The sequence below is a fragment of the Parasteatoda tepidariorum genome, chromosome 2 (genome assembly GCF_043381705.1).
Source record: "Parasteatoda tepidariorum isolate YZ-2023 chromosome 2, CAS_Ptep_4.0, whole genome shotgun sequence".
Lineage (NCBI taxonomy): Eukaryota > Metazoa > Arthropoda > Arachnida > Araneae > Theridiidae > Parasteatoda > Parasteatoda tepidariorum.
In genome coordinates, this window is record NC_092205.1 from 47,324,380 (window position 1) to 47,396,468 (window position 72,089).

Genomic DNA, 72,089 nt, shown 5'->3' on the forward strand with positions numbered 1-72,089 from the left:
CTCTACAAAAGAAAATGGTGCAACCATTGGCACTAAAAAACAGCCACTCAGCGCCAACGAAATAAAAATAAATAATAATACCTAGGGGACTGGGCGTAACTGAAAGACTTCGGCTGTCTTTTATAATATTATTTCTACGAACAGTTCACCAAATTAAAAAAAAAATGAGATTCGTTTGCAATAGGTAACCTTTTCTTTTAGTTTGGAGTGTGCTAATACTTAAGGTTTTGAAATTCAAAAACCTTTTCTGTTGTTTCAGAATACTTTATAATACTTAGCTGATGCTTGAAGCTCTAAATAAAGTTAAAACTGATCACGGAAGAAAAATCCTAGTAAAATTACTATATTTTAAAGTAATGACTTTTCTGTTTAAAAAACAAACAAACATAATTCTGATTATTGAAGCCAAAATATACGGTATTTATACCATTCATTTGATAATTTTTTTATTCATATGGTAACAGTTTACCGGAAATTCTGGTTATCAAAATTATAGTTCGTAACACCACACATTTAGCAAACAATACAAAACTGAGAACTAAAATAACCGAATAATTGGTTTTTATTTCGTGCTAATATATAATTGCCTCATTTACTAAATTTTCTCACGTATTATATGATAGGAATTGATTGGAATTTTATAGGAAGATAGGAATTGATAGGAATAGGAATTGATAGGATAGGAATTGAATTCTATCAAATCAGAAAAAGAAGGAGCTGATTTATTCAAAAATGGAAAAGAAATTAACAATAACTATATTTTATTGTTAATTTTAACAAAATCATTACCAAAGCCCTTATCTTTTTCGTGTGCCCGTAAAGCCAGAAGCAGGTTAAATTCTAACATATTCTGGTAGCTTTAACCATACTTTTGTTTCTTTGTGTTGATATTTCATACCAGAAAGATCTCAACTTTTAAGAAACATTTTTTATGAACAATTTTATTAAAAATGCAACGCCTTTTTTCTATTTGAAGATGAGTTGTTTTGTTTTAAATGTTAATAAAATTTTGTTACATTTTTACATTTTTGTTACATTTTTGATTTTGGAAATTGGATTGCCACACTAAGTGCTAGAAGAAGAACATAATACCTATGAACTTAATCACTTAAAAATAACTTAGTTTCCGAAAAATATTTATTAAATAATGAAGGATATATATTTTAGATTTATGAAGCATTATAAAAAAAATTACTCTGATAGAAAACTCAAAGCACATTAGAACACTGTGAATAAAATTGTGGTTAAAACTTCAAGATTATAAAATGTACCGCCTTTCTGGTTTTTTAAGGAACATCAAGAAGCTCAGTTAATTTCTACCGAAGCGCTTTGCTAATGATTGCCAAACAACAAATTTGAAGGAACTTGGTTCGAGAAAGAAGAATGGCCAATCAGTTATCGCTAATTCGAAAGAGGGGGGGGAATGAAAATGATTTAGAATAGAAAGTTTAACGCTGTTTATCGAAGCTCTGTCGCCAAGGTAAATAAAAAAGCCATATTTTAAGTGCCTTACACTTGAAACAATGTCCTAATTTTAAACTAAATACTCAATCTTGCCATGAAGAATTATCTGGGCTTTAGAACAGACAAATAACTTAATATTTGAAATATTATTAAACTCTTTTTAAAATCGACTTTTTAGCGATATTTTTTCCCCTAGATGAAAATTATCAAAATAACTGTTGTATTCTCAGTTTTTGCAAATTTTTATAAGCCCAGGTAATGCAGCATTGGAATAAGTTTTTAAATATTAAAAAATTAGACCGCAAACTCTTTTCATTTTCACAAAACTATGGCTTTTCTCCATATTCACGTTTTGCGCCATTTTCACAATAAGCGTTGACAGCGATGGCTTTAGATGGGCTAAACTTGACCTAACAGTTATGAGTAACAGTTGCAAACTCGAAACAGTTATAAAAAACAGCATATTATTCGCAGAAAAGCATCATTACATAGTACGATGGAGCTTTCGAAAAACAGCCTTAAGTTTCTATGCTCTGAGAAAAAATGTGTTTTTTCATTTTTTTCTGTAGACTGTTTATTTCGTTATTTTTAAATTTATTTCGGACGTTTTGAAATAAATAGTGTAGTTTTTACCCTCATTATGCAAGTGTTTTTGATTGGATATTAGATGTATGTTTGTTTATATAAAATTAGATATTCATGGGATAGAGCTTAGATTTGTATTGAGTGTATGGACTATATTTGTGTTGTGGAGTGTAGAGAATACTTTCGGTGATAATGTTTTTCAGAAGGTTATGTCATGTTTTATTCAAGTTGTTTTATTTCTTGCGTAATAAAGGTTTTTTGTGAGTTTTCAATTTTGCTTGCTTAGCATTTTCCACTACGCAGTGAACTATTCCTGTAATGATTTTGGTGCAATAAAAATAAAATATGGTTTCATGATATGTGTAAAATTTGGTGAATATGGTCAAATTTGGATAATTTTATCATGATACTTTAACGCATGACATAAAAACCTTTTATTTGGTTAAATTTAATTTTTCAGTTTTGTATTTTTTAATAAATGTGTGATAATAAGAATTATAATTTTGAAGACAAGAATTTCCAGTAAACCATTACCGAAAGAACGGAAAAATTATGAAATCAAAACTTTGAATACCGTATTTATTATTTTTCATAACCAGAATTATGTTTTTTTTTCTATCAGAATTGTCAATACCGTGCAGTACGGTAATTTTACCAAAATCTGTTGCTCCCTGCAGAGTGCTTGATACTTTTTTCTCTTGCTTTCTACTGTATTCCTTGTTGTTTACAGTTTTGTAAGAGTTAGTCACTTTATCTAGTCACTCGACAAGACAGAAACTAATAAAACTAAAAAAAAGTTTCCTGATGTAGAAAACAAATCCACAAAATATAGATGTGAACACGATTGAACATGTCATAAAATGTTATAAAAAACAGTCTTCATGATTTGGCCTAGAATTCAATACATTTTTCAGAAAAACGGAATCGAAAATGAATGTAAATACAATATTGGTGTCTACGACACTGCTGTGTCAACAAACGGAAGTGTAGCATAAATCATAGGAAGACACACTTTTGTGCGTCACACCTGCATTACGTTGTCCTACTTTGAATTTAATGTTAAAAGTGAGTGACGTGAGTTTTATTTCAAGCAACCGCATGAAAACAGTTTCATGAAATAACATAAAAAAAGTAGTAGTTTTCAAAACGCAAGAAAATGAGTTTATTTACCAAATATCAATCGTACTAAACAAATTCGAAGGCTGAATGTTGACATAAAAAATTCAGCACAGAAAATTTTTTTATTTTAAGTACCGAAAAAGTTTGTGAAAATATGATTTTCAAATAATTTTCCTTTTCAAACAGTCCCTTCATTTTCATAGTCATTAAAATATAACTTTTTAAAATAAAAAATTTGAAATTTAAAGTGTGAAAAATAATGCATTGAATAGATTGTTGCCTAAAAAAATATTTTTTCGTAATAGTAAATTGATGTAAAAAGAACGTTTTTCTAAACTTAATAATCCATTAATTCACAATAATTATCATTCATAATAATTCACGAAGGTGATTAAGAATTTTTAATCTTTTAATTAACATTTATTACAGATAGAGATAAGAAACCAAAATAATTAAATCACTATATTTGTCCTATTTATATCTCCTGTGAAAAAATAGTTTCTGATTTGGTTAATATGGTGGTGCATAATAAGATGCACTATATCAAACTCAATGTCATTTTCTCCCAGGAATAGCATCGTTTTATTTTATTGTTTCCATTCAGTTTATAAAAATCAGAACAATGGTATGAAAAATAACACTAATTTATTTTATAAAAAATTATATTTTATAAAGAGCGACATTAAGTTTTACATTATTAAAGATAGGTGCAGTTGGGTTGTAAATAATGTATCAATACTAAAACAAAAGAATTTGTGAGTAGATAATAATTTGCAAAACCAGGCCGTGGAAATAATTTTTTTTTAAAAGAAAATCTTCATAAACTGTTGAGATTCAAGAATAGTATCGTTCGTAGGTTCGCATAAACATGCACTAACTGCTCTTTACTTTTAAAACAACCGAAAAATACGTTATTCTTTTCTCTCTTTTTTTGCTGTCATACTTTATGTTTTAATAAATACTTGTGTTCCGTCTTCTACACTTCAGTTTCATTGGTGGGTGAGAATGGTTGGAACTTTGAAAAGATGTTTGTACAAAACCATAGGACAATCACATTTGGAAGAAGAAAATTTGATCACAATTCTGGTAGAAATTGAAGCGGCCATTTACAGTCGACCATTAACGCACGAATACGGAATTGATGATCGAATTGAAGCCTTGGCACCATCACATTTCCTCGTAGGTCAAAAACTAATTTCGTTTCCAACCAACAATAAGGTAAACTAGTATCACCTTTTGGAATAGATGGTCAAAAGAATATTGGTTAGATCTGAAAAGCTATCATGAAGTTAGAAGCACAGAAAGCTATCCAAGGTAAAAGAGAGAGATGTAGTACTTCTCCAGGAAGAGCTTCGTCCTCGCCAAATATGGAAAAAGACTCATGTTCTCAAACTAATACCTGGGCGAGATGGAGTTGTGAGAACTGTCCATTTGAAGTGAGGGGGACAAGATCTTGTCGCATCATCTGCAACTGGTCATTACCTTGGAGATAGAACATGGTGGGGAGGGGGGATGCTGAAAACCAAGAATAGTAGGTTCGCATAGACATGCACAGACTGTTCCTTACTTTTAAAGGAACAGAAAAATACGATATACTTTTCACTTTTTTTTTGGTCATACTTTATGCTTTAATAAATAATTGTGTTCCGCCCTCTATATTTCAGTCTAATTATTTATTTCAACAATATTTTCAACAATACATCTTTTAGAAGTTGAAAATAATTTGAATTCAAAAACAATTTCAGATTAATATCTTATATTTAGGAATTTTATTTCTATTATAACATATCATAAGCAATTGAGCATGCACATTTTCAAAATGTATCCTTATTTGTATACTAATGTAAGAAAGTATATTGCAAAATAATTATTATAATAAATGTCAATATCAAATAGTGGTTGTAAGAATTAGGATGTTTTCATTATGTTTATAAAAATACCTCTGTCCATTTTTTACTCAGGAAGCTAAAAATACATCATTTAGACATTGAATTCAAAATCATTTTCAGATTAATATCTTATATTTAGGAATTTTATTTCTGTTATATACACATTAGCAAGTGTATTTTTAAAATGTATCCTTATTTACTTAGATACCTAAAAATATATTACAAAATATTAATAATAAATGTCGATACTAAACAGGAATTAGATAGAAATGGTGTTTCCATTATGTTTAGAAAACTGTCCATTTTTAACATTAAAAGCTAAATGTACATTTTTTAGACAGTGAAATAAATTTGAATTCAAAAACAATTTGAGATTAATATCTTATAGATAGGAATTTTATTTCTGTAATATCATATCACAAGCATGAGTATTTTTAAAATGTATCCATATTTACTAATATACCTGTAAAAGTATATATATTACAAAATATTAATAATAAATATCGACATCAAATGGGATTGAAAAGTTGGGTTATTACCATTATGTTTAGAAAAATACCGCTGTCAGTTTTTATGATAGAATGCTAAAAAGACATTTTTAGAAAGGGAAAATAATTTGAATTCAAAAACAATTTGCGATTAATATCTTTTGGATAGGAATTTTATTTCTGTTATATCATATCATAAGCATGAGTATTTTTAAAATATATCCATATTTACTTATATACATGTAAAAATATATATAACAACATATTAATAATAAATATCGATATCAATTATGGATTAGAAATTAGGAGTATTACCATTATGTTCAGAAAAATATCGCGGTCAGTTTTTATGCTAAAAAGACATTTTCAGAAAGGGAAAATAATTTGAACTCAAAAACAATTTCAGATCTCATAGGAACTTTATATAGCATAAGCACGCATACATCTGATAATGAATCCATATTTAATTACACGCATACTATAAATATATATGATTCTCATTCGGTAATATTATGAACCGAATTGAGTGTAATAATTCAACGGTCATTGCGAAAGTTTCCCCATCGAGACGTCCAGCGAAAGAGGGTTGCCGCAAAAACGGAAAAGAAAATCTTTTTGCCGCCAAAAGTTATAGTTTCAATCAGAATCAAGTGTTGCGTGCGAGTGCATGGTTGTTGTGCATCTTCAATTTACTTTCCTTTTTTTTTTATGTGTCGCGTGGAATATTACTTCATGCTTGTGGATTATGGAAAGATTCTGATATAAGTTAACAAAGGTAATTATTCTTTTTCTCTTCGTTGCAATGTTAATTGCATTCTGAAGTATAGCAATTTAGTGTAGCTGTATTTTTTTAAAGTTTCTTATTGTGTGTTTTGTTGAATAAATAAACAAATGGATTAATTAAGTTAATAAGAAATTATATTAATAAGCAAATAAAATGAGTTTTTCTAAAACACAATATTTGCTCTATTGAAGATATCTTAGAGATAAACTTTTGTGTTACATACTATGTGCTATACTTTTGTGTTGTTGTTCTATATAGAACTGTACTTTTGTGCATTTTTAATTGTTCTATTAAAGAGATATTCTTTTTGGCCTTGGATAAAACAAAGCAGCCTAAATAAATCACAAATAATGGCCTAAAAATGGACATAGTGTGTACAGTTTCGGTTCTATAAACAAGATTCTTTTTTAGTGTAGCGCATAATAATAAAACAAAAAGGGCACACAAATGGACATACTATAGTTTCGGTTCTATAAACAAGAACTTTTCTCAGTGTTGAGGCACAAAAAATATATCAAAACTCATACTAAAAATATCCCATAAAAGATAGCATTTAAACAATTATGTAAATAACCTTGACGTCTCTTGCTAGTAGCTTTTGATGCGCCTCAATGAATTAAGTTTTTAAGAGTTTTGGTCATCAAATGCCTTACAACAAATTATCGGCGTTTAATTTTTTAATTAATTTATACAGAATTTATTTTTTCTCCCCCCGATTCCGTTTTTTTTCCTTTTTTTACCCTGATTATACACGTGAAAACAATGATTTTGTGGAAAATTCCTTTGATACATTCTTTATTTTTGTTTTCTTAAAAAGAATTTTCTGAAGAAATCAAATGTAAATTTTAAAATTTTACACAATTTGCAGGCTAATAATAATTTTACATTTCTTTGAATAGTATTTGATAGTTAAAAATGTCATATAAACTATTAGAACTATATTTTTTAGAATGCCTCTATATTTTTAGGATCAATAATTAGCATAAGAATAACCCCCTCTATGTTTTGAGGATCAAGATTTAGCATAGCGGTACCCAATTTTTTGCAGCACCCGAAGTGTCCGAGCATCTTTTGACGGAACCCCAAATACATAAATAAAATACATAAATAAAATTTATAAGCAGCCATAAACATGTTAAACAAATAAAGGCTGATAATTATTTTTATAATATTTTATTTTACAACTGTCGTTGAACAACCGACCCATTTTTCGGGTTTTCGACTACTAAAGTTCAACTTCGTAGTCTTGTAATTTTGAGCCCAATCCAGAAGATAAGGGAACTCCTGGATCAAGCATAGGGAGGAATTTGCCTCCGTGGAGGTCTCGATAGAACTAGCGCGCATTTGTGTTACATAGAGGAAAATCATGAAAACCTTCCACAGTTAGCTTGACGGCAAGGGGACCTAATGATTCGTCCATCTCTTAGGATATTTTTACGTCAGCTCTGTGGTCCGTGCGAGCAGGGTGGTGAAATTCGTATCTACCAGCCATCGCTGGGATTCGAGCCCGTTTCACCTTATTGGAAGGCGGGCGTTCTACCCCTGAGCTACCACAGATCAATTATATTTAAAGTGAAGACTGAATTTTTTTTTCAATAATCGTTCTTAAAGTAATAGGTTTTATTTTAAACAGTTGCATTCGCAGGAATGGGGTGGTATTTAGTCTAGTTCTCTGAATATGTTTTAGTGCATACATTCGCTAAAAATGAATAAAATAAGCTGTATTATAGTTTTTGACAAAGAACTCTAATAGACATTGAGAATAGTGAACAGAGAAACATACATAATTCGTTATTCTTGAATTCGGTCTGTTTGTTTTGAGTTCGACGAAAAATACTAATGCGGTTTTTTACAAATTATGCCACTTATCTTTTTTTTAAAGAAGTATTTTAATTAAATAATATCAAAATGGAGAAACTATCAAAGAAGTTATGGTTTATTGTTTTAATATAAATCTAATTAAAATTTTCAAAAATCGTTAATGATTTTAAACTCTAGGAAACCTTGCGAACCTTCCACTGAACCCCAGGGTTACGCGGAACACTGTTTGGGAACAGCTGAATTAGCATATATTTTAGGGTTAAAATGTTGAAATCTTTTACAGATAGATTAACTAGGGTGATTCGTTTAAGTGATAAAATTTTTTTTCATTTCTCAAACTACTTATAGATAGATAATCTGCTAAGTGCATAGATAATTTGCGCATTAGGCATTCGTTAAAGTGAAACTAAGATGTTTGCTGAAACAACGTTTCTGTACGTTTATATTAATATGTTATTTATTTATTTTTTGCTAACTAAAAAATCAAGTTACTACCGTTAATACTATCAAACAATCAACACCTTTGCTGATAGATTCAATCATCAATCACTTTAAAACCATTATGCAACGAATCAAACTGTTTAAAATAATGTAACTAAGGAAATTAACATAATTATTTAATCAGTATTTTTTAATATCTAAGGGATAATTAATAAATAAATCACACAATCTACACATTAGTTGACAGAAAGAAAGAAACTTTTGAATTTTCACGACACGGAAACAGTTAACGGGCCAACAACTTGCGTTAAATATGAAAAACCCTTGATTCGGCACTTTAACGGATCTCGCCTACCTGCAGATTAGCTAGGTAAGCATATTATCGGTGTTTGAGCTTTACCGGCAACATATATAAGTTGAGCTGACGTATACTGTAAAACACTCTAGATCAAATTGCGAAACAAAGTACCGGCACTTTGGGTGTGTGATCTCTAAAATTCATTTTAGCGCAATATCCATTTTTACCATAAAAACAAATTGCCGCAATTTTTACAGTAATATTTAAATTAGAGTGATTCAGTGATTTTACAGCAAATAATTCTGTAAAAATTAAGATATATCTAATTTTTTTCCGTAACATGTTTTGATAAAAATGAATTAAACGGTAAAAAGCACTCGCACCTGAATGCCGGTACTTTTTACCGTAATTTGATTATGAATGTTTTACAATGTAGCCTTAAGGTTGTATATTAGAACGTGACAATCTGGTCACTAGATCAAATATTATTTAAGTGATTTTTTTTAAAAATTTTGCCCTGTATACCTTTAATGCAAAACGATGCAGCAAAATAATTCCCGCCGGTAAAAGTGCAGCAAAATTTAAGCAGTAAATTTTGCATAAAAATTTATAGCTATGGCATTATTTAAAAATGATGTCATAAAAGCTACCGCTACATTATCTTAAAAGCTATTATCAACGGTTAAAGCTGTCGTTAAGGGGTATAATTAAGTTCAAGATCGCCTTAAATCAAGGGGAGCAAGTTCTCTAGAATAACAATAGTGGAAATGAGATAGTGTATTAAAAGTTAATTTCTAAGTGTTTCCTAAGGGAATAGTTTTTGTTTTATTATGATTCTGATATAATATAAATAGATAAAATTTAATTAACATCATATACAGCAATATATCATCGTGTAATATGATAACAAGCTATGTTATCACATACAGCAACATTGTATTGTTCAATGATATTTTTCCTACAACGGTCCTTGACTTCAAGATTAACGGAACTTGCTGTTTCTGCAATTGTTTTCCTTATGGGTTTGCTCATCGTATTCTTTGATAATATAAATTTTTTACTTATTTTGTCTGTTTGGTCTGCAGAATAACTAATAATCGAAATACATTGAGTTATGATTGGTGATGTTTTTTGGATGCTAGATAATTAGGTTTAGTCAATGATTATATTATTTCATTGTCTATTTTTCAAAGCAATACAATTTTATGCGATTCCTTCTGTGGTTTTAGTTAATGTTATGACTATTTTATAGGGACATATCCGAGCATTTTTATACTTTTTCTTTCTCCTGGTTATGAATTAATCAATTTAGATTTTCTCATGCGAAATGCCATCAACAAAGGAGTTAAAAATATCTCTCTTTCTGTTTATTTCGTTGCTTTAGATATAGTTAAAATCGTTAGTTTCGTTATTTTAGATTAGTTTCGTTATTCTAGATATATTTTCGTGATAGTAGTGATTGTAATTTGTAAGCAACAGCTTGTTCGTTTTTATAAATTTTAAACTATTTTACGAAAATTAAATGCATATCTCAGTTTAAATTGACAGTTTTTAAAAACGTAAATCCAAAAATTAATAGAGTAAAATAAACTTCAATTTTCTACAATTATCAATTTCTATACTTTATACGAAACGTATACATTGCTGAATAGAAATCCAATAGAAATTGCTGGATTTTGCGAGTTTCTACAAAGTTCTTCCACTGTAAGAAATTCCGGATCAAATTGCGGTATTAAGTACCGTTATTTTGGTTGTATTATCAGTAAAATTCATTTTTACCGTAAAATATAACACCATGATTTTCACAGTAATATTCAGTTAGAGTAGTTCAGATGGTTTTACGGTTATCGTTACTGTAAAAATTACGGTATATCAAATTTTTTGTTTCTTAACAGTTAAAATGGATTTTACGGTCAAAAGTACCGGCACTCAGAGAGCTATAATTTTTTTTACCGTTATTTGATCCAGAATTTTTTACAGTTTAGCCTTAAATATCGTAATTAATTAGTATAGATAATATTCTAAGGTACAAAATGAAACATAAAAACATACTTTCTTTGTATAAACAGAAATTTTTATCTTTTTTTTTGTTGTTGTTGACAATAATTTTAGACTTTGAGAATATGTAGGGGGGGGGGGGGGGTCGCAATCTGAAAAATAATGNGGGGGGGGGGTGCGTCGCAATCTGAAAAATAATGTTTCAGTGATTTATGTGGGAGAGCGATTGAAAGTTAGTGTACCCGTTATTATTAATTATTGTTTATTAAAGCTTTATACATTTGATAATAATTATAAAGTGTCCAAATATTTTAAAACTAAGTCAATATAACGTATCAATAATGGTACAAACTTCATGCTTTTATCACAAAATGCATAATTATTATACTTGAATTATTATACTCATTTACTGAAATAATAGACTTAAGTATAAATTTTGGTTGGTAATTGAACAAAATGAAAGCATTCACAAATTTATTTATCGTTAACTTAACAAATTGTACTTGCATAATGCACTGTGCCCTGTGCTCAATTAAGCAGTTTTTTCAATTACATGTTATTTTTTATTGTTAAATGTTAATAAGTGTAACAAATACTAAAATACAGCAAATAACATCAAATTTTTTTTAATATTAATTTTAAAATAGATCCACGGGTCATGAAACTGATTTAGAACAATGATAATGTTATTAAATCACCAGCTAAAATATTTTATACACCCTTTTATTGATTTTTTTTTCTGTATGTGGCAACACTGTGGATTTTAAGCAAATTAAAAAACTCGCTATCTCAAAATTATACCTGCCAATCGAAAGAAATAACGTTGACCCTGCGAAGTAAGATTAATTTGATAAGCCTACTCATCTGGTATTCATATTTTTGAATATCCTTTATTTCATCTATCAATCAAGACTTCATTCATTTAACAGACTGATGTTGTCGTAATATTTAGAATTTTTGAAGAAGGGACAGATAAATGAGTATCTTCGAAGTGAATAGAATGCGAGAAAGAGCCGTTGGGTATAAAACGAGGCAGAATAAAATAGAATAAAAAACAAAAACATTAGGTATAAATGTGTATTCTAAGAAGTCTGTTTTCATGATAAAATAACTTTTTAATTGTTTTCTTATAGTTTTAAATGTGAGTAAAATAACTTACGAGATATGGTATTTGATTGGCTACTTGCCTGAACTTGGTTACTGTAATACGAGTCCTTTGATTTAACTCATTTTAGTAGCATTAACTAACGTTTAATTCATCTAACTCTGTTTAATTTTAATGCTGATATTTTCAATTTCAATTATTTAACTGACGCATTTTATTACTCATACATACTCCATTGATACATTTCAAGTTTGTTCCGTTTAAATACTTATTCTTCAATACTGATTTTAATTTCAATACATTTCAATACTAATGCATACTCAATTGATGCATTTCAATTTTGTTCAGTTTTAAAACTGATAGTTTAATACTGATTTTAATTTTGTACTGATGCTTTAATACTGACTTTAATTTTAAGGCTGACATATTAATACTGATTTTAATTTCACAACTGATGCTTTAATACTGATTTTAATTTTAAGGCTGACATATTAATACTGATTTTAATTTCACAACTGATGCTTTAATACCGATTTTAATTTTAAAATTGATACTTTCATTTCCTTTTTAATTTTAAAACTGATATATTAATACTGATTTTAATTTTAAAACTAATATTTAAATACTGGTTTTAATTTTTAAACTGATACCTAATACTGATTTCAATTTTAAAACTGATACTTTAATACCCGATTTTAAATTTAAAACTGATACTTTGATGCTGATTTTAATTTTAGTACTAAATTTTAATATAATACTCATAATTCATAGCAAATGTCGAACATTTATAGCTGAAAATCTTCTCTGTGTAGTTGGCCAAACTGCAGACAGTCCAAATTTATTGCCAAATTTATATTAAAATTTATGAATACAGACGGAATACATTGTTGAAGGTAAAAAGTTGTAACAGAAGTTTTCTTTTACCATGATTGTTACCAAAATCAAAGCATTTTTGCAAATTTTCTTCACAGAAATTCAAAAAATGTGAGGAATTATTGATGAAGGAAGGAACGTTTTTTAATTTTGATTTTAATTTTAGTACTAAATTTTAATATAATACTCATAATTCATAATAAATGTCAACATTTATAGCTGAAAATCTTCTCTGTGTAATTGGCCAAACTGCAGACAATCCATATTTATTGCAAAATTTATATTAAAACTTATGAATACAGACGGAATATATTGTTGAAGGTAAAAAGTTGTAACAGAAGTCTTCTTTTACCATGATTGTTACCACTATGAAAGCATTTTGGTAAATTTTCTTAACAGAAATTCAAAAAATGTGAGGAATTATTGATGAAGGAAGGAACGTTTTTCTCTACTTCAATTGATTTGACGTAGTTATTGAGTCGCAACAAACAGATCTTTTTTGTCAGGTCGCTGATCTTTATTGTGTCCATCAAACTATAGAAGATGTTTTTCATCTCGCTTCTATGGTCAATAATAAGGAGTGTAGTTTGTGCAGTCAATAAGTAGGGGTGTCCTACAGGAAAAAAGGGAAGCTATTGCTCATGCAAAAAGGGGTGTGAGTCATGGAGAAAAGTGGGGGAATAATAATTTATAGAAAGAGCTCAGAAAAGTAGGATATCCAGACGTGACTTCGGAATCATTTATTTTCACAAGATTCTCTTCATATGCGAATTGAGGATATGCTTATATTTTGATTTATGTGTCCTTGCTAGCTCATTTCCTTTGGAACTTTCTCCTCTTTTAGGAAAAGGAGAATATTTATTTAGTATTTTTTAAAAGCATTTCGTATCATCATCATCATCAGTTTGAACTTTCTAAACAAGTTACTTTTGGAAAGCAAACCACAGAGTTTTATTTCGTTCTAAATAGAATTTAAACGATCATTTGTGTCAAATGTTTAATTTTCTGGACATTTTAATAAATATTTCATATTAATTAATTTATTTCCCTTATGGTAAAAAGTAATTTTCTTGCTCTTGGAAGGGGAAAATTTAATCTCTTTAATTTTCCTTTAATCTCTTTAATAAGGTTGTAATGAAGCTGTTTTAAAAATCAAGAGAATAATTACATAATCGTCTTTTATATTTAAGGTTTGATGTGATGCTGGTATTGCAAGATATTCATATCATTGTTTATTCATTCGTCAATGTAACGATTGTGAGGAATAAACAAATTTTTATTCAATCGAAACATGTTTTTCTGAATCAATCTGTCATACACTGTAAAAAATTCCGGATCAATTAACGGTAAAAAAAAAATCGGCATTCAGGGTGCTGGATCTTCCTATCATAAAATCTCTTTTTTACCGTTAAATTTCATGGCACAAAAAATCTGATATACCTTAATTTTTGCCGAATTATATGCTGTAAAATTACTGAAGCACTGTAATTAAATAAATATTACTGTGAAAATTATGGTATAAAATTTTACGGTAAAAATGGATTTTACAATAAAATGAATTTTTTGAATCCAGGAAGCCAATATTTTTTACTGTAATTTGATCTGGAATATTTTACAGTGTATTGAACAATTAATCAACAAAGTTAGGAAACATGTAGAAATAAATTAAAATTATGGAACTCAATTACAATTATGTAATTGGAGAAGCTTTGCCATCCAGAAACAATCTTAAAATTCTTATGAAAACATAATGAAAAACAAATACTAAATAGAAAATTTAAATTAAAATTTCAAATTATGTATCGTTAGTTTAATATAGGCAGTTCTGTTTCATGGAAGTTGAAGGTAGATTGATACAAATTTATGACAATTAAATAATAAAAAAATTTCGATTATAGTTTATTTAACTACTTTATTTCTCTTTTAAATACACTGACATCTTAATAGAAATCTAATTTATAAATATTTTTCTTGGCAAAAGTTCATTAAAGGTCATCATTTTTTAATTCTTGCATTCGTGAGTTTAGCATTAGTGTTACTCCATATTTTCTCGTTTTGCGTTTAAATCCATTTGAACTTAAATTAATTAATATAACCCTGCTGGGTACATCTAGAAGTATTTATTCCATTAGCAGTTCGTATTAATAGTGCATTTCGTGTCGTAATAAACTATAAAACTAATAACTAAATAAACTTTCGGTCTTATTATTTGAATTTTCAGCAACAACTTTCGCTTTCGCTGGAGAAATCATAGTAATTTAACCTTAAACGCTTTTATTGAATTAATAATTATTCGGTCAAGATAGTTCGAATCTTCTATATTAACCTCGTTAGAGTAAATGTCCTTGGGTAACTGGCAGTCACGAATGTCTCTGAATATGATGCTCATAATTTAATTATACCAATTAATTAGCAAGTCACGGTATAAACACTGAATTAAGAAATGTTGAATTCTTATAAACCAGCAGCTTCTGGTTCAAGGCGATTTGGGAGAGGCATAATCTAAAGGAATCGTTCGCAAGACAGCGCTAGAAACATCGTTACAAATCGAACATTAATAAAAACTTCTTTTATTTTGTTAATTTTTTTGGAAATTTTCTTTCCAAGTGATACATTGAAGGGGGAAATCATTGAATGCACAGTAAAAAGTTACGGGTTATATTACGGTAAGATATACCGGACTCACTGTGCCGGCATTTTTTACCGTAAAATCTATTTTTACTGTAACATGTTATGAAACAAACGATCTTAAATGCTCTAATTTTTACCATAAAATCACCGAATCACTTTAATTAAATAAATATTACTGTAAAAATTACGGCACAATATTTCACGGTAAAGATTAATATTATGGATGATGCAGCCAAAGTACCAGTACTTCATACCGTAATTTGATCCGGAATATTTAACAGTGTAAAGTTGTTAGTAATATTCGAATCTTGTAAAAGATTTTATGATTATTGAATAACTAGAAAGTCTACAAATAAAGAAGTGTAGAATCTTTTTTTTAATTAATCAGAATGCACAATTTTATAGATACTTTCAATAACTAAAATTAATATTTTCAGACCAACAGATCGTTGGCAGCAATTTCCTGTAATGAATATGAATATGAGAAAAATATAAGGCCTTGAATATTAGAAAAATGTAGGAATTCTCTTTGAATATGAGAAAAATATAAGGCCCCTTTTTTGTGAGAAAAAAATCAGAAAAAACAAGTCTTCAAAGTGTTTATTTTTGAAATTAACAACCAAGAGTGTAGTCAAAAGGTGGGAATCATTACAACGCTGTAGATTTTTAAAATTTCAAAAAAATATTCAACTAAATTTCCATATTATAATATTTGTGTTAGTGTTTATTTTCATATATGTTAACAGATCTTTCACAAGATGTTTTAAAAACATTTTTTTTTAATTCAATGAAAGTTAAATTCTATTTATCTTTAACATAATCAACTTTGAGTATTATTTTAAATAGGGGGAAATTTTGCTTATTCTTCATCCTTAGTACGAAATAAAACACCTTATTGTTTCTCCCCCCCCCCTATTATTTGCTAAGTAACAAAACGTTTATAACGTAAAATATAAAAGGAAACATGTTCGTTACATGTTTATGGTTGGTTGTTAGTACAAAGAATCAGCAGTTTTTCGAAAAGAGAAATCTAAGTTGGAAATCAAAAAGAGTGTTTTTAAACAAATTGTGCAGAAAAGTTGATTTTTACTGGCTGCTGCTGTAATTGTATCAACGGTAGTAAAGTGGTTTCAAGATTACTTTTAAGTGGTTTGATTTTAACCCCCTCCTCTTATAAAACAATTTTTCGCTGCGTCTCCGAGTGGGAATAAAATCAATTTTTGCTGCCAAAAATGGGAAAAATAAAGCATTTTAAAGAGCTAGTACTTTATTTTGTTTTTAAATAAATAATAATTTCAAAAAAATGCTGATAAATTTGACCTAAAATATATTGGAAAATTGAGTTATGTTTTTCTGAATGAAACAAACGTTAACAATGAATATTTATATGATGAAAATGAAGTACATATTTTATATTATAATGACCTTTTAATATATAAATGAAAAATGTTTTTTAATATTTTTTTTTAATTAACTACTTATTTGCATGTTTCTGAATTATAGAATCAAGCTTTACCTTATGGGTGAAAAAAAGCCTCACATTGCCTCGGTTAAATGAAAGTAATTTATATATCTTTAATATAGGTTCTTTAAGCGCAAAAAAATAAATAAATAAATAAATAGCTGTAATCTTTGCAAATTTGGATAAAATATCAATTTCCCTAATTAATACTAAATTTACAGCGAACAATTTTTACTACTTCATTTTTCATGCAAATGACTACATTATTAATAAAATTTATTAAAAAACCTTTTTCATATATTTATTAATAGGCAATTAACATAAAATTTATAAATAATTTTTATATAATTATTCATTTTTAAGGTTTGTTTTATTCAGATATACATAGCTCCATTTTCCAATATATTTTTAGATAAACTTATAATTTGTCAATTTCTATAATTTTTTTTCAAAGAATTGTAATATCTTAACTATATGAACAATTGCTGCATTTTGTATAATATTTTTTATTTATAGTTGCATTCATGTGTTAAAAGCACTTTTTACTGCTATTAAGATCACAAGAATAAATTTTTATAGCAATAAGTTGTGTATCAGAAATCGAATTGCAATAGATAAATCGCCAAAAGCTGCGACTCTTCCATGAATTTTTTTCGCCAGGTGGGATGTGTCGGTTCCACCTGGAATTTTCGAACTTCATCATAAATGGCAGGCTGCTAGTTTAAATCAACGTAAACAGGTTGTGCTGCGGTACCTTTGTAACTGACGAAGTTCTGCTCTTTTATGTTTCAAATATTTGCGTGGGCCATATGTTTTTTTTTCCACCTATAATTTTTCCTCCTTTGCATTTCGGAGAAAAAATTATCATTGTTTATTATAGCATTACGACAACCAATATTTTAACCGAAACTAACTTGACTTTTTACATGTATTGATATAAATTCTTAATATATATTTATTTGCTTTAAATTATTTGTCTGTAACTCGTTTGGAATCTTTGTAAGGGTTGGAAAGGTGGGATATTTGACCCTGAGATTCCTAGAGCAGGGATCTGTTTAGAAAAAATTTGGTATAATATATTTAATAAATCACACAAAATATATTTTCATAAAAATGGACCCTTAACAAAATATTTTAATTTAAAAACGAACTCTTCACAAAATAAATTATCTCTTAATCGGACCCTTCACAAATTTGTTTATCTTCATTATTGTTTTGTTAATCGAATAAACCCTTCCCAGGAAAGGGGGGGGGGGAGAGAGAGAAAGACAGATGCAAACGAACTAAGTTTTGTATTCAGCAGACGCTTCTTCCTTTATTCGTCCAAAATGAATATTCTGCTTTCAGCAGTATAGGCTAAATACAAAATATTTGTATGTTGTATCTCGAATATAGTAGCAGCAATCGCTGTTTATTTTTTAAAATTTAATTTTTTTTAATTATAATTTTACCGAGTTGAGCATAATCTTGTATGTTTTTTGCAATTAACGGACCCTATTTGCGCAAATTCACAAAAGCCGGATCCTGGTTGAAAGAATGTGACTTAACGTTTATTTTATACTAGGAGGCTTCGCTCCCTGCTCGCTGGCGCTCCCCAACCCCCGGAACTGCTTTCGCAATTCGATGCTCGCTTTGCTCGTTTATTGGATACGTTCTTAACGTCTAGCTTTTTTATACTTTTTTGAACACTGAAGTTCCGAAAACGTTTCACAGTAGAACATTCTAAACTTGTGCATTTCAATATTAATTTGAAATTGCAAACAGTTCACATATTTTTTTTAATCACACTATTATAAATTTCAGTTGTTGAGAAAAGTAACTGTTGTAAGTTTTGTTTTAAAGTCTTTCCCACCAGAGGGCTAAAACCATGTGTTGTAAAACAATATGAAATAGTACTGAACGCCGGATGTAAAGCATCGGCTTCGATGAAGATAGTTTTGTGAGAATTTTTTTGATAATTCGGTGAGAATTCACCCGATTAGACATATGATGCTCACTACGTGCTCTTGCGCGCCGAAGCTTATCAATTAAAACGTATTAGCGTTTTATATAATATAGATTAGCCATATGATGCTCAGCACGTGCTCTTGCGCGCCGAAGCCTATCAATTAAAAATGAAAACTGTTGCCAACGCGAGAAAAGAAATATCATCGGTTTTATTGATACATACGTATTAGCGTTTTATATAATACTTTAAATTAATTCAAGATAATGAAAAAATAACGAAAAATATGTTAGCATAAAAGGATTAAGACTATTACTGATGGTGTATATAATTTATAAAAGTTAAACCATGGTATAAAATTGAAGGAAAATAAGTAGAAAAAACATTAAGTTGTTCGTTTTGAAGTTCAAAAAAAAAAGTCATGTTTAACTCGATGACATGGGCGAAATTCTGAAGATCCTTCATTTTCTTAAGGGCACCGTAGAAAGATAATTTTTTAACAGGTCTCGCAAAATGTTTATCTTAGGACCCCACAAAAGCTAGCGACTGTTCCGATGTAGCTTTAAAAATATTTTGGGAAAAAATCTTCTGTTTTCCGTTCGATTTTTGAAATTATGCACTTTACTGCAATACACTATATTAATACACTGGAAAAATTTCGGGATCAAATTACAGTAAAGTACCGGCACTCAGGCCACAGGTACTTTTTAACGTAAACCATTTTTGTCAGGACATGTTCCGTACTCTGAGCCACCCCGGTTCTCGCTCATACTATAGTCTGTATCTGACCCCACGTGACTTCCACATCTGTGATGAGCTGAAACATAGATTTACAACAAATGACGAAATCAAAAACTGTTGTCTGAACAGTAGCTAGGTTTTTCACGAGTATCACAGGACCTGTATCACAATGGGACAAAAACAAATGTCTAAACAGTTGTTGACAATACTTTTCAGCTTCATTAAATACATTGAACGAAATTCGTCTTTTAACTCTTACATAACCCTTACCCGTCATTTAATGATTGTAGAATTTTTCAAGATGCCTGATATGAAACTAATAAAGTAGCCAACATTTTCACATTCTTTTTATAAAATTACTATACTTCATCGAAAACTTCAGACGATATTATTATCCGTTGAAGACATAATAGAGACATTTTACAGCTGTTTCGAACTACTTCTTTAAAAGAAACCTTATATTTAGTAGAATTTATCTAAGAATCATGTCTTCCCGTCTGCTTGAAAGGTGCTTTTATTGATGAAAGAAACACAAGGAAAACACCTAAACATATAATATGATTTTTATTTTCAGCACTATTTATTCAGGTTGTAGTTTAACCAATATATGCTTTTAAAAGGCCTTGCCATGTGATTCAGTCTGACTGTTACAGTTCCTATTTAATGGATCAGGTGGATTGTATCTGATCTTATATAAAATGACAATACCGAGTGAAGGAGAAATTTTTTACAAGTTATAACATATAAAATAAATTAGATAGCTAAATTTTGTTTCTTATACGTTTGCTGTTTTATTTCTATTTCGTCTTTTTCTTCGTAAATTACTTCTACACATTTTTTTAGCCTATACTTTGCGCGTTTTTAATTTATGTTTTTTTCCTTCTTTTTTTTACAAAGATAAAAGTTTATGGCATAATTAAAATTGCATGCAGCAATGTTATTTTCGATTTTATACTTGTTTTGTTTTAATAAGTCCAGGTTTTACAAGTAAACGTTTAGATCATATTATGAAAATAAACATTAAGATAAAATTAGGCAAAGCGAAAGGTTTAGACACTTTTTAAAGCTTTGTTCTTTTCTAAAATGTGGTTTTTCATTATGCATGGTAAATAAAATTTTCGTTGAATAAATAAGCTCCTTCTATAAAATTTTTTTATAATTGCTGGCAAAAATTGTTCCAATTCGGTTAAAATATTTTTGAATTAAATATCGTCTGCACTAATTAGCATATTTGATTTTACTAATTAGCTTCTCCAACCATTAAGATTGGATCCTAGAACGTGAAGATCCGTTCATTCGATCAAAAGTTATTCAAAGTATTCCTTTTTTTTGTGTTTGCAGTTTCTAATGGGCAGAGGCGTCGCCATCATTTATGAGGAATTATTTAACTCTCTCTAAACATCACGCATAAACTTGTTATAAATATAGCTTAACCTTACAAAAGTACATCGGAAGGCATAGAATCTATTTCAATAATAGTTCAATTTTTATTTTTAAAGTGTTTGTGAAGTTAAAAACGTATTTTCAAAGCAGTTTAATTTGGATTAATTAAAATCTTTTATTTTGAAATCACCTTATACTGCTTCTAAGAAATAAATTTGAATACATTATTTTAAAAAGTAAAATAAATAAATAAAATGATTTTGAAATATTCCGAAAAATGTTCTTAACAAATTAAAATGTGCATTTTATTATGGCAAAACAATTCTGTAGTTAAAACCCGTCAAAGCTCGTCTGTAATTTTGTGTGTAAAATTACGACCAGTAAAAACTATGAAGGCATGGCGCTGCATTTTATTTATCGTCAAGTCACGGCACGAATTAAAGCGTATCCATAAAACAAGGGAATTTTTCAAGCAGAAATAATCGTTCTCAGCTGTCTGGCTTCGAGAAAATGTGCACAGCCAGGGAAAATTTTTCATGCTACATATAATCCACCGTCATGATTCAGATCTTTAAATGAGTTATGATTTTTTATTAGAGGGAAATGCATTTGGTCTAGTCTTCAGAGCATTAGTTCCAGCTTTTTCGAACTTCAATCTGGTTGCTTGATTGCATAACAACTCTGTATCTAATAGTTCGAAAGGCAATGTCATTACAAATGTATTACTACTTTCATATTGTTCACATTAAATATGTTCCACTATTGTCTGTAGTCCAAGAGAAAACGATTAATGTCATTTTATTTAGTGGACGTCCGTGGTCAATTTTTGTAAATTAATTGAAAAATGGCATGTAATTTCTCATAGAAGCAATTTTAAATTTTATTTATATATTTTTATTACATTATAAAAGGACTAAACTTATTTATTTTTATTCGAATTCGTCTTTACTTATTTAAAATGTACCATAGAAGGGATGGCAAATTAAAATTTTAATCGTTTAAAATTGATTTCTTAATTTTTAGGATAGAGTTTCATTCTACTGCAAAATTCTAAATTTTATTTTAAAAGGAATAAACTCATCAATTTTCAATCGAAATCTTCCCAACATATTTAAAATATACCTTCTGTAGAATGGCAAAATGCATTTTTAATCATTTAAAATTTATTTTGTAATATTTAGGATGGAATATCATTATACTGCGAATTTCTAAATTTAATTATGAAATGACTAAACTAATCTGTTTTTAGTCGAATTTGTCTGTACTTATTTAAAATATACCTTTGGAGGGATGGCAAAATATATTTTTAAACATACATATATTTATATTTAAAATATATGTAAATTTTTTTAATGATTTTTTTTAAATTTAAAAATCATTCAAAATTAATTTCATGATATTTAGGATGAAATATCATTTACTGCTAAGTTTAATTATAAAATGACTAAACTTATCTATTTTAGTCGAGTTCTTCCCTAGATATTTGAAATATATCTTAGGAGGAATGGCGAAATACATTTATAATAATTTGAAATCAATTTCTTATTATAGAGTATTATTCATAGCAAGAGTCTTTCAAAGGACAAAAAATGAAGCTCTCGCTATGTTAAATTGATTTTAACAGAGCATACTGTTTTGAAACTTTTTTTAGACTTTTGTTTTCAAAATTTTAAATCAAAATGTGCTGAGTACAATCAATTGTTTTGAATCAAACATTTAGTATTGCAATACTGTCTTTTTTTATTTTTAGTATTTTAAAACAAACTTTTTTCCTTCTTTAAATTAACGACAATGGTACTAGATATGTAATTATTCTTTTACATTAAAATACACAAAAGCAACCATATTTTTTGAAAATGTTATAATCTAAGAGACCTTGAATGAATTTCCAGTCTAAAAAGTTGAAATAAATTCATATAATTTTATGAGAAAAGTCTAAAAAATAAATAAATTTAATATTACACTCTTTATCGTAAGAAGTTTTTTGAACAATTTTAAAACACACTTTTATCTTTCTTTAAGTCAACGACAACGAATTTGTATGTCTAACCATTATTTTTACGTAAAATACGCATAAGAAAGCATATGTTTCAAAACCCGAGAACTTAATGACTTATATAATAAATTACCATTTTGAAAGGTTTAACTTTATTCACAAAATTTTATGAGATAAGTCTTAAGTAAGTCTGCAATACCACACGCTTTTCTCATAAGCAATTTTTTATTTTTAGAATTTTAAAAAATCACACGTTTTATTTAAATTAATAACAACAGATCTGGATGTGTAACCATTCTTTTAAAGCGAAATGACGCATTCTTTTGAAGCTAAAACAAACATATTTCTTTGGGAAAAAAAATCTAAAACTTAACCTTAATGTTTTGTAAATATTTATCACGGATGCAGGCAAAACAACAAAAGCAATTAATTTTAAGAGGAAAGTTTATAATGCCACGCGTCTTTATTGTGAATAAATAACTCTATTATAGGTTCAAAAAACCCCTCGATGACGCTGAAGACTTCTAGGGGTGTCAGGGATTTCTAAAATAGGAAATACACAAGAAACAAACATATTTCTTTGGAAAAAAAAATCTAAAAATTAACCCAAACGTTTCGAAAATATTTATCACGGATGCAGACAAAACAACAAAAGCAATTAATTTTGCGAGGAAAGTCACCTCGCAAAATAATGCCACGCGTCTTTATCGTGAGGAAAGGGTTTTTAAATAACTATATTATAGGTTCAACCACCTCCTAGAGGACGCTGAAGACTTCTAGGGGTATCTGGGATTTCAACAGCATCAAATAAAACGTACAGAAGAAATTTTTTTTTATTGTACTTTAAGTATACTTCAAAATTAATATAAATATTTTTCATTTTGTATCAAAAATTAGTTGACCATGGTGCATAGCATTTTTAAAAAGTGCTTACTTTCGTTTCTTAAAAGCCATTAAAGGGGCTTTTTCATGGGGAGTTTTTTAAAAGTGCTCAATTTTCCCTTTTCGAAAATGAGATTTTTTTTCTTAACCACGTCAATTTTTGCCACGTATTATGCAAAAGGATGCTTTTATGAAAGGAGACTTTGTTCTACTCAACGTTTTCACAATTCATTCAACCACAATCTATTTCAGCGTACTATCGGCCCATAGCGTATGAAAGCGCCAATCATTTTACAGATTTGATGAAATATTGGCGAGTCCGAATGTGCGTATAGTGAGTTGGGTTCGGTGTGATTGTTGCACTCTCATGTGCCAACTCCGCTGCATTTTGCAAGATTTTCACAATTTCAAGATTCATTTTCCATTTTCAGAAATCGAACCGAAAAATCTCTCGATCATTTTTTAATGGCTAACATAATCAAGAAAAGAGTTCTTTGACAAAAACTAGTTATTTTTTCATGATCATGTTAAGTCCTTTAAATTAATTTGCATTTTGTTGATGTATATAGTGCTTGAAAGTATTTTTTAAGTGCTTAAAAAATACTTAAAAGATGCTTATTTTTTGTTGAAAGATTTGGCTTCGAACCCTCTTGACTCTTCATGTTATTAAACAAATTATTAATGCAGAAATTGATTGATTAAAAGGTTTTCTAAGCAGTTTTTTTAATGAAAACATTAATACTTGTTTGCTGTTCTTCACAAATAATTTTATCTCTTGGTAGTTCGTGGGAAATTTTTTCCTTTGTTAGAATTCAAGTTTTTATTTTTATTTTTGTTAAATTATTTCGATTTTTTTTTTAATGTTTATTTTATGGTTTGCGATTTTTATGATAATATATTTAAACGATATTTTACGATCTTCCTTGAAGGTTAGAGGTGAATCTTTCCCTTCAAGGAAGTTAAGTAATTTTTCCATATTATAGATATAGAGTAATGATGAGTTTTTTTCGTGGTCTACAACTTTAGAAAAAGCTTTTGTGACAAGCAATTTAAAAATTATTTTATTTATTTACTATTTTTTAATAGCCATACCTTTTAAGAGAGCTATTAGTAATAAAAGAAAATTAAAATCTGAGACCCTCTGTCGGTATTTCCATATTTCAAAGTCATTAGATTTTATTAACACTTCGCTAAATATATAGTTTGCAGATATGTCATAACGAGTAGAAGTATCATTAGTCAAAATGTTTATAATTGTATACTTTACAAGATACAACAATTCGTGCATCCATACATTTAATAGACACTGCATATAAATTAGATAATGACAACACGTCTTTATGTACATACTTTACTTTCTGCTAACTTTCATGTAGAGTGACCTGTAATTTACCCTTTACACTAATTCCCCTTACACTAAATTTTTAACATACACCACTAACCTCCCTTATTTTTTTTAAAATTTCTTTTTAAAAAAAAATGAGACTAAATTTTTATCATCAGCCTCAATTTTAATACAAACTTATATTAAACATTAAGATCTTTAGTTTTATTAGTTGTAAGATAATAATATTTTTTTTATTATTTAATTTACTTTTCAAAGTGATATGTTGGATTTAATGTATATCACTAACCCCGCTTATCAATAAAAAATATTATTTTTTCTCTTATTTCTGAAAAGTATTTAAACTTTAACTGTTAATAACTTTAACTATTAGTAACTGTCTCGTCCCGCTGTGAACTGCCCTTAAAGACACGGTTCCCAGTAGAAGTAAAGCATCTCTGGCTGTGGTCAGTTAGCGAGTGGGTGATCAATTAGATCAGCCTGCTTAGGGACCGAGGGTACGCGGTATCAGTCTTTTTAAAATTGTTCTACCATAAAATGCCCGACTTCGCTCGCATGTCTTCAGGTTACCAAAGCGGAGGAGGTGTCCCTTCTGTAGAAGATTAAAATTGTGATGGCATGTTTTCGGATCATCCTCAATAACTTTCTTAAAAATCATTGTAAAACAATTTCTTTTTTTTTTTTGTAATTATTTCACTTAGAATTCGTCTTCATACACTTTTATTTGAGAAGCCCTGTGGCATTCTTGTAAACTCAAAATAATGTCCATTCCGCTTTCCTTTGAACATAGCCCCTATTTCACATATGAATTAAATATAAACCTATACAATATATATATATACACCTGAATATCAGAGTTAAAAATATCTATTTGATTATTTAATTTACACTTCAAAGTGATACAGTGGATTCTTTTTTATTTAAACACTGATTTTAGATATGGGTTGTTTTATTAAAACGTTTTTCTATTTGAATTTATTGGTTAATAAGAATTTTCAGTAGATTAATGATAGGATAAAAAAACACATAAAATTAATAAACAATTTTGAAAAGGAAATGGAGAAATTTAAATTTTTTTTTCTTTAGAGGGAGATGTAGAAATTTTTGCCTTGCCAAGTGGGCGCTGTGATCCAAAATAGGTTGATAACCTTTTTTGGATTTTTTTGCATAATATTTTTTTTATGCGCTGTATGAAATAAAAATGCTGTTCTATGCATTTCTCGATCTAGAAACAATTATATTGCAATGAAACTTTAAAATTTTAGAATAAAGCATTTCATTTCTGTTTTTAGAATGAACCTGAAGCACCTAGAAATAAGTAGGAGGAGACATTATAGCTATGAAATCAATAATAATAATTTAAAACATGGCTTTATCAAACAATTTATTTTCATTCAAATACCCTAAATAAATATCAGATGAAAATATTTATAAAATGCGAGTTCTACCTTAATACAATGCGAATTGAATACTATTAGCTGCAGATGTTAAAGGTCAAATATCCTCTGAAATATTCCAATATTAATCAAACGTCAAATATCCTCTGAAATATTCAAATATTAATCAAAGGTCAAAAATTTCTCTAGAAATAATGACAGTTAATAAACATTCCTTAAAAGCTTAATCAGTATCTTAAAATGTGCATCCAACAATTCTTAGAAGAATTATTAAATGAGTTTTAAATGTTCCACCAACTTGAGAAAGTAGAGAAATTAAACATTTCATGATAATGAACGCATTTTCATGCGGTAATGTGTATTTCACCGATACTTCATTTATGGCCAACTATATGGGTGGCCATTTATTTAGCCATGCTTTATATTCCGTCCGCTTTTACTGTACTTACCTATTTTCAGCTGGAAAAAAAAGACATATTGTTGTGTTGAAAAATGTTATTGCGAAGAAACTATGGAAATTTAAAATAAAGAATTTCAATTCTGTTTCTCGAGAGTCTTTAGTTTTTAGAAATGAGTATCTGAAGACATTCTAATTATGATTTTAAAAATTTTTTTTTAAAAAAAATGACTTTATCAAGCTAATAATGAACATTATAAAGTCTGAGCTCAGCATTAATGATGATGGTTGAATTTTCCTAGTCGTTCGCGCTCCATTAGTTGAAAATGCCAGAGGTCAAGTTTTCTTTTCATTTCTCAAATAATAATGACAGTTAATAAGCTTTATTTTCAAAGCCTAATCAGTTTCTTGAATGAATGCACATCTAAAGAGTGCCTTTAAGTGTTCCATCAACTCGAGAAAGTAGAGAAATTACACATTTCCAGATAATGAAAGCATCTTTAAGTGTATTTTTCACTGATGCTTCATATATCGCCCACTTTTACTACCTGCTTGAAACTAAAGACATACAGCTAGAGAAAAAAAAGGCATATTGTTGTGGGCGATAGGATGGTTAAAGTGACAAGGACGGGTCACGGCTTGCCAAATGGGGTGTAGTTCTCAATGTTATGGTGGATTCATGCACCGTCAGTTGACCGTGAATTGAGGTGACAGCACCTCAATTACGACTTCCTGAGATTACACACCCACGCAAACCTACTCTTGCTTAATAATAATTACTCAGACTGTATAGTGTATTTTCCATGAAAGTGGCCGGATTGAGCTTCCTGTCTGAAGACCCCTCGATACGTTTTGTTTTTATACTTTGTATCTGTGTCCAGGTGTAGCCCGTCCAATGAATTATTAAAAGCAGTTTGATACATTCAATAACTAGACACATCCTGTCGAATTCATTGGATTTGGTCCGCTGCAGTTCATTTCAATGTTATCAACTGATTCCTCGATTCGTTATCAACTGATTCCTCGTTAGCTTTTTACAAAGTTTTAACTCTTTATCAATGCCTAAAGACGTTTTTACTTCACTTTGTTTTAGCTTTCATATTATTTTTACGAAACAAATATTTTATTTAGATATATAGAGTTTTATAAATTTAAAATAATCGCTTAAAATGTTCTCTATTTATTTATTTATTTATAAATTTTTGGAAAAAAATAAAACTATTTTTAAACTATAACAGTGAACATTTTTATATTTAATAAAATTTAATGTTTAACTAACATTGTAATTTATATGTTGTTTTTTTTGGTCAAGAACACTTTTTTTGCTGAATAAAAATAAATTACACTATTATTATTTGTTATTTATTTTTAAATAATGGATTTGAAAGACCTAAATCGTTCCATTTTTTGAATTAATAATGCTAGTAAAAATCTTAAGATTCGATAGCTCAAACTTAACTGTCCACTAATTATATATATGGTACAGGCATATAACATTACTTGCAAAATCCATCGTTTCTTATTTTTTTTCAGAATTCATTCGTTTTTTTTTCAAAAGAAGAAGAAACTATTAATAATTTTTAAAGGTGGTAAAATCTAAGGTCATATGTTTATTTATTATTTTCAACAAATGCAGCAACAAACCTTGCAGGATGCAGTTATCTATTTTCATAATAATTGATTCGTATTAAAAGAAAATCAAATCTGATTTTAAAAATTATAAATTTCAATCATTAATAACAGTCATAAAATTATTAAATGGCGAGTTGAAGGATTATTCACTAAATTACTCTTGTATAAAAATGTTAAGTTGCATGCATATTCATTGAGTTTTCGTTTCGAGATTATTGAAACTCTGACTGTAAAATTATTTGATTAAAATGTTGTGAACTCGATTATAAATTTAATTAAATATTCGTATGAAGAATGACTATAATTATTATCTAATTAATATTGATTATCTTCTAATGCAACTGTACTATAAAAATTTTCTATATATTTGTCCCATAATATTTTATGGGTTGTTCAGTGTCCAATTATTATACTAGACAATTTATACAATTAACAAATTATACTAGACATTGTTAAAACTTTCCGNGAATCCATTCGTTTTTTTTTTTCAAAAGAAAAAGAAACTATTAATAATTTTTAAAGGTGGTAAAATCTAAGGTCATATGTTTATTTATTATTTTCAACAAATGCAGCAACAAACCTTGCAGGATGCAGTTATCTATTTTCATAATAATTGATTCGTATTAAAAGAAAATCAAATCTGATTTTAAAAATTATAAATTTCAATCATTAATAACAGTCATAAAATTATTAAATGGCGAGTTGAAGGATTATTCACTAAATTACTCTTGTATAAAAATGTTAAGTTGCATGCATATTCATTGAGTTTTCGTTTCGAGATTATTGAAACTCTGACTGTAAAATTATTTGATTAAAATGTTGTGAACTCGATTATAAATTTAATTAAATATTCGTATGAAGAATGACTATAATTATTATCTAATTAATATTGATTATCTTCTAATGCAACTGTACTATAAAAATTTTCTATATATTTGTCCCATAATATTTTATGGGTTGTTCAGTGTCCAATTATTATACTAGACAATTTATACAATTAACAAATTATACTAGACATTGTTAAAACTTTCCGTTCTAAACAATATAATTCTAAAATTAAAAATAAGTAGTATATTTTATATGTAGTATATTCAACGCCGATAATATTTACGATTAAAATGAATGTTATAAGCCTTGAATTAATTAGAAAATATAAAATTTATAATTGACAACTTTTTTAATTATTATTAATTTTATTCCTTTTAATATTACTTTTCTTGACCTTATTCCTCTTTTTATATTTCTATTGATAAAACCTTTTTATTTCTTTTTTTTCTTTCACTAACCAGACTTAACTTTTAACTAACCTCAAAATTTTATTCCACAGCCCCGGATAAGTCTGAAATTCTGTTTAAATGTTAATTTTTTTAAATGCTAATTTTTTACCAATTCCACAGCTCTGGATGAGTCTGAAATTCTGTGGAAACGTGATTTTTTTTTCTATTCCAACTCCACGGCCTTGGATAAGTCTGAAATTCTGTGGAAATGTCTTTTTTTCTATTCCAACTTCACAGCCCTGGATAAGTCTGAAATTCTGTGGAAACGTAATTTTTTTCTATTTCAACTCCACAGCCCTGGATAAGTCAGAAATTCTGTGGAAACGTGATTTTTTTCTATTCCAACTCCACAGCCCTGGATAAGTCTGAAATTCTGTGGAAACGTGATTTTTTTCTATTCCAACTCCACAGCCCTGGATAAGTCTGAAATTCTGTGGAAGTGTCTTTTTTTCTATTCCAAATCCACAGCCCTAGATAAGTCTGAAATTCTGTGGAAACGTGATTTTCTTCTATTCCAACTCCACAGCCCTGGATAAGTCTAAAATTCTGTGGAAATGTCATTTCTCTCTATTCCAACTCCATAGCCCTGGATAAGTCTGAAATTCTGTGGAAATGTCATTTTTTCTAACTCAGTAAGCCACAAACACATTAAGAATATTAAATGTTGAACACGTGATGATGAAAGTATATACGGACGTGACTTAAAACGCGTTTTAAGACAAAAAAAACCATAATCCAAAACATTCAGAACTAATATATTAAAGTGCCGATGAAATTTCTTTAAAAAAGCGATGAGTGTTTTTTACTCAAGTATAAACATTTAATACGTTGTACACTAAGAACCTTCATTTTACATTTCATTAAAAAAAATATTTTCTTTCAAATAATCATAATTTATAGCTTCTTATCTCCTTCTGGTATTTAAAAGCTTTTTATCTAACTCGTTAAAAGTTTGTAAACACGCGCTTTTAGAATCATTTATCCAGAGATATGCTAAGTTATTTGATGGCATGACGCCTAGAATTTACAAGGAAACTTCGGTTCATATATTCTGATGCGATATCTATTTATCATCATCGACCTTGTCGAACCCAGTTTAGAAGACAAATTTATGAGGTGAAGTTTCCGGCATTTTCAATATGTAGACGACAGGGTAAAAAGACGACAGAACAGGAAAGAATTAAAACGTGGCGTAAATACATATTTTCTTCTAAAATTCACACAATTCTTTCATGTTTTTGTTCTAATGATCGAATTTTCACGTACTATAAACCAATCTCAATGGTTCAAGGGTTTATCTTTAAATAGACTTATTAATTAGGGATAACGTAGCGTAAAAACATATGTTCTTCTTAAATTCACACAATTCTTTCATTTTTTGTTCTAATGATCGAATTTTCACGTACTATAAACCAATCTCAATGATTCAAGGGTTTATCTTTAAATAGGCTTATTAATTAGGGATAACGTAGCGTAAAAACATATTTTCTTCTTAAATTCACACAATTCTTTCATTTTTTGTTCTAATGATCGAATTTTCACGTACTATAAACCAATCTCAATGATTCAAGGGTTTATCTTTAAATAGGCTTATTAATTAGGGTTAACGTAATTAACTTATGGAATCATTTTTTTCGACCGATTTGATCTTTTACGATCTATCCTTCTGAGTCTTAGCTTCTAAATCAGGGTTTTCCAACTTACATGTGGCCAGGGGCCGCAATTAAAAACACCAATCAAAATGGCGGGCCGCAGATTTATCAAAATTTTATATAGGGCTCGTTTATGTTTGAAAGAGCATTAAATATTACAGTCAGATTTTTATCAAAGTTTTTTTAATATTAAGAAACAAAATAACAAGCATCACAAATATTGCTTGTTATGTATCATTTTGAATCTTTTCTTAATCAAAGACTTAGTGACAAGAATTTTTTCGACTTATTAGAAATTATAGCAACAACAACAAAAAAATTCTCGAGCTCATGCGATATTCAATTCAAGGAATTTAAATAAAACATGATGTTCATTCCCTCTTTTATGCGTTTTAAAATTTACAAATGTAAATAATTTCGTCCAAAATGAGTGTTTTCAAATAGTTAAATGGGATAATTTCTTCGAGAAAATTTCTGATAAGCACATGCTAAATTATATTCTCAAAATACAAAAAAACTAAACAAAAAAGAGCAACATGCTCGATTATTTTTGTATTTGAATACATATTTTCTTGGGTGCAAAACCTGAGAAATACATTTTTTTTGCACCGTTGGTATATTAAATTTTACAGAAACGAAGAAATTAGGTTAGAAATTAGAATTTGAAAGAAAAGTATTTTAAACCATACAGATTTTTTACAAAAATTGTGCACAAAAAAAAAACGGCAACTAATATATTTCAGTTCGCGGGCCGCCAGTGGGTAACAACTGTTCTAAATACTGCGTTTCCCAACTGTTATTCCGCGGAACCTCAGGGTTCCATTGAAGAGTTAAAAGGGTTCCGAGAGTTGAAACTTTTTTAAATTAGTAACGAATTTTGTAATCATTTAAAAAATATAACTAATAAATATTACTAAATATAACAATATAAATATAACTAAAAATAAAAATATAACTAAAACTCATAACTAAACTATGCCTGGAAATACAGCACCAAAACTGACTTCCGATTTTGATTACCCGATTTAATTTAAGTCTATTAGTGATAAATTTTTTTTTCCTTTCTCGTATTAAATATTTTAAAAACTAACGAAGGGATTGTCTATTTAAAAATATAATTGGTCAGAATTTTTTGTTACAATGATAAATCATGAAAAAAATTTGAATTCAGTCCCAATTTGAACAGTTTAATGACATATAAATATCTTATTTAAGTCAAGTGGATTTTGTTTCATGATAAGAAGTGAATCTTTAAAAATATCCTATAGTGCTTAAAAAATGCTTAAAATTTAAAAAAATCATCATTTTTTTAATATACTAATGAAACTAATTTAATTTGTTGAGAAATTTTTTATAGCATTTACTGAGCTAACTTTCGATTTAGCTACATAGTACGTAAAAGTCACACTTTTTGCCCTTATTTTAAGTTTAATTCCCAGGAGGTTATACAGGGAGTTCACAACAGTTTGCTGGGGTCTGTCCAGACATTTTGCGAAAGGTCCGTTTTTCGTGAAATTGTGAAAAAATTACTCACATTCTTTCAACCAGGGTCCGCTTTTATGAATTTGTGCAAATAGGGTTCGTTATTGCAAAAAAAAAAAAAAAACTTTTTCAAGGAGTTTTTAAATTGTAAAGATATACAAGATTATGCTCCGCACTGTAAAGTTATAATAAAAAAATTTAAATTTTTAAAAATAAACAACAATTCCTGCTTCTAAATTAGAGATGCAACATACAAATATTTGGTATTTAGCCTATACTGCTGAACGCAGAATATTCATTTCGGACGAATAATGGAAGAATCGTCTGCCGAAGACAAAACTTAATTCGTTTACATCCATCTTTCTTGTTTTCTGCCTTGGAAAGAGTTTATTGGATTAACAAAATAATAATGAAGATAAACAAATTTGTGAAGGATCCGATTATAGGAAAAATCATTTTGTGAAGGGTCCGTTTTTAAGTTAAAATATTTTGTGAACGGACCCAAATTTCTTCTAAACAGACCCCTGGTTTGTTAAACTTTTTCTTGGAAAAAATAATTTTAAAAATAATCTTTTATTAAATAATAATTAATTTTGTAAAACGAGCAGATTTCCACACCAATATTTTTAAATGACAAAATACAAAATTTAATTAAAATCGGTCGAATAGTTCTTGAGAAATAAAAATTTGAAATAACGACTATTTCGAATTTTATGGAACTATTCTACCAATTTTGTTCAAATTACTAATTGATGCATAAAAAATGGCGGAAAAGTGGTTATAATCGTCTGCGTTCAGCATGAGTTACAGACGATTCATCGCTTACACCTAAGGATTGTTTGGGGAATTTATCCATTTTTATTTGTTTTGCGAGTACAGTGGAACTCTATAAGAAGAAAATATCTCCGAAACAAAAACCTTATTAGTTTAACCACTTAGGCCTCTTCACTCACGGAAATACATACCCATATCTATATACGTATATAGGTCAACTAAAAAACAAGAGATCCTTTAACCTTTGGCTGGCATAAAGCGTGCTTTGATTGCTATCAACTCTTCGGAACAGTAATTGAGAATGTTTCAACTCCAAATTCTTAAGGAGGTATGAGAGCACGCCAAATACTTTTTACCCTGAATGAAGAAGACTAATGAAAAAAAAAAAAATGTTTTTTAGAACGTTTCTATTTAACTGACGTATAATATTGGCGCCTGTATCGTTGAGAAATTCTGATCGATGTTACCTACTACTTCGCAGATATTTATTCCATTTCATCAACATTGCTGTTTCAGTTGTTTAAATAATAATTGCGCTTACTCCGAGATTATTTTTAAAAAAAAAAGTTCTTTCAGACTGTTAAATAAAATAATCAGATGAGATGATTATATGCAGAAGTGTGTTAAACTCATTTATGACTGATAACGAGAATTAATAGGCAATAATGTATCAGATTTGATTGATAAAATAATGGCGATTAGGAGTAAAAAGAAGGTTTATTCAAATAAGTTCAATATCGGTTTACATTTTATTTCTATTTATAAACTATTATTAGCTTCCTTACATTAGATCATTTTTTAACAATGCACATGTAGTATAATAGATAATTTTACTTCTTAGACTCTATTATGTCTCATAATGTACCAAAAATGAAGATTGAAAAAAGTTTTATTTTATTTAACTAGAGACCAACACTAGATAAACAAATGAAAATTAATTTTTTATTGAAAATAAGTGTAACAATTATGGGTTCTTAATGTGGAGGCTAAAAGAGAACATTTCTGACTGGGGTTTTAAGTATATTAAATTTGAAATTATCTTATTTGCCATGTTCGCTAATATTGTTTTTTACGATCTATGAATTTATAAAACATACATTTATTTGTTATAATTGCGTAATACAGAATGCATATTTCTGAAAATTTCTGTTGGTATTTTTTTAATGCTCGTAAATATAATTTTGTGAAAAAAATATATCCTTAACTACTTATATTTTATGCTAATTGTCTGTAAGTTCGTGTAATAATAAATAAATGAATGCATCAACTTATTGTACAAATGGTATTTTTTTTTAATGTATTTGACTTTAAAATAATTTATTTTAAATTTGTTTTACATTAATTGCTTAGGATTAAAAAAAAAACTTTTAATATATGTAATTACTACTTAAAATTCTTTCTTTTTTTGTCCACATCCACCCCAAAAAAATTAGAACGTGAAAATTCAATTAATATAACAAACACAATGAACCTAAAAGTGAGCGAGATTTGTCTTAATTTAAAATATTTTTTGGCGGTGATTTTTTAAAAAATATTAATAAAATACAATTCTTTTGAAAAACATCAGGCTCAGCAACTGTTCCTAAAAGTAATGTTATTTTTTTTAATTATAATAATATTTTTAATAATAATAATTTTTAACAATAATAATTAATATTTTTTTTTAAAGTTTAGAGCTATAAGAAATGCGTTTTGAACTAATCTATTTAAAATTTTTGCTCTATTTTTCAAAGTTTAATGAAGCATGGTTAAATATTACTTTTTAAAAGCGATAAATCACCTTATTTCTTCAGACAAGATTTGAATTGATTGCTGCGGTAATTCATAGTTAAAGAGTCAAATCTGAGTTATAGCACTAATACTCTCAATTTTTAAACTGTCCAATTTTTAAATCAAACGTACGTTATTTTTTAGAAATCGTCTGCATTCCTTCGATAATTCTATCCTTCCTATTTAGTATGGTAATTTTTAAGTTGCGAAGCGAATTTTCAACAGAAATATTCTTGAATTAACTTAAAAAAACTTTATTTATTCTTTTACGTTAATTTTTAAATTGGCTAATTTCTAAACTCGATGCTATTTATTTTTTTAAAGCAGACAGAATCGTCTGTATTTCTTGATTAATTCACTTCTCACTATTTTGAATAGTAATTCTAAAGTTCTGAAGGATATTCATTAGATTTATACTTGAATTGATTCCAAATGATCTATTTAATGTATTGTGCTAATGCTTAACTTTTTTAAATTGACTAGTTTCTAACTAAACCGGATATAATTTCTTTTTTTAATGCAGAAAGAATCGCCTGATTGCCTTAAGCAGTTGAAATGAAAGTTGAAATGTCAGCATGAAAGTTTAATCGAAATTCTTCGATTAAACTTTCATTCCTATTTTATGTTATGATTGCTTAGCCATTGAAGCGAATTTCCATCAACTTTATTCTTGCATTACTTCCAAATTCCTATTTTATTTATGGTCCTAATGGTCCTTGTATTTTAATGTGACTAGTTACCGAGTCGAGTTTAGTTAATATTTTTTTAAGTAGAAATTATCGCCTGCATTCCTTTGTTGATTCTTTTATTTCTTCTCTCTTTCTACTAAACCGATTGTTTAGTTATCAAACCGAATTTTGGTCCCAAGTTATTCTGGCCTTTTAAAACTATATTTTATTATTATTTTTTTCTTGGACTGGAGCAGAATATGACCTTGAGACGCAAACAGTCCTTGAACGAACTTCAATTCTTTTGATGAAACTGACGGCTTTATACCGTCAATCGAAATCTCTATTTCTTGTTTTACATGATTATTTCGGATGTTATTTATTTTTTTATTTTTTCTTTAATCTACCAAAACATACGTGTTAACATCGTATTTATTTTCCCTCCCCTTAATGACGAGTTGCGAAATCTATTACGAAATCAAATCAGGTGGAGTCAGCATAGACTTTTCTCATAACCTTTGAGGTGTTGGCTATATAATATTGTCATGCGGTTTATGATTTTAATTAACAATTAATGACTATTTATGAGCGGCAATAAAAATAATGACTGTAAGCTGAATATTCACATTTATTGCGATTCTTTGCAGAATGGAACGTATTTGAGAACTAATTTATAAAGATATTCTTGTAAAAAGTTCTGGTTTAATTACACTTCTAGTTCTAGTTAAAGGAATCTAGTTTTTTTTTAGATATATTTAAACAGTTTTAAAATAATGTATTTAAATATTTTTAAATATACCATTTGTGGATAAAATTCATTTGCTGTCATACGATTATGTTTCTCGGGAGCAATTTAAATTTGTCATAAGCTAAGTTTTGCAATTTTCCATCTTTCTTGCCTCTTAAATGAGCAAATCCCTAACCCTTCCTCTATGCTTAAATATTTGTTTTTCAAAATTGTTTTCTAAAATTAATTATTTTTTTGAATATACGGATTTTTTTTCTCGTTATAGCGAATCTTTACTGTTTTCTAATTCGATTGGTACTAAATGCTACATTTAGTTAGATATTTTTTTAGCAATAGATATATCCTCTTTATCTGCGAAAATGAATTAAATCGCTAATTCCCTTTCCATTTTAAACCTATTTTAAAATACATGTTTCGAAACAACTATAGATAGCTTTTCAGAGCTATCCTGAATAGATTTTTATGAAATAAATTTATAATTTAATTCATTATAATTAATAATTTACTTCATTACAATTATAATTTCTTAGCCCTAAATTTATCGTCTTGCAAAATAGAAATTATAAGATTGATAAAATTAGGCTCATAAAAATTAGTTTTTATAGAAATTTATGCATAATATTTTAATATTGGAAATTTAAGACTGTTTTTATTGACTTACACTATTCTTTGTTCGAGAAAGAAAGTGATTTTTTTTTTTTTTTAAAAAAAGAAAAAAAAAATGGCAGCATTTCTTTAGCTTTGCTACATCAGGTTTGATTTACTTGCAATTCAACCACGTTATTTACCTACTTAATATCTAACTATTTATGTACGTTTGTACGTTTACGTACATTTAATTATGTACGTTTACGTAACCTGTACGTTTACGTAGAATGTACGTTTACGTAGAATGTACGTTTACGTAGCCTTTAAAAATGTACGTTTACGTACATTTTTAAAGGCTAAATACGAATTCTATATATAAGTAAGAACCCGTATAAAAGCAATGAAAAATTTAAAATGATATCGATACTAAGTCTTTAAACATAAAAATTTAAAAACCTTTTGCAATAGTAATGTAAAAGCTCAAAAAATTAAATTTAAATTTACGTAATTATATATGAATACAATTTTGATATTTTTTTAATGTTTTGGATAAAAACTGTATTAAATAAAAACTGTATTAAATATAAGCATACAATAAAAATAATAATAAGAAAAAATAATAGTAATTAATAAGAAAAACTATAAAACCAATTGTAATAATTGAAATTAAAATACTAAAATAAATTTATATAATCATTTACATAATTATGTATGAATACAAAGTTGATATTGTTTTAAATGTTTCAGATAAAAACTGTATTAAATATAAACATAAATGTACATAATGTAAAAATAGTAATAATAAGAAAAAATAATAACAATTAATAAGAAAAAAATTGATAACCAATAATTTACATATTTATATTTGAATACAAGTTGAAATCTTTTTAGATGTTTTAGATAAAAACTGTATTAAAGATAAATATTTAATTAAAATACTAAGAATAAAAATAATTATAATTAATAAGAAAAGAATTTATAACGTATTGCAAAATAATATAAAAATTCAAATTAGATTACCAGAAAATTATATATTAATGTACATGATTACATATGAATACAAAGTTTATATTTCTTTAAATCTTTTAGATAAAGACTGTATTTAATACAAACACATAATAAAAACAATAAGAAATAATAATAATAGTACGAAAAAATGACATTTTATTTACAAAATAATGTATGAAAGCAAAATTGATACTCATTTAAATGTTTTAGATGAAAACTGCATTAAATCTAAACATATAATAAAAATGTATTGTTATCTGACTTTAAAAAGAAATGCACATTGAAAAAAATCCGAAAAGAAAACAAAAATGGAATCTAGTATGAAAGGAAGTAATAAATAGAGCAATTTTATCGTCAAACATGATCCGTCTTAATTTAAACTAAGAAAATTTTTTATACACCAGAGACAGAAGAAAGTCAAGATTGAAAAAACATTGTTTTAGAAGAAAAAAAAAAGCAATTTAAGTACTAGAATAATATGCTTCGAACAATGAACCTTAACCCTCTTAACTAAACACACAGTTTGGAAAGCCAATCATAAAACTGAAAAAGTCTGTGTTATTCTATCTCTGGTTTCTAAGTATCAAAAGAAAAAGGATTTTTAAAAAAAAAAAAACGATGGACAATTTTCCATTTTAAATTTTGAGGTCGGTTACATCGTAATGGTATTTTGTTTTCTTTGGTTAAACTTTTTTTTTGGAAGTCTAACCAATCTATTCCGTTCAAACGATTTAGAAAATAGTCGTTAAAAATAAAATACAAGTTTTAATGTATTCTGCGCCAATGGAAGTTTGTACAAGTTATTATATTACTGTTTAATTTTTATAGTTTCATCTTATTCTTTACAGCTATGTCAGTACGAGTTTAATAACTAAGAATAGACTACAATCTTATTAGTTTTATAACAATGATGTCTTGCAATGCTTTTATTAATCAAAAATTAAATTTATTGATTAACTCTAATCATGTAATAAACTTAAATTGTTAGAAATTTCTTGAAAAAAATGGTTAAATAACAATTTATTTAAATGCTATTATACTATATTGAAACTGTTAACTGCAATAAAAGCCGTTTATAAACTGCTTTCACCTAATGAAGCTGCTTTTCCCCTTACAACTGCGCACATATTATAGCTGAGATGGCTAATTTGTGAGTCCCATGATCGACAGAACTGGTGTTCGAGTTTCCAGTGTCCTGCACTTTCAAATGCCCATTGGAGAGTGGTTAATTGGTCAAAAAACCGCATTGATTACCTCTAATTGGTTAAAAAAACGTATAGTTTCGTATTCATGGCTATTGTATGTAAACGGTTTTAAAATCCGTAAAGGTAAAAAATGTTCTTTATCGTAAAGTTTATTGTTAATTGGATGGATAAATTTCTACTGGTTATTTTACCATAATTTTGGAATGAAAATTTTAATAGTGTAAGAGATATAACGTTTAAAAAAATTTTATAATTACGTTTTTTTTATAATTACAATTTATTAATTACATGGAATTCCATTAATATTCCATAATAACTCTCTGTATAGGCAGAAAAAGTAAAGTATAAATCTTTAATCCGAAATTTAAAATGTTGTATACCTTTAATATATAAAAAGAACAACAATACTTTAATAATAGGAGTACTTTTTATTTGTTTTCTAAATTTTGAAAATTAAAATTAGTTTGATGGGAGAAGTCATAATAGTAATCTCAAATAAATAGGCTTTACTTGATATTTAACATAAATGATCATGTTCGTATTTCTTTACTTCCTTTTTAAAAAAAAATTCTAAAAATGCACATTAACGGCGGCATTCTCTTATACTAGATTAAAAAATTTGTCTATTGCATATACATCAAAAAGAAAATACCATTAGCAGGAAATGATGTATAAAGAAACATATACTTTACATAGTTATTGGATACTTTTGTGAAAGCCTTTTTTGTGAAAAATTTACTAAATGTTTCGAGATTTTATGAAAAATCACAAAAATCAATGATCCACCCTGTTTTTCTGTAAAATGTCCTATTTTTGAGGATTATTTTATAATTTTACTACCGTCGTTGAACAGCCGATCCAATTTTGGGTTTACGACTCCCAATGTTCAAATCCGTAGCCTTATAATTTTGAACCCTATACAGAAGACAAGGAAATTCCTGAATCAAATTATAAAAATATAAATGAAAAAATGTAATTAAATTTAAGTATTAATATTTTTAAAATAAAATAGTTTGATAGGGGTTCTTTTCTATGATATGATCCTCTTTCGGATCCAAATTTCTTCTAAAATGACCCCCTGATAGCTATAGAGTTTATGTCCAGTAGTTTAACTAATTCTTTTGCAAATTAGTTTGAAGAATTATTTGTGATTTATTATCATATATTTAAAAATAATGACACATATTTTTCCCGTTTTACAGGTTTGTTTTCTGTTTAAGGCAATATGGCAACTGTTTACAGAAATAGGCAGCTGATGCACTTGTCTGTGATACTCTTTTTCTATTTTGCAAGTAAGTTGTTAGGGTTTATTGCAAACGATAGTTCTCTCACACCTCTTATGTTGAATATCGTGTTTGATAAATCGTCTGCTAGATGTTTTGAATTGGGTATAATATGAAAAAAACACAACTACTTCGATTTAGTAGGAACAACATATGACGCAATGCTAAACGAATGGAATTTAGTTGTTGTTTATTTAGTTATTGTTATTAGTAGTTGTTGTTATTTGTTTTAGTTGTTGTTGTTTATTTAGTTGTATTTAGTTTCAATAACTTTTCTTTATAATGCAATAAAATCTGACGAGCAGCTATTTAAACGATCGAACACTTCGTTTGTTTATTTGTGGCTTGAAGTTTGGCTCGCAGAAAATGCCGTTCATGGGTTAAATTTAGTAGGAACAACACAACCTGTGACGTAGGCTATATTATACCCAATTAAATGTTAAAACTGATCAAAAGTTTTCGATGCTATTTGATTCGTAAAGAATTGAATTATTAAGTGTTAGTCGAAATTTTTGTCAAATTCAAAATAAAATAAAATAAACAAATAAAATTAATACATAAAATATGTATAATAAAAAAGAGAAATTGTGACTTCACAATAATTTGAAAGTTTTTTAAAACCTTTTTTGTTATTCTTAGGCTAATTCATTTTATTGCTACCTTTCATCTTTTTTTTTGTTGGTACTTTTGTTCCTTTTCAATCTTTATATTGAGAATTATTTATAATAACGATTGCCATAGAAACATATAATAAAAAAATATGTTGTGACCTTACAATAAATTGAAGAACTTAGAAATCTTTTTTATATTTATAGACTGATTTATTTTATTGTTATTTTAATGTCCTAAAACGTAACATTCACTTTTAAAAAAGACCTCTTTCTCAGTATTAGTGAGGACTTCATAATAAAATAAATTTAAGCATGAAGTTTTATTTTCCAATATTTTACTCCTATCCGATTATGCCTATCATTTCCAAGTTTATTTAAAGTAAATATTTATTCATTCAGATTTCTTATGAAAGAGCCTATTTTTGTAAAATTAATTCATAGTTTTCTGAATTTGTGAAAATAGGATCTTGTTATTAAATCAGCGTGTGAAAAAGTGAAAAAAAAAGTTTTTTTTATTTTATTTTTATTTTTTTCTTTATTTTTATTTTTTTAAATTTAATTTTTTAGCTGAAATTTTAAATTTTAGAATTAAAGATAAATATTTTTTTAAATAAAAATATACATGTTTTCTGAAAAGGGCTGATTTTAAAAAATGAAAAATATTGATAAATGTCAGGTTTTGTGATAAAATATTTCGTAACAGGCTCTTTTTTATAAAATAATTTGCAAAGAGTTTGTTTTGCTATAAAATATTTTGCGATAGGTCCGTTTTTTACGATGAAAAATTTGTGAAGAGTGCGTAAACAAACTAAAATTTCTCCAGAAATGATCTCCGTTATTCTAATATTATAGCAATCGAATCCTATATCACAAAATTATAAATTAATGGTATCATAATTTATAACAACAATTATTTATCACTTAAATCTTTACTTTGCAGAAAAATTGTGTAAGATTGTTTTATTTTTTTATTAATGAAAAAGTAAAATGTGATTATTTTATTAATGTATGATCATTTTATTAATTTATGATTGTATTATTATTTTAATAATGTGTCATTATTTTATTATATACTAATACTTTAATCATATTTTTTTATATCTAGGTATAGGATGCCTGTTTCCTTATATGACGACACATATGAGAGAATTAGGATTCTCCCTATCCGAAATAGCTTTCATCAATGCGGTATCTGCTTTCTTCAGTTTGATTGGTCCCGTACTCGGAGGTACTTTCGCTGAAAGGCAGAACAGGTACAAGTCAACAACTGTGTTCTTCATTTTCGCCGGAGCTTTGGCTTTCGTCTCATTAGCTTTCATTCCCCGCTACGAAAAATTAAACTACCAACCCCTTGTGGATTTTGATTGTGACGCTGGGCTAAGAGTTGAACGCTGCGTTAACTGGGCGAACTGCGGAGAAGCACTTGAAAGAAGTGACGACGTTACCAAAATAAAACTATCTAACTGCCATTACCAATGTCCGAAAACTGGACATTTCACTTCTGAAAATCCCCTTCTTCTTTGCTTCCGTGGTGATCACGGAAATATGTGCACTGTCTTTGATGAAGACAGCCGTAATAACTCGTTGACCGAGTTTGTAAGTCATTTGCAGTCATGGCCATATGTCGATGTACCAGCAAGTACCAATGATACCGTGAGCATTTCCAATATTTCAAACGAGGAAGATGTTCCGAGAGCTCACGTTGCAATGTGCCACTATTTGCCACTAGCACCCATCAGTTTCAACCGGAAAGAGTACCAAGGCATATCATGCAGACCAAAAGAAGAGGGTTGCACAATTCATTGCAAAGTTTCATTTACTCGAGGTGAGAGTCCAGTCATGCCTCGGCCATGCGAGGAAGCTTATGGTAATCCGTCCACAACTTTCTGGAGTTACTTAATACTTCGAAGTTTAGGTGATATGTGCTTATTAACAGCGATCTGCTTATTGGATGCTGTGACCATTTGGAGTACTGTCGATTATGAAGGCTCATACGGACGGATTCATGCCTGGGCAGCTTTAGGCATTGCAACTTTAGCTCCAATAAGTGGTACAGCTTTGGATTATTACACAGATATGGATGGGAGAGCAGATTTCTCAGTTCCATCCTTAATGTCAGCAGCTTTTGCACTTGTCACCGCAGCGCTCGTCATCATTTTCCCCATTCACAGACACAAGTCGGCTGACTTTCAGCAGTCGGTTCTTCCGCCCAAAATGAAATTCCTCACTGGTGAGATGATCGTATTTTTGATCGTGATTTTGATCCTGGGAATGCAGTGGAGTGTTCTTTTTACTTTCTTGCCATGGCTCACTCAAGATATCGGATGTTCATTCATGCAAATGGGTCTGTCATTCGCGCTCATGTTCGGATTCAGTCTTCCTTTCCTTCTGATATCCAAGAATATGGTGCGGAATATTGGGAAGGCCAACTTGTTGGTTTTTGCATTCCTGTTTTATTTCACGAGGTACGCTGGAATAACGTTTGTTTCTTCTGCGTGGTGGACTCTTCCTTTCGCCTTGATGGGATGTTTCACACTCTGTGTTATGTGGATTGCAGCAGTTGCTTACGGGCAGAAAATCACGCCACCTGGATATAGCCTTGTCATGCAATATCTTTTGAATATGTTGCATTTTGGTTTGGGTAAGTGAATATTTTAGCTATAAAGTTGATTTAATCTTTTAATATAAATATTCTAAAACGAGGGCTTATAAATAGTTTCCATACTGAAAATATATGTTTTTTAGTACTGACACACTAAATTATTTAGTTTTGATACGTATTGAGGACGGTTTTATGCTTGCAAAACACATTAACAGAACTTCAAATTAAAATAGCATTTAATTCAATTCGACCCAATATTAATAATTTCATTGTAGCTGAAGCCTTTTAATATTAGCAGAGTCTGTCCAGACATTTTGTGAAGGGTTCGTTTTTGTAAAATTGTGAAAAAATTACTCGTAATTTGTGAATATAAAATATACGTTAAGTCACATTCTTTCAACCAGGGTCCGCTTTTGTGAATTTGTGCAAATAGGGTCCGTTATTGCAAAAAAACTTTTTCAAGGAGTTTTTAAATTGTAAAGACATACAAGATTATGCTCAACACTGTGAAGACAACCTATACTGCTGAACGCTGAATATTCATTTCGGACGAATAAAGGAAGAAGCGTCTGCCGAAGACAAAATTTAGTTCGTTTACATCTGTCTTCTCTCCACCCCCCTTCTTGGGAAGGGTTTATTCGATTAACAAAACTATAATGAAGATAAACAAATTTGTGAAGGGTCCGTTAACGGACCCAAATTTCTTCTAAACAGACCCCTGATTAGTTTCAATTTTTGAAGCATTAAAAATTTACAATAATATTCAACAGTAATTGTTTGAATTGTTCAAAATACATACCTAAATTCGAAATTTTCAATTGCTTTTGACTAATTAGTAACATTCAACAAGGAATTTTATTACGTAAAAAACCTTGTGATAGTTCTAGAAAAATTGTTTCACAGTAATTGAAATACTAAACACAAAGGGGAAAAAAGACATTATATTGTTTAAAGAATTAATTAAAAAAGAAAATTCAGTCGATACGCTTTGTTTGTTATAAAAGTTTTTATCAAATGTCGTTAATTATACTAAACCAGGTGAATTATTGCTTTTTTTTTTTACCTAATTGGTTCATCCCGAAGTTGATTTTCAGAAATTCTTCAAAATGTAAGTTAGCATGTTTAACCTCTAAACTTTTTAATTTATCATTCTCAAACTTAATATTTATTTAATTAGTTAAAAAAAAATTAATTAGATTAGCGTAAAAAATTCCATTCAGTCTGAGCTTTACATTTTATCTGATATTTTGTGCTTTTACATAACTTTAAAGATTAATAAGCTAACAGGACAAACATTCATCCTCTCTGTTTGTACAATTAGCAGGTGATTATATTAGACATTGATATTTCTGTTTAAAATTCAAAATGTCATATGGTTTTTAGGTCGCGGTCTTGGTAGTTTAGCTGGTGGAGCGTTGATATCTAGCTATACACAAAGAGTGGTATTTCTTGGAATTGGTGTATTTTCAGCTATAATCGCATTCTTTTATCTGACAGTCTATCACATAGGATTGAGAAAAAGGACAGGTTCTTATCCAGGTATTTACTTATTTGATAATTTTTCTGCGTTGATTTTTTCATCATGTAGCAATTAAAAAAGTTTTTCTTTAAAATTTTCTAAGAAAAAACCGCCTGATACTAAGACTTTTCTACATTGGTGTAAGAAATTAAGAGAATATGCAGACTTTTGGTCGATTATCTCTAGAACTACTGGACCGATTTTAATGAAATTTGATATGTACATATATTGATACAATACAAAACAAATAACCATTCAACAATTGTGATACACACTCATGATCGTTCGTAACCATATATGGCAGTACTTTTACTTTCGTTACTTGTACCGCCGGTACAAGTAGAAAGTACGTACTTTTACTTGTACTTCGTTGCTTTTTAAATTTAGTACTTTTACTTGTACTTTCGTTACTTTTTCAGAGAAAAAGTATAAGTATTTGTAACGGAAATATCGAATGAAATCGTTACTTTTTTCTAAAACTCGGTAAGCTTTCTAAAAAAAAATTAAATTAAAAAAACTGCTTATGTTTTTTTAATTTATAAAATTAATGAGCAATATATATGCATTCATAGCTAACTTCGTGTTTAAATACCTTCTGTTTCAACTTATACTGCACATTCAATTATTTTTTACTAGCTCAAAGATCACAAAGCTGTCTGAAACCCCGTGTTTGCTTTGTTTATGTTTGTGCTTTTAAAACGCGTTTCTAAAGAGTAAAACAATTTTAAATCAATGGTAATTTAAATAAATAAAAATAATAAACCAAAAATTAAAATCAATAGATAAAATTTCTTTTTCGTGCAAATCCATAAAAAGTTTGATATTAAAATTATATTTGATTTTAAAATTATATTATACGATTATATTATAAAATTATATTATAATATTCTTCCGAATTCAAAAATAAATTGATATCCATAACTTTCAAAATTAAAAATAATTAAATAAATAACAACAATTTTGCAAAAACATTAAAGAACATAAGAATATTATTCAATAAAATTTTAGATTACTTTGAATTTTCGATTTTCTAGAAATGTACTTTTAAATCGTTACTTTTTTTGTTTAGTACTTGTACTTTTACTTGTATTTTTTACTCGTTACTTTTTAAAATGAGAACTTTTTACTTTTTACTCGTTACTTTTTAAAAGTAACGTTGCCATATATGTTCGTAACACTCGTTGGAGTAGGAAAGTATGAAATTGTCACAGGACAATTGCCACATGATGACTGCCTTATTTCAAGTATAAAATCACGCTGTAAGGCCTTTATATTTGTAAGAGGGGACAATACCCCATATTTACCCATTTTGTTTTGTTTTGCTTATTCTGCAACCGCTGTTTCATACCTTCCGACTCCAACGAATGTTACGCACGATCGTGTGTAAATACAATTGTTGAATGGTTATTTGTTTTGTATATTATCAATGGATGTACACATCAAATTTCATTAAAATCGGACCTGTAGTTCTAGAGATAATCGACCAAATCTACAAATTCTGTTAATTTCTTACACCAGGCATCTAAAACCCAGTTTCAAAAGTTTGTAATTTGATCATAGGCTATTATTTTTGTTGAAAAGGTAAAGCAGAAATAAATAAGAAAATGAACAACGCGTTGTTACATTTACAGTAAACTTTAAATGCGATAAGTTACGATTTTATCAGAGATTGCAAATGTAATTATCTATATATGCAATTAATCGTAATCATTTTCTATTGTTATCACAAACTTTTGCCATAGCTATATTTATTTATATTTAAGAAATCAATTTGAAATTAGCAACAATTTTCCGAGTACTGTCTAATATCAGTTACAATATTATTTCTTAACTGATTTATTATGTATATATTCTCTTGGAATAGCAATCAGATGGAAGATTTCTTAGAATTATATGCAAATTAAGCTATAATAAAAGGTACAAAAAAATCCCCATTTGCCAGTTTTCTTGAATTTGATTAATTGGCGGGATGCGTATGTGATATGCTTGTCTTGTTGCCAACGATAACTTTAATCTGCATTTTATTTTAATTTTGTGAGATGGTGGTAGTGTCAATTTGTACTTTTATTGAGATCCCTTGGAAGGGAGCTGCTTTCCTTTCAGCAAAGAAAAATGCAAGGGTTTTCTATGGGTTCTTCTATTCACACTGTAAAACTTAATGACAATAAGATTTGCTTCTAGAGTAAAGCAAGGAGCGTTATTTGACCATGATGTCGAGTCTCGGCCTTCCCTCATAATGAGGACTGAAGGCATCCCTGGTTTCCCTAGAAGTGCTGCTGTAGCACTTTTTTTTTAGACTTCGAACGCTGTCTGCATGACTTTTTACATGCATGTTTGCATCTGCTTTAAATACGCCATTTTTTCTGCTCCTCAGTGCGGACACGATCTTGATTCATGCTCTGCTCTTGTGATTTTAACCTGTAAATTTCAAGGAACTAATAGTATCATTAGGTAATTTTATGCGCATTTGTATTAAATATTAAAAAAATAGTGCTATTCTATACACATTTTTCATATTAAATACGACATATTAATCTTAGATAATTATTGTCTTCAGATTAATAATGTTAAGGAGTAGCTGTTAAGTATTACTCAAAAAATGTTCAACGAAGAAGATTTTGTTCAGCTATTCGGCCGCAGAACGCCATTTCCCTTGTTTGTATCAATTTCACAATAGAATTATCAGAAAGTCAAGTTGGAAGGTACCATTTGCGCGTTCGATAAATCGTTAGATTCTTTAACACCGCTGATTAAATCGAAAAAAATAGCTTGTTACATAAACAAGTAATTATGTCCCCTTCTGGCATGGATGTTTGTATTCTCGTCGAAAATTACTCCCTGCGTCTAACAACGCTAACAGAAGCCTGGTTAAAATTGTATTGTCTTAAGCTAAATGTGAGAGTGTTTTCGATGTTTTTGTCGCTGTTTAAAGTAAGAGTAGGTTAGTTTTACTCGCCCATATTGTAACCATGGTGTAAATTTGCCCAATGCTTGGTTTAAGATTTTTCTTATTCCACCGAGTTATAAGTTTAAAAAGAAATTAATCCGGTGGGGTACATTAATTGCCTGTATAATTAGAATATCGTTCAGCAACGTAGAATATAAAATTGGATAACATAAAAATTTTGTTCTAATGTATCGTTCATCGAAGTTAAAAAATTAAATGGTATTAAATTTTAGCTATTCTTTACTTAATAGGTATACGCCAATGATCGCCGACCATCGCTTGTAATAAATTATTCAAAAATTAAAAATTCTTTTTTTTTCTTATTATTATTTCAATTATTTAATTATTATATTATTTCAATTTCCTTTCAGCAACATTAAATGGATCTTGGTTTCCTTTACGAGAACAATATCCAAATGGAGACGTTAAGGCTCGATCACCCATAGTTGTTGAACAAGAAGATGACATTGATATCGCGCCAAATGGCCGCCAAGTCAACGGCAAATAATCATACATCATTTGAATTATCAAACAGACTTTTGCCACGTGTGTCGTTTATGATGTGTAAACATTCATTTTTGTTTGTTTTGTTATTCATATTTTCTTCGCTTTTGTGACATCTTAATGCTGGTCAGGAAGATGTTATTCATATATTTTTTTTCTGAGTGTGAATGTACATTTTTATTATGAATATATACTCAAAGTTTCGCCATTTTTTTTTTACAATTTGATTATTGTTTCATTAATTAATCTGCATACCATTGTTTACAAATGGAGATTTTTAGATGATATACGCGCAATAGCTCATGTGCTAAGCAATGCTGAATTTCGAATTTTTAGCATCTCGAGGGTTAATAAAACGTTATACCATACAGTCAAAGTTCTGCATATTTTTCGGATAAATGTCTTGTCATGCTTTCACCCTCAAAGTCTTTTTAGAATAGTGAATGAATGATAAAATAAAACTTGAATGCATATACGAATTATATTTATGTTCACTTATATTTTCCTTCATACTAATCAATATATCCTAATTTAGTATAGTTCAACTTTAAGAAACAAAATAAAAAAATTGATTGAAATGTTACACGTTAAAAAACTAATAGAAAATTTGTGGCAACAATTACAACAAATAATTTTTAAAAAATTGTTTAAATTACTATAAATATACAAAAATAATGTTTATTTATATAATGTTCTATACAAAATCCATTTTAAACAAGCAAGCTTTCAAAACAAAGTTTTTTAATTAATTTTTTAGAAACATAAATTCAATATATTTTTAGCATATTCAGACTGCAGATTTAAAAATTGTGGTGTATGTCTGAAATGCCATTTGAAATTCAAGTTAAGTGCATTTCTAAAAATTATCATTAAAGTGTTTAGTTATAGTTATTTTAAATTAGCTTTTTATTTTTGCTTTGAATAATGAGATTTTTGTTACTTTAACTCACCTCAGAATTTGTTTAAAGGTTAATTATTTTAAAGTGGTTGGATAATATTCTGATTGAAATTTGTAGTCTCTGAACAATGTTTTTTTATTACTTATCCACATAGCTTGTTTTCTGTTGATATATTTTTTGTATGATAGATTTGATGAATGTAGAAAATGTTTGGAAATAAAATCTTGTAAAGATAGAAAAACTTTTTTTATTCCCAATAATTGAACTGCAAACAACGAGTTATTCAGGATTCATATTGTTGTTAAGTGTTTTATATGTCTGAATGATTTTTAAATAATAATTTTTTAATTCAGTTTATTTCGATTATCTAGATTGGGTAAAAATTATTTTAAAATTTTTTTACCCAACATTAATCCTTAAAAACAGGGCTCGAAAAAACTCAGAAATTTTACCCGTCCCCGAGGACGGCTTGTCCAACAATGCACCCGTCCTCCGTTGAAACTGCTGGACTCGAGGACGGGCCTGCTTAAAAATAAGAAAGTTTTGCAATACAGTACAAAGCTCCGTACAGACTTAAGTTAGCTGTAAATATATAGTTTCCACTCACTTTTTAACAATCAAAATAAACAAAGCTCTTTTCCTTTTTCAATTTATTTATTTTACTTTTGAGATCTGTTACAAAATCTTATGTATAAAAAAATAATATGTAACTAATAGATTTTTCCGGATAGTTGAACTAAAAGTTAAACGTATAGAAAAATCTATTTTCCATACCTGCCGATTTCCAGACGATTCCAGTTACGGATCCTCCTACTATATTACCCATCCAGTTTTAAAAATGAGGTAATAAACAGTCAAAGACTAGTTTTCTGTGAGAATGCAAAAACTCCTTTTTCTTCCCTGCATATACAAAATAACTAACATTTGACATTATTTTTGTTTAAATAACTTTTTTTCATTTATCATACTATTTATAGCAGTAATCTTAATAGGGTAAAGAAATTACAAGTATCAGGAAGCAGTCATTCTATTGCTAAAACTACAAACAAACATATAATAAATGAAGCAGAGAATATGTAAGTAAAATTATGTTATACAATATGTTAAATATATTCTAAGCCAGAATTAAGTTAACATAATTTTAAATTTCAAAACTAATGTTTACGGGTAACATAGCAGAACGTATGTTAGCAGAACATAGCAGAACGTATTCTAGAAGTTTAAATGTCACGTGTCTCTTAAGTCTTTTCTTTTAATAGATGGATAAACTTTTTTAAAAATCTACTTAGTCAAAATGTCTTATGGACAGAAGAAAGAAGCAAATATAGAATAACGATTCAAAAGGCTTAGATATTATGGTGATATGCCACATATTGAAATCGTTCAGGAGAATGAATTTGGTGACAATCATCACCGCTTCATGCGCATCGTGCTGCCATCTAATGGAGACACCGGAAACTTGAATTTATACGTATCTGGAATCAATACTAAGGAACTGTTAAATGTAAAATTATAGTAATTTCTGTTTCTAGGTTAGTGTTATCAATGGAATTGGCATGATAGTGTCAATCCTTATTATTCTAACTTAATATGCTGTAAAAAAGTTAAATGGTGGTTTCTTCAGTGTTTTAGTAATCAGCAAAGAAAGCAGTGCAATTATTTCGTATGACACCTGTTGGTTGTCACCTCATCTTACACTATTTCTTAATAAGAAATGGGAAGACAGATATCTCACTCCAGCAATGATGGGGTTTAATTAATTAATCTGTCAAGATCTATAATTAATTTAGTTTAAAGTTTGCGTAAAGGAGCATATTGCCAAATGCTTTTATTATATTTTATCATTATCTATGATGATCAAAATTTAGAAATTACTTACGCAATATTTTTTAAAAAACAACTGTGAAATGTTATTCCGTATTAATAGTTTGAAAATCGCCTTGTCTTGCAATAATCTCTGGTACATCACCAATTTCTTTAACATCGATGGCTGGAAAATTTCGCACTATTTGGGAAACATTCGATTTTGTCACTATTGTTTGTAAATTAGGAATTTTAGTAGGACATTTTTATTCTTTTGTATACATTACATTTACTGTGTTTTAAGCTACAGTTGAATTTCTATTGCGTATTTTATTATTCGAGCATTTTACTGCCATGAAAACACAAGATGCATAGATAAACACCGTGAAATTTTTTGCTCTTCTGTGACTAATTTGTAACAGTAAATTTAAAGAATTATTTTGTGTTTTTCTCTTTAGAACATAAATACGGATATAAATTAAAAGAATATGATATTCAAATGGATGGAACAGAATAAAACCAGTCTGCAGCACTATAACTCTTTACAAATTTGCTAACTAATTCATGGATTCTTAAGAAAATAAATCAATCGCCTTATTTTATATCCCACTTAATTAAAGTATGCATATGTAAACACCGCTCTTAATATGTATTTTTAGAATCCTTGTAATAACTGTAGAAAAAAGTCACAAGTTAGTGCTAGCTTAGTTTAAGCTAGCATTAACGAAGCACATTATCGAAATCTAACGAATCAATAAAATCTACCGATGAAGACAAGTCATCAAAACCAGTTTGATTGCTGGACGATATAAGAAAGAGTTAAAATGCGAACATTAGAAATATCTTTAAATTAGCAATGCCATATTTAATCAATCATATTTAATCATAATTTGTCATATTTAAGCAATCAAACAAATGGTTTTTCTTTCTACATTTCTCAATCGAGAATATGCAGCATTTTTGGCTTTTTAATATTAATTTGCATACCTTTATGAATATTTTTTCTTGCTTCAATTATATTATACATCTAAGAGGGGGTGATAAAGAAACACCCTGTATATATAAATATTTAAAAAAAATGCAGAAGAAGAAAATGAAATTATTTGTCATCGGATCGGAGCCTGAAAGAAAAAAAAATCGCATGATTAATTTCGCTAGTTTCCTTTTTTAGGTGCTTTTTTAATAAATATTTATCAATTCACCGTTAATTAATAAGAAATTCGCGGTTAGATAATTCTTAAGGGAATTACTTTTCATTTGATTCGCTATTTTTTTAAAAATGTACTGACGCTGAAAATTGCATTTTAATTTTTATCAATAAAAGAAAAAAATTAGTTTTAAGTAAATAAAAAAAAAAAAAAAGAGGAAATTTTCTTTGATCAAGCTTCAAAAGAATATACCATCATAAGGACATGCTTTAATTAATAACTTATGAAATATTATTACTTGAAAAAAATGAAAAGTGTTTCATTGAAAAAACTTGAAAAATTACCAATTTACGAATTTTTTTTTTTAAACATTACTTGTTTTTAGGGTGGAGGTTGATTAAACCACCATATTACGCTTTCCTGCCCCTGACTACGTAAAAGGCGTGATATTATATATTTTGAATCTATTAACAGTATTTTATAATGTCCTCAACCAAGGAATACGTAATTTTATTTCCTTTTAATATTTGGGTTATAAGTTTCACCTTTCACATCAGAAATGTTTTCACCAATGGAAACTTTTCTTGGTGCTGCCATCTATAAAATGTTTTTACTACTAAATGTTACAGGTCTTACGACTTTTTAAATTTTCTCAAAGTAAAATTATGGAATTACTAAAAATGTCTTTTTAACTAAAAGAAAACAATTATTATTAATTAAAAATAATGTGAGAATTCTATTTAAACTTAAATACAATATTCGTAGAATTTTTATACTAGTATCAATATACAATAATAGAGGGCAGCATTAGAGCTGAAATTTAGTAATATCGTTCGATGATATGATAATTTAAGCCGTTTGGGATGCGATTTTCGCTTCTTATCCAGCTTATGTTTTCTATGAATGTCATTTTAGAAAATGGCTCCATGCATTTTAGGAAGGATCTGGCAATTTTCCGAAAATTTAATGATGAATATTGTTAAAAATAACTACAAACAATTACAGGAACACTTAAGAAATTTATATTTCAAATTTGCAACATCCTATTTCGTAAATATTTTAGAAAAAAAAAATTTACTATGCATTATAGAAGATGCAGATTTTTAAATGCAAATCTTAAAAGTGATTAAAAATAATGAAACGAATGGACACTTTGGAAATTAATTTCAAAAATTTGTAGAGCGGAATCTATGTTTTTAGAGCATAAGCGATTTCTACAGAAGTCATTTTTTTTAAGAAATTTATCTGAAAATATTTTCCAAAACTTCTAAACTAATATAATTTAAAAAAAAAAAGAAACATATAATAATGAAAAGAGAAACTGTAGAAATCGATTTGATTTCGCAAATTTCCTAATTACCTGCGTTTCCTTTATTATGTTTTCAGGACATAAGAGTTTTCTGCGCATTTCATTTTTGAAATTTCAGATGGAATATAAAGCTTAGCAGCTAATTTTTTCCGAAAATTCAAATTGATTATAAATTTTTTTTTAATGACTAAAACCATGAAATGAAGATTTTAGAAGTTAATTTCTTAAATTTGCACCTTTAACAGTAAGTTCTTAGGACAAAAATACGGGCTAGTTGCGTCTAAAAATTCAATACGAAGGTAAATTTCTCCCAATTCTAGATTCTGGAGTTCCCTTGTCTTCTGGATTAGGTTGGGTCAGCAAAAATGGAATGGTCAAAATTCAATGGCAAAATGGAATGGTCAATGGAAAAATCGTCAAAATTAGGTCAGCTGTCCAACGACAGTTTTAAAAATATTAAACAGTAACTGAAAACGATAAAATGGAAACTTTTCAGAAACTAATTTCTCAAATTTGCATATCAGATCTTATGCTTAGATGGGTTTTTTTTTAATTTTTTTTTTTATTTTTTTTTACGCTTGTTACTTTTTAAAATGGTAACATGCAGTATACAATGGAGCTGAAATTTTTTGAAAATTCAATTTTACTGTTGAACTTTTAAGAAGGGACTAAAAACGATGATATGCACATTTTATAAATTTAGTTTCTAAATTTGAACGGCGCAATCTATGTTTTTAGAACATAATTTTTTTTAAAAATTATACCAAGCCACTTGAAGTTGAACTACAAATCTTTCCAGAAATTTAATCTACTTTAATTTTTCTGAAAAGAGATTACGAAGAGAGAGATGAAAAAAGAAAATTTAGGAATCAATTACTCAAATTTTCTCATCGAAAACAGTTTTTAGCTCATATATATTTTTCATCCGTATCATTTTTTAAAATAAAACATAGCTATATCGAGTTAAAAAGTAAATTTTTTTTCCTCAAATTCAATTTCAATGCTGAATTTTTTAAAAAGTGACTAAGAAACTTGTGATATGGACACTTAAGAAATTAATTTCCCAAATTTATTTCTTTGTCCCCATGATTTTAGGACATAAATGTTTCCTAAGCGTGTCATTCATTAAAATTTTTCTATTATGGAGTAAAGATTAAATTTTTTTTAAATACTACTTGAATCAAATGTTGAGTTTTTTCTCTTTTTTTCAGCATTAAAAAACAATGGTATGGTCATTTTAGAAATTTTTTTCCATACTTGTGGCGTGTAAGCAATTTTTAGAATAAAAGTGGTACGCGGGTCATTTTCTAAAATTGTACCATGATTTCCGGTAGTGAGCTGTAAGTCTTTTTTTTTTTTTTTTGAAAAATTGAATTTAAATACCAATTTTTTTAAAAGTGGTTAAAAACGGAAAAATGGAAATTTTATAAATTAATAATAAAAATTTGTATCATGACACCTGTGTTTTTAGGATCTAAATGGTTTTTATGCTTATCACTCAATAAATTTCCCATATTTGTGACATGTTTTTAGGACTCAAAAAATTTCTATGAGTGCCTATTTTTAATGTGGATTTGAATGATAATTCATTAATAATCATAATTTGAATGATAATTTATTAAATGTTACTAAAATGATGAAATGGACATTTTAGAAATTAATTTCCCAAATTTCCATACAGAAGCGTTTGTTTTTAGGACATAAATGTTTCCTTTGCGAATTATTCTTTAAAATCAAACGATACATTTTGGAGTAGAATTGCTAACTTTTCTAAAAATTTAAATCCCATTTTTTTCTTCTTTTCTTTCATTGAAGTGGCTAAAAACTGTTAAATGAATGCTTCAGAAAATAATGTACTTATTTTGCACCATAAAAACAATTTTCTCAGAGCATAATTATGTTTTTTTTTGCGATTGTGATTTTTTAAAATGGTATCATACACTCTGGAGTTAACCTTCCAGTTTATTCGAAAATTCAGGTTCAATTTTCTTAAAGGTGCCTAAAAACGACGGAACGGACTTTTTAGGAATTAATTCTGAATATTTGCTCCACGAAATCTATATTTTAAAGAAATAAACTATATTTTCTTCGCGTGTTAATTTTTAAAACGATACGATATTCTTTCCAAAAGGTTTATAAATATTTCCAAAGCTTCGAGTGGAGTGTTGAAAGTGATAACAAAGAAATGGACAACTCAGAAATTAATTATTAATTTTGCAAATTTGAACCTTAGCCCTTATTTTAAAGGCACACTTTTTTCTTTACGCGTGTTTTTTTTTTCAAAATGGCCTCATGTCCTGCGAAGCTAACCAACAGTTTTTTTTTTAAAATTTAAATTGAATTTTCTTATGTTAAATTTTTTATAGTGACTAAAAATGATTATGTGGATATTTTAAAAATTACTTCTTAAATTTTCTTCACAATTTAAGATTTAAAAGATTTTTCACAGCTGCCAAACATGCATGGAGCTATATATTTGGCGAAACTTTCGACAATTTGAATGTTGATTTTAAAAAAAAAGTGACTATGAAATGGCAATTTGGAATCTAATTTTCCAAATTTGTACGTTCTTTTAGAACATAAAATTTTTTCTACGCATGTTATTTTTTGAAATATACAATGCATTATGGAGAACAGATGCAAACTGTTTTCAAAATTCGCATCTTAAAAGTCTCAAAAAATGATGTATTGGACACTTTAGAAAATATTTCGCTAATTTGCAGTTCAAGAACCAATGTTTGGACATAAATGTTTTCTACGTATGTCATATTTTAAAAGGATACCGTGAACTCTGATGGAGAGCTGAATGTTTTTCTGAAAATCCGGTTTATCACAATGCAACGTACGGTTGGGCAGTAAATTTATCTAAAAGTTGAAATTACACATTTGTTACACATTTTTAAAGTATTAAAAACGAAGAAATTAACACTTGAGAAATTAAGTTCCTAAATTTTGTTCTTTGAACCCTATGTATATTCTAGGACATATAGGTTTTCTGCGTGTATCATTTTTATAGTGACAACAGACACAATTGAGTAGAGAGGCAAATTTTTCCCCAAATTTGAATCGAATATTTATTTTTTTAAAGCTGATAAAAACGTTTAAATGGACACTAAATAAATTTATTTCGCTAATTTACAATCCAGAACCTATGTTTCTAGTAGATGAATGTTTTTTTTTTACTCGTGTCATTTTTTAAAATGTTATCCTGCATTTCATAGTTGAAGAGCAAGCTTTTCCGAATAAGTTTTAATTATTTATTTACTTTTTATGTATATATAATTTTAGATCTCAGAAACTATTTACACAATTCCTCTCGAACTTATGATTTTTTAGGTCAAACTGCATAGTTCGAGTGTTTAATAATTTTTTTTATACCTTAGAATAGGAGGATAATTTTTTATACCTTATAGTTTTTATACTATTTTTAAATTAATGATAAAATAATAAATTATCGTTAAAAATTTATCTCCGTATCAAAACTATATACAGCCATTTTCTAGGCCAATCTATTGAAAGCATATATTCAATTCATCACCAATACATTGCGGGAGGAAGGTTAGATATTCAAACGAATTAAAGGAAATAAAAGCGTTATCTTTATTCAAGGAAAATTCTTTTTTATTTAATTTTTAAACTTAAAATATGGTATACATTAATTGTCATAATCATTTACATACATACACATATTCCTTTTTACTCCGAATTGGAGCATAGGGCTTCTATCATAGTTTTCCATCTCTCTCTATTTGTGACCAGATATTTTGTCTCTCTCTATGTCTTTCTTATTCTTTTCAATTCGTTTACAATAGTCTTGGGCCAAGTATTTTTAGATCTTCCTCTTTTTCTATTGCCCTGAGGGTTCCAATCAAAAACTTGTTTCACTTTAAATTTTTCAGTTTTAAGTAGAACATTGATCAATGCATTTCCATTTATGAGTTTTTAATTTTCAGATGAATTGGTTTCTGTTTTGCTTTTTTAAGGACTTCTGCATCAAAAATTTTATGGAACCACTTGATACGTAAGATTCTTCTTAACTAGTTGTTGATGAATACTTGAAGTTTTTTCATGTGATTTTTATTGCAGTGCCATGTCGCAGATCTGTATAGTTGGACAGATATAACATTAGTTTTGAAAATTCTAATTTTTGCTGAATTTGTTTTGTTTTTGTTTTTCCAGAATTTATTGAGAATAGCGTAACTGCTTCGGGCTTTGTTTAATCTATTCAGTATATCTTCATCAGTTCCTCCTTTGTTGTTAATTATACTTCCAAGATACGTAAAACTGCTTATCTCCCCTAGTTAATTATTTTCTAAGAATATGTGATTTAATTGTTTTTGATAAATTTTCAAAACTTTATTTTGGTTGATCATAAGCTCCACTTTCTTTGCTTTTACGTTTTAAATGTTTGTTTGCATGTCTTGAAGGGTGTTGGTCAGTAAACATAAATCGTCTGCTAAATCAAGATCAGAAAAGTATTCAGCAAGGTTAAATCTTATACCCCTTTTATTCTCTGATACTCTCTTTACAATCCAGTCAAGAGCAAATGAAAAGATTATTGGAGAAAGTATACAACCCTATCTAACACCGGTAAAAACCTTGAAAGATTCTGATTGTTGGCCGGTATGGATAACTCCTATATTGCAAATTTTATATATATTTCTGATAATGTTTACAAAACATTCGGAATTCCATAATGCTTCAACAGCTTTCAAAGTGCCTGTCTGTGTAAACTGTCAAAAGCCTTTTCAAAATCTATGAGATTTAAGTATACTGTTGATTGTCATTCAATAGATTGTTCGACTATAATCCTTTATGTGGCAATATGGTCGATACATGATGTAATAGTTCTGAAACCTGCTTGCTCTAATCACAGGCTTTTTTTTATTCTTTCCGGCACTATTCAAGTAAAAATTTTGCTACATTTAGCAATGTGATTTCTCTCCATTTGTCACATATCCTCAAATCATCTTTTTTGGTAGTTTTATCAGCAGGCCTTCACCCCAGGCATTATACCACTATTCATGATTTTATTAAAACTGTCTAGTTAAAATTTTGATTGCAGTTTTCAAACTCTCCTTGAAAAGTTCACCAGGTAGGTCTGGGTGCTTCTTCGGGAATATCTTCTAAAAAAGCAGGATTTGGTCTTCTTAAGGTTTCATTAAAATATTCAACCCACCTTTTGGTTTGGTCTTCTTTTGACGTAAGTTTTAAATCTTGTGTGTTCTTAATTGATCTTTCAATTGCTTGTCTCTTTCCATTAATTTTGTAAGCGAAGTCTGTTTATACTCAAGACTCTGGTGTAGGAAAGCCTACACCAGGTTCAAAAGACCCGCCCGTTGCCCAAGAACATCGAAAATCTTCTCCTGCTCAACGAACAGCGACCTTCAAGAGGCTCCGAAACAATTAAGAAGGTGCGCATGATTAGCGGGAAGGGAACAGGAGCAACGAGTGACTTCATTTTTAAAAGTTCCTTATATTGAGGTTCCAAATAAGATGTACTTATTTTCAGGAGCGATGCTAAATGTTTGTCTATTAGTCTACTTCTGAAATGATTTTTTCTAAGGTCCATCATTGCAAACACTTGTTCACATATGTAAGATGAGGCATACATAGCACTGATTTTCTGGGCATGAAATATTAAATTTGGGAAACTAGCTTATGGTAATGATTTGCAAAACTCAAACTTTAGCATACTTAGAAAAAACTGTTTCAGATGGCGCCAATCTACGGCTATTCTATAAAGAACTTCTTCTTTCAACATTTTACCAATTGAATCTGTTTGTGTCTATTTCCGTAAATTTATGCTTGTAGAAAAAAAAATAGAGAATGTAAAAAGGTCATCAGTAACTTTATTAAAAAAGAAGGAACGAAAATAACTTTAAACAAAGTAGACAAGGAAATGGATGTATATTGTTTATATTCGGCACAAATTGGCAAGTTCAAATTCTATCCGCGGGCATTATGAAACTTTCCGGCGGGCCGTAGTTTGCCCATTCCTGCTCTACCTGATAAACGTTTAAGTCATTGTTTGTAACTGCTTCTTCAGCTGATGTGGCCAGATTTTCGCAATACTTTATTTAATCTTGTCTTGCACTTATCTTACATTCTTTATTTTTCCTCTTATGGTCTTAACAATGTTCTGGTTTCATTTCAGCAAGTTCTAACTGATTTCTTTTTGTCTCAATTCTAATCTTTCACAAACTAATTTCTTGTTTTTTTTTGGATATTCACTCTTTATCATCAGATTTCTTCTTTCTAAGAATCTCTTCAGTATTTTCCATATATAAATTGTATATTTTTTTTATTTCTTCCAATTCTTCATTCATTTCCATGTCATTTAAGTGATTTAAAGCCCGCCGATTTTCCAAAGTCAGTTTAAATTCTTGGATTCGGGTGATAATTATTTACTTCACACTAATTAACACCTTAGAACCGTGGAATCCTTAAACCAAGAATTATACTGGGGAACTAATTTATTGTTGCATTTATACAAATGCTTGATCTTGTCTAATTCGGGTGTGGTGATTTCAGTTCTGAAATTATTTTTGCTCCTAAAGCTACAAATACTTCAAAACACATTTAAAAATTTTTTTTTGTCGAAATGTTCAAGTTCAAAAACGTTACATTTACCAAGGAGTTGCGTAAATGTTGCGACAAAATTTTTGGAGAGTTAAGGCATATCTTTAGGATTATAACTGCATAGAAACCCATACCCGGAAAATTCATAGTATGCAGCTAGGGCCTTATTATGAGCTATTCAGAAGCACACGAAGAAACAATTCATATTAGGAGAGCAACCTTAGGGTCGTACGACGATATATCCGGACGTGGGTGTTACTATGCAATTTTAATCCTGATGATGTTCCCTAAACTCCCCTAAAAGTTTGACGTAACATTTATGTGACCCCATGTCTTATATTACGGTCGAAAAATTTACATATTTCGACCAAAGTTAGACTAAAAATATCCTTAAAAAAACTGTAGCTTAGAGATAGAAACCTATTACAGATTTGAAATCAGCGGTATGGAAGTATCTAATATCTGTTAAAAATTCTCACAGAAAAAAATTTTTTTCACAGTGTTATTAATGCTACAACGCTTTTTATTTCGTGCACTGTACATTATACCGTATACAGATTAGAAAATTTAACATTTTCAAAAATGATTTTCTAACAGGCATCAAATAATCTAAATTTTTCAGCTGATTAGAAAACAATTTAAAAAAATACCAATATATAGTCGATTGTACAGAGCATTATTGTTTTCTGTTTACATTCTAAAATTTACTTTTTAATTAAAAATTGAAAAAAAAAACTTATGTATTTTATGTATTACAAACAATGCTTTATACAAATATTTACAGGTTGTATAAAGTATAAGAGCATACATTTCTTAAGAAACACGCATAAAAAGATTTCCTAGTGAAAAAAATTAGTAAAAAAAAAGCAAACATTTTGATTGAACGATAGAAAATTTAGTTCTACTTTATAAACTCTTCTCAGAATTCTGACGTCCGGTAAATTAATAGGCACGTCCTGCTTGCACTTTTAATTCCAGATAGTAGATGGCGCGTTTAGTGATGACTTTATACATTCATTTTTTAACAAGATGAAAAATAACATAATGTCATACAACAAAATAACAATGAAAAAGGTAAGTTATATTTTTAAAACATTAAATTCCGAGGAAACGAAATGGATGAGTATTTTTGCTGGAAAAACTACAAATAAATGATTAATTGATCTCGTATATATTTATTAAAAACTCTGAAGTAAAAAGTTCAATTGTTTTTTAAAACTATTGTTATAGTAAATAGCAGTTGAAGAATGTAAAAATTAGCATAGAAAGTTAAGAAGTTCTTATTTCATATGAATTATAATAGAAAATATTTTATGTAGGAACATTTTTATGTTTTTCACATAAATTAATATCGTATTAACCATAATTACTTCAGAATTAGTTTGAATGCATATAACATATGATAATTCTAATACTTATAAATTGAAACAATGTTTCAATTTATAAGTATTATCCAATAAAGTATATAAATATAGTATATTTATAACTTTAAAACTAATTATAATATTAAAGTTATAAGTATAAATAACTTTAATAATAATTTTATTAACTTTATATACTTCATAAGTATTTGTATTATCCACTTATAAATTTAAACATTGTTTCAATTAATAAGAACGTATTTTCCTTCAAATTAAACAGTACTTTAAAAATTTTGTGTTCCGTTTATTGTAATATTTATTATTACTTATGCAATCTATATGAGTAAAAAAAGCAATTGTAACTTGTGGCACTAATAGTAAATCTCGACAAATTTCTGGAAAAATTCCGGATAAAATTACCTTAAAAAGTACTGCGCCCTGAGGGCTGATATTTTTTTACCGTAGAATCTACTTTTACCATGAAAATTTAAGATTCAAATTATTTGATATATGGTAACTTTTACAGTAATATTTAAGGAATCACTGTTATTAAATAAATATTACAGTAAAAATTACGGTATAGAATTTTACGATAAAAATGGATTTTACGGTGAAATGGATTTTATGACTGGTGCTGTCAAGGAATCATAACTTTTTACTGTAATATTATCCGGATTTTTTACAGTGTGGTACAATGATGGTGAAAGAGAATCAATTGCTATTTATAATATATACTTTGCAATTCGTCACTTTCTAAATTTGATGCATTTCTAAATTGGATGTATTGGAAACTCTCCAATTTCAGAGATTTATGTTGTAAAGAATTAGTGGGTAGATTTTATAAACATACAATTGACGCCAAGGTTTAAATTATTGGAGGCGATCTTCATCGGATCAATTTCACCATGGGATTGTGTGTTTATCCAAATCAATTGTCAGATTTGTACCAAAATATTATCTTGTGATAAATAATCCTTCGATGCGATCTTATCAATATTCGTAGAGAGATAAAATGCATAGCTGGTGAAGATTAAGAATAGTGGCATTTTTCACCTTTTTTAAAGAACTTATCTAGTTAATTGTGTAAATCTATATTCTGCGAGTTTTTAAATAAAGAGTAAAATAATGATAGGATGAAACTGCCTGCTGGTAATGGATATAAACATTCTTTTTTGTTATCTTAATAAGTAATCAATATGTTTTCATAGGATTTTTTCTTTCATGAATGAGCTTTAAATATTTTAAAACGATTTCGACGTTACATTCTTTAACTATTTTTACACGCTTTTAGCATTTAATTTTTATTAAAAAAATAAAATTTGCGTAACTTTTTAAAATTATTTTTCAATCATGCTCACGGTGTTCTGAAACGAGCGCTCTGAAACGAGCGATATTTTTGAGATGAAGTAAATGAAGTAAAAAATTATACATGTTAGAAGGTGCAAATTAACTTGAAAATTAGTTTGAGCAAGCTAAATTTAACAAGTTACTATTATGGAAGTTGGGACAATACGCATCAGTCAGAAAATCTGAAAATACGCACGTGAAATGTAATCAGAAGAAACCATACTCGACTTTCACTTACTTGGGGGGGGGGTCCAGTGCTCCCAGGATAGGTCCGAGTCCAGGAATTAGGATCGAGATTGGTTTTATAAGAGAGCTTTTGGGTTGCGTTTGTAGAGAAATTTTCACACATGCGCAGTGAAGTTCAAATAACGTTAATGCTAGAATTAGGGTGAACGCGATGGCTTTCAAAAGTTCGCTATTAAATAGGTTTTTCGTAATATATTACGCATAAGTGGTGGTGACTCAGGAGATAGAATGTATGCCTTCCAATAAGGTGAATCGGGTCGAATCACAGAGATGGCTGGTCGATAAAAATTCCTCATCCAGCTCGCATCGACCACAGTGTTGACGTAAAATATCCTTAGTGGTGGACGGATCATAGGTTAGAGTCCCCTTGCCGTCAAGCTAACCGTAGTAGGTTTTCATGGTTTTCTTCACCATGTGACGTAAATGCTGGTTAGCGCCATCAAAAAGTCCTCCAAGAAGGAAAATTTCTCCCAATTCTGGATTGAGGAATTACCTTGTCTTCTGGATTGGGTTCTAAATTACAAGGCTACGGAGTTCAATATTAGTAGCCGTGAATCCAAAAATTAGGTTGGCTGTTAACGACGGTTATAAAATAAAATGTATAACGCATTTATTTTCATCCTTCCGTTCAGACGTGAATTTCTGAAAATATCTATGCGTTAAACAGTTTGTGCATCATTTTCATTTTGAGATTACGATTACAACGCCACCTGTGAAACACACTGTGAGGCAAGCATGTCAAATTAGTGAACTTTTTTTCTGGAAAATCCAAATCTGCATTACAAAAAAGGGGGTTTCTGCGGAAGATTACGAAGTTACCTTTCACCCAATGTTCAGTGGGTGAAAGGTAGGCTCTGTGGGCTCTGGCTTGAAAACGTCGAATGCATCTTTTGAAAATATTTACCCCATATATTTTTAGATTTTTTTGACCCGATCCATTTTTGTGAGGACATTTGGCGTACTTTTTGGAGACCCTGTAGAATTGGTCAAATTTTGTTTCGCCACGTTAAGGAACAAATCAGCGGCCTTTAAACGAATTGCTCTCTCTCTCTTTGGAAATTTTAATCTTGTCTGTAGTTGGTCCTAATTATAATACAAGCTTTTATTTCTTTTATTATTTGTTACCTTAACTAACCCAATGTCAAGAATGCTAAGCAAGGGAGCGGGTTGTTAAACGCCGTTGGATTGGAAAACTGCTTCCGGGGCACTGCTTCGGTTCTTATCTATTATCTGATAACTTTGGAAATTATACAGATAACTAGAAGATGTTTTATAAAATTCAAGTATTTTTTTTACGAAATTAAAATTTCTCAAATATTTGCCTTTTTCTAACAAAGTGTTTTAATCGATCATCATCTTCAAGATCTTAGTGATAATTTGGTTTACTAAATTTGAAAATCTTAAAGATACAGGAAAAGAAAAATATACTTTATCGGATCTAGGAAGAAAAAAAAAATTGTGAAAGGAATTGCTTGTTAGCAGCAATCACGAACTCTACCGTTTAAGTTGAGTGACGCTGTCTAAATCTAAACAGAAAACAAGAACTTTGCCCCATCCTAACATAAACGAACTCTTAATTGTCAAATTGAAAACTTCAGATAAATCTCGAATCGCCATTTCCATTTATTTGGATTAACACAGAAAGGATGCTATATATTTCAAAATAATGAAATTATTTATTTGAAAGAATATTTCTCTGGATGTTTTCAGGTAATTATCTATATATTAATTTATAAATTCTACGCAGTTTTCTACTTTTAATTATTTATTTATTCTTAGATTAAAATAAAAAAAACACAATTGTAATTAGAGCATAATAAAAAACACAATTAAATCCACATTTTGATTTCCTCATCTTTTGCATTTTTTAGGTTAAATAAAAAAAATTATATACGCTACTAAAAGAGGATATTGTTAATTATTGTTATTATGACAGACAGAGGTTATGTCTTTTCATAGTATTAGTATATATAAATTATTAATATTTTAATTTAATTCATATTCTTTTAGTTAATTAAAAGTTAATTAGTCTAGTTAATTAAATTTTTTAAACGATTTCCAATTTTTGCAACTTTTTTACTAGTCTTGCGCCCCAAACTGTTTTTAAAACAGTGTTCAAAACTTGTTCGTACATAAAATATAAAATTTTATGTGTTAAAATATTAAATTCATGCCTTAGATTATTTCTTGAGGTTACAATTAAAAGAAACGCATGCCTCATTCAACGTTTATGCGTTCAACATTCAACGTTCAACATGCATAATTCAGCATTCGATGTTCATGCTAACTCCATTTTATCGCGATTTTACGTTAACTATTTTAATACATTTGGTTCAAACTGAGAACTTCTATTTATTCTACAGTACAGCTGCATTATTCATTTTCTTAATTTCGTGCCTTAAAAAAAAAGCAAAATATTTTATTGCATTATCACAAGGTGCAACAAGGCGGAATAGTTTGAAATTTCTACTTTAATTGGTAGACAAAATCTTTACTCCAAATTTATTTATGTTGGAAAAAAATATTTCATTATATGTACTTGAAAGTTGTTTTTAGATTAAAAATCTGACAGCATGTGTCGAAGCTAAACATTAAAATATTAAAAGAGTTCCAGGATACAGCATTCTCCCCTAACTTTTTATTGTATTGAGGAATCTGATTGTCAACAAACAGCCAAACAGGATTTAAGTTCAACGATTTGTTTATGATCTAAATGAAACTTTGACTTAATGCGATTGTAAAATTTAAAAGCTGATTAAAGAAAACATATTAATTTATTAAGCCGCATTTAAATTACATTAAAACCAAATTTCAAAGCCAAAATCAAGGCTTGTTTTCTTCTAAAAATAATTCACGTGCAATGCAGGTGATCTTAGAAATGTAAGCGATTTTGTTTTCTTCAAATTTATCTTGCCTAGTTAAATCTTATTCTTGAAACCCGGATACAGATTTACATATTGGTTACTCTAAGTGAAGCTACTTTACGAACTCATTCTGAACTAATTGGATATAAGAAGTAGATAATTTTATAAGTAAGATTGTATTGACTTTTCTACTAAAAAGTGATTTCTTTGTTTGTGCAAGTATGAGTTGCTTGGAAGTTTTCTGTGTATGAACTTTTAAGGTAACAATTTTAAGGTAACAACTGATTTTGAAACTAACTTTAATTAAAATTTTAATTTTATTTTTTAGTTTTAGCATTATAAATCTAAAGTAAATTTATAAATTTATAAAATATTTTTTTCAAAATAAGGACAAATTTGAGCATAAAAAATACACATTTTTATATCTCGCAAATAGTTCTACAATAAATTGTAATGCATAAATATAGAAATATTTTTTTCCTAAATGAAAAATATGATTACCTGTGTTTTAAATTTAAATCTTTAAAAAATTTCACACTATACAATGAAATAGGACTAAGTATATTGTTCAGTATTGAATTTAAAAATTCTAACATTCTTATTTAAAATATGATAAAAATAATAAACTCACACTTGGACCTCAGTTTTTAGTCTAAAGCATATCTGATAAACAAAGTCTACAGACTAAGCTTCAAAAAATTCTAAGATAAAAAATTATTATTATTATTTTTTTTTTGCAGTGTGTGTTAGCGTAAAGAGATCTTCTCAAAATTGAGGATTTTCTGAAAATGCATCTAAAATATGAAATTTCTATTCTGTTACGTTTCTCAGCAAGCGAAAAAACGACTACAACTTCGATTCTAAAGATTGAAGTACGAGAATTTAAAAAGATTTAATAAGTTAATTAACAGAAGTTCAAATATAGAAAGTAGAAAGAAAAAAAAACGAAATTTTCATAGAAATTACCGATTTTTACGCAGTCGGATACATTGAATGAAAATAAACATAGTTGTATTAATAGTATGTGACGCCCGGTGGCTGAGCGGTAGCGCTTCGCGCTGTCGTGCCACAGGTCCTTGGTTCGATCCTTGGGCTGGGCAAGGCCGACTCAGCCTTTCATCCCTTCAGTGGGTCGATAAAATGAGTACCAAGCATGCTTGGGAACTAACACTGGGGGTTCCGCGTTCGGCTGACCACCTGACCGGAACATATGCTCCCGCACCCCAGAGCCCAAGGTCAAGAAAACTGAGATGGGCACAGTCGGCCTTGGCCCTCTTAATGGGCTGTCGCGCCACTGAGTTAGTTAGTTAGTTAGTATTAATAGTATTATGATAAAATTTACTACCTATTATAAAAACAAAAAATGTTTGACGGTTTTAACACTTAAAATGTATTTAAATTTATGCATCTGCTTTGTTTAAAAAACAGTTATTTTTAAAACTTTTAGACAAAATATGAATTAGTATCTTCCAATGCTAGACTTTTTCTTAAAATCTTAAATTTTTGTTATTAAACTTTTATAATAAACATATTAAATTTACTTTGATTAAAAACAATTTAGCAACGTTTAATTTCAATAATTCTGTAAGATTTTTGGAAAGGAGGGCAATATATTTACAAAGAATTGAGTCGCGATACCTAAATGGTTAAGGCACTGAACTCTCAATGTGAAGAACGGGGGTTCGATCCCCAGTGGCGGCTTTAAAGCCAGACAGCTTCAGATCTATAGGTACCAGCCAGTCTGGGAAATAAAGACGGCCTGTGCGCAGTGCTATCCACATTGCCATAATCATGCGTTGATCATGAAACTGTGGAACCTTAACTTCCATGACTCCCCTGGAACACAGCGGTCTGTTGCGATTATGCCTTCCTTTTATTCTATAAATAATGAATCTTTCAATAATGAATCAACACTAAACATACCATAACCGGTCTTTTGACCCGTTATTCTATGCTGTATTGTAAAGTGTTAGTATGTTTAGTGCTAAAATTTCTATGAATAACATTTCATCATATATTTGTACTAGTTCAGATATTGTAATTGTACAGTTGTCCATTGTAAACATTAAGTTGGAAGTGTGTGGCAGCTCCTGGAATGCAAGTGAAAGGCCTTTTTCTTCTCCTTTCTTCAGTTTGAAAAATAACTATTAATATGTAAATATTTATTATGAGCCTTAATTCTTCTTGGAAACAGTAATGCAACAAAAGGTCAAGTTGAACTTTTGTAAACATTGCATTACAAATGATTCTGGATTTCATACAACTCGTCTAGAACTAAACGTTGCGTTATGGAAGAAAAAAAAAGTATTTATCATCATCAAAGACAAATTGTTTAAAAATTAATTCTAGGAACCATAAAAAGTTTTAAATAATAATGAAATTGTTTTGACTTTTTGTTTAGTTCATCATGAACCTTAAATACCATTTAGAATAAATTTGAATGTAATAAAAAGAAATTAATAATTCTTAAAAAAAATCTTTATACCAATATATGATTACTTTTTAGAATTTATTATTATTATCTATCGTTATCACATTCTATTTTTAATAGTAAACTATTATAAAATTATCAAACCGTATTATCCAAGCATTATTAATTTTTTCAGATGCTACTGAAATGCGGATATTTGTATTTTATTTGCTTATTTTTACTTCTTGCTTTTTTAACTGTTAATTTATATATTCTTAACAGAGTTGTGTAGTTTTTATAACATAAATGTTTACCTCTGATGGAACAGTTCGTGATTATATGCACAATTCGAATGCTTTTAAAATCAGATAAAAAGAAAATAACATAAAACCATTACTTGTATAAATCGTATCGCAAACAAATTGCGAATTCGTGAATAAATAAGATACTTTAACTACTTTGGTCATAGTTATTTAATTTTATAAACTTTTTAATTGAAGTTAATTAATTTTTTGTGAATATTATTATAATTAAAAGTTTTATGCCGATCTAATTACTCTCTAATTGCTTGTGGAATTGAGATAAGTAATTTTTAATTTTTACGCCCTTAATATACTCAAGTTTATATTTTTAAAATTGCCGAATTCAAGCATTTTTTAATATAGTGTTCAATTTCAAAAGCAATTATATCGAATTTGTAAACTTTCTGCTCAAATTCTTTAATTTTCAAGATTTTTTTTCTTCTTCTTTCCTCACTTTCACACATGTTCCGGAACGACAATTTCGTCCTTAGCGATGATCTTGTGATTACTTGGCAAAATATTTGTCATTACTATAGCTTCATAAAAATGGTGTCAAAGATTGAGATCAGGAGAACCTTGACGATCTATCTGCTTACTGAAACTATGTATTCCCCCACTTTCACTGAAATGTGAACTACAACTACACATGCTCATAAAATAAAAAAATAATTCGCCTAGATTTGTCAGCCATATTTCAATTGAATCTCACCTACGGTTTATACGCTATCAATTTTTATTCCTATGTGGCCCATTAATTTTTACCTTCGTACTACAAAAAAAATTTTAGAGTAGAAATATTGTCCTTTTCACATTAGTTTCAAATTGAATGAAAAAAAATGGTACGAGTTTTGACATTTTTTCTAATCGATTTCTCACTTTTACATTATCTCCTTTAATGATAAATGAAAGTAAGAAAGTGAGAATCTTTGGGTATTATTTAAATATCGTACGAATTTTTAAAATCTTTACTTGAAATTCATTAAATTTAACAATTATTTAATCATTAAATTAAATACATGAAAACGAAAGTTTGTCTCTGCCTCATTGATAAGTCGATAACGGGAGCGCCAATTTAAATCGCGTTTCTTTATTAGCAGTTTTCAAATTTTTAAGGAGTGGTAGGCAATCACCTCTTTCCAGCATCATGTTGTTCGAGCACAGTATCGAAAATACGGCATTTCAGTGATTCATTCATGAAAAAATTTAAACATAAATTGAAATTAGCATTTTCTTGGAGGCAGCATTTTTACTAAATATTCAAAAAATAGAAGCAGACTAAACCACTAGAAAAAATTACATATGCTTATTCTTGTTCGACCAAAAGGCATTTCAATTTCAAAGCTTTAAAATTTATTAAATTATTGTACTGACGAATTTCAATACTAACTATTAATAATAGTAATTATTTGTAAACGTTTGTGGGGATGCCAAATCCAAAAGGCAGTCTTCCTTAACTTCTACTTATCGGTTCTACTTACTCGTATCAGTTATCGATTATCGGTATCCTATCGGTAATCGATTCTACTTACTTATCAGTTCTACTTACTTCTTCTACTTACTTCTTCTACTTATCGGTTATAAGGACACATGGTCCTTATAAGTTGGGTATTAACAGTGAATAGATGCCCAAAATGTTCTTAAATTATATATTTGAGTACACACAGTTAAGATTTGGATCAGTTAAGTCTCAACTCTTGGGTCTCAATCTAAAGAAAAGGTTTTAATAGCAAGAATCTTTCCTTTAGGCTTAAAAAAGTTAAATAAGACTGATTAGCAGGTTGATCGTCCATTTTAACTCCGAATTAAATAATTTATCTTTTATTTTAGAATGTATTGTTTACTGTTTTAGATGTGTGTATTCTTTTAACTTAAAGAAGTTTTTAACAGTTAAAGTACGTTTCGTTTTGGTGAAAAACCCTTACATATTAAATTCATTGGCTCGCATATTTAGTTTGATTTTTCAAAGTTATATTTTGACAGTTACTAATTCGATTTATTATCCATTGATAGAGATAATTAGCATATTTCTTTTTTTATGTTAGCATACGTTGTACTAAACATTTGAATATAAATTAACCACTATACCATACGAACAAGGAGAGACAAAAATTAAATCCACACTTACTTGAACAATAGGAGTTTATTATACTTACATAGTATCTTGATTTTTGAGTATACGATTTTAAATCTCGAAAACCTTGAAATTCTACTTATTAAAAAAGGCGGACCAGCTGGCATATTGTGGCGGCTAAATGATAAAAATAAATAAAAGTTATTAAGAGTGGTAATTACTTGCAGATTATTACATTTAATTGATAAATAAACAAAGAATAATAAACAGTCTTCTAAAGAAAAATCTATTAAAAGAAATATGCATTATAAAACTTGGCACGAATGAAGAATATATATTCTGTATTCAACTATGCTTTCTTCTTTGAATGTCTTGCGTGTCTACATTCATTAACTTACGTACGGTAAAGAAAACAAAATTTAAGCAAAGCGCA

The 72,089-nt window shown here is 28.6% G+C and overlaps 2 protein-coding genes and 1 long non-coding RNA gene across 3 annotated transcripts in view; 2 read left to right on the forward strand and 1 right to left on the reverse strand.

Moving 5' to 3' along the window:
- The first annotated feature begins 6,168 nt into the window (after window positions 1–6,168).
- Window positions 6,169–50,454, forward strand: LOC107446892 (major facilitator superfamily domain-containing protein 6-A). The gene is made up of 5 exons (XM_016061672.3): window positions 6,169–6,320; window positions 41,051–41,140; window positions 42,848–44,383; window positions 45,728–45,883; window positions 49,182–50,454. Exons 2-5 carry the CDS (start codon window positions 41,074–41,076, stop codon window positions 49,316–49,318), a joined length of 1,896 nt encoding a protein of 631 aa, XP_015917158.1. The 5' UTR covers window positions 6,169–6,320; window positions 41,051–41,073; the 3' UTR covers window positions 49,319–50,454.
- A 14,973-nt stretch (window positions 50,455–65,427) lies between these two features.
- LOC107446889 (major facilitator superfamily domain-containing protein 6) overlaps window positions 65,428–72,089 on the forward strand; it is a gene marked incomplete at its 3' end in the record, with an annotated part of 19,004 nt that continues 12,342 nt past the window's right edge. Inside the window, 1 exon segment of the mRNA XM_043038997.2 lies at window positions 65,428–65,719.
- LOC139424999 (uncharacterized) overlaps window positions 71,709–72,089 on the reverse strand; it is a 45,815-nt gene continuing 45,434 nt past the window's right edge. The window contains exon 3 of the long non-coding RNA XR_011636150.1: window positions 71,709–71,833. This is a non-coding gene — a long non-coding RNA (uncharacterized lncRNA). The remainder of the gene's footprint in view (window positions 71,834–72,089) is intronic.

Excerpts from the sequence above, each read along its gene's own strand:
- LOC107446892 (XM_016061672.3), top strand. The coding sequence starts at position 41,074 with ATGGCAACTGTTTACAGAAATAGGCAGCTGATGCACTTGTCTGTGATA. Across the intron at positions 41,141-42,847 it reads ACTCTTTTTCTATTTTGCAA|GTATAGGATGCCTGTTTCCT; the intron begins GTAAGTTGTTAG and ends TTTTATATCTAG. Across the intron at positions 44,384-45,727 it reads TATGTTGCATTTTGGTTTGG|GTCGCGGTCTTGGTAGTTTA; the intron begins GTAAGTGAATAT and ends TATGGTTTTTAG.